Source organism: Tachypleus tridentatus, chromosome 1, assembly GCF_004210375.1.
Source record: "Tachypleus tridentatus isolate NWPU-2018 chromosome 1, ASM421037v1, whole genome shotgun sequence".
NCBI classification, from domain to species: domain Eukaryota; kingdom Metazoa; phylum Arthropoda; class Merostomata; order Xiphosura; family Limulidae; genus Tachypleus; species Tachypleus tridentatus.
The window spans coordinates 153467065-153525702 of record NC_134825.1 but is presented as its reverse complement, the minus strand read 5'-3'; the positions used below and the strand labels follow the sequence as shown (position 1 = coordinate 153525702).

At 32.7% G+C, this 58638-nt stretch overlaps 1 protein-coding gene across 5 annotated transcripts; it reads right to left on the bottom strand.

The window, feature by feature from the left end:
• Positions 1 to 666: 666 nt before the first annotated feature.
• On the bottom strand, positions 667 to 57615 carry LOC143227708 (outer dynein arm-docking complex subunit 3-like). Of its 5 annotated transcripts, none has more exons than XM_076459026.1 (14): positions 57396 to 57612; positions 56180 to 56320; positions 55217 to 55338; positions 47764 to 47841; positions 41639 to 41677; positions 37229 to 37408; positions 28735 to 28839; positions 26307 to 26561; positions 17237 to 17377; positions 16337 to 16497; positions 12323 to 12485; positions 9694 to 9840; positions 8738 to 8807; positions 667 to 1916 (listed from the first exon to the last, which is right to left on the bottom strand). In XM_076459026.1, the coding sequence occupies exons 2-14, from the start codon at positions 56277 to 56279 to the stop codon at positions 1792 to 1794; spliced, it is 1686 nt and encodes a 561-aa protein (XP_076315141.1). In that variant the 5' UTR covers positions 56280 to 56320; positions 57396 to 57612; the 3' UTR covers positions 667 to 1791. The 5 variants fall into 5 exon arrangements, with proteins under 5 accessions (XP_076315141.1, XP_076315142.1, XP_076315144.1 ...); XM_076459027.1 differs by lacking the exon at positions 57396 to 57612 and adding an exon at positions 57125 to 57308; XM_076459029.1 differs by lacking the exon at positions 56180 to 56320 and having other exon boundaries at positions 57396 to 57615.
• Positions 57616 to 58638: the final 1023 nt, after the last annotated feature.

The window sequence follows — 58638 nt, the reverse complement described above, 5'->3', positions numbered from 1 at the left end:
CAAGGTTTGATTCCCCACACTGAACACAGCATATAGAGAAATGTGATTTTGCTCAAAAACAAACAAACAAAAAAATTAATGAAATCAGTCTAACAGAGAAACAAGTGGTGAAAAAATAATTCTTCTGAGAAATGTGAAGCCTAAAGATAATAGAACAATAAAACTGGTTAGCCACTGGGAAAAGGAAAACTGACTGTATATTGGTATGGTACTAGTTATTGGTAAACAAAAATTGGCTTTGAATGAACAAATGAAAATGGATACAAATACCACTGTAAATAAAACTTTCTTATTACATTTAGCTATACTATTAGTATATGTAAAACAAATTGAGTACAATTTCTGATATTTAAGTTGTATTAATATATAAATAACTAATATAATTTAAGTTACAACATTTTGTAGAGCATTAAGGTTGATAATGTATTTGTTTATTTGTACTCACAAAAATTAAAATTTATCATTTATAACTGCAAACAACTTCATAGTAAAATATAAATATTTCCATGTATATTTCAAATAAAAATTAAATATGACCATGTAAAAAGTTATAAAATTAAACTTATTTCAAAATGTAAATGTATATTTAAAAATATGCAGAACATTTGAAACAAGTAATTTACAGTAAAACCTGGCGTCTGCACAGTTTTTGAACTCAAACAAGTCTTTTAAACATTATTCTTTTAATAAAATCACATTCAAGAGTATACATTAATTTCAACATTTCACATGTTCAGAGAATATAAAATAAAATCTTGTTACTTACATGAACAAAACAAATTCAATTATGAAATTTATAGACTGCACATCTAATTAACATGAACATGCAAAAGCATTCATGTTTCAGTTTTACCTCATGGAAAGTTCTTTTACTTTCATAATAAGGATATAACATACACTATTTAGCATAAACACATCAGTTTCACTAGTACCTTCAATCTTGATTTCTCTTGAACAAATCATTCCAAACTTATATGGACATTGAGCTGCACTTCAAACAAGTAGAAATCAACTAAAAACATATAGTTTTAGGTACTGTTTATAGTAGAACTAATTCACACTTGGAATACCAAGTTTTATAGATACTTTGTAAATATAGAGTTACAAGTTTCAACATATACAACTTGATTTACCCAGTGAAACATACAGCCTGTAGATTAAACAGCTTTAAACTCTACAATCAACTAAGGAGGATAATAAAACTCAAAACTGTTGTTGAATTAAGATTTTGTTTATATGAGTATGACAGAGGTAGCAAAAAACATAGTTTCAAGACTAAAAGACTTTCAATTACATTAAACAAGGAAAAAAAGTTCATGAATGTCTAATTTAAAACTATTTTACAGCTAAGTTTAGCTCCTACTAATTTATGTAACTTTCAGTCAAAAACAGTTGAATACTTAGTTTCCAAACGAAAGCCTTATCCAAGAGAAAGGGAAATCAATAACTTACTAATACTAGTGCAGATCACCAAATCTTCCTGTGTTGATAAATTATGCTTTAATTCACAAAAGTTTGTTTCAACAGACGAGCTAATCACTCAAGACTTAAGCTTAAATTAATACAAAAAATTAATAAAGCAGGAACAATATCTACTATCACGAAAACTAGTACAAAAGTTTCATTTATATAAAGAAGTAACGAAATACTAAAAATACTTAGTTTCAATGGTATCCTAGATATAAACTTTGGTGGTTAAAACTTATTCCTATCTTTGACTAGCCATCCACTGCTATTTGTAAGGAAACTGCTTTGGTTACTATATGGGTAATTTATAGGTAATTAAGATATCTAAAGCCTTAGTATTCGACGTCGTCCTCTCTGATTTTTCATTTTTGCATTAGCAAAGTATTGTGCTTGTGTTTTCATCAGCTCCCTCCTAATGTGTTGATCTTCTTCATTGCTACTAACACTATCTGTTTAGAAAATCAGAAAAAAAGTGTGAAATCATAAACAAGAAAATTTAATAAATGCATATAAGGAAGTGTGTGTGTGTGTGTGTAAAGAATTAATTTAAAGTGTATTACATACATTATAACAATGTGTTCAAAAACACAGATAATATTTATTCAGAACACATGCATGAAATCACATATAATTTGAAAATAAGTCACTAAACTATTTGTGATTTTATGTGAAATATGAATTTTTTTATGAGTTCAATAGGTTTAAATGGAACAACAAAGGCTTTTAAGAATAAAAGCCCTAAATAAATTGGAAGTAAACACAGAAAACAGTAAGTTATAATGACTTTCAGTAGCTGCTATTTGTACATTAAATGTCAACAGCACATGCTGGAGTTTACATTTTAACTAATCAAAGTGCCTTAAATTGAAACTTTGTAATTTTATTCTGCCTCAAGTAAAACTTTTGAAATTTCTACCATCAAATCATTAAAATTGAGTTTGTGCAGAAAGTGTACATTATTATTTTTTTCTCAATGTCCTACATACTATCTAATATTAAGCTTAGGTTTTAAGAAATATTGTATAATATAAACTAAAATATCTAACTTGGAAGTGCATAATATTGATTATACCATTATAAAAAAATGTTTTACTCATTTATGTTCTGGCAATGAACTGTCAAAATCGTAGACCACAGGAAAAAACAACATATATTTCTATAATATGCTTATTATATTTTTTTCTGTTTCACATACCTTTTTGACTTAGCAGTAATACATCTCATGTTTTTTTTTTGTTTTTTTCCTTGCAACATCACTGTCTGACCAAAGTTGATATTATAATATAAAAAGAGAATTGCTTATTAACAGTTGCATGGGGTATTAGCATTACCGAGGACTACAGCTACTTATTATTTGGACCAATACAAGTCAGTTGAATAAATTACATTTTAAAACTTAATAATGCTCCAATTAAAAATTTAGTTCACTATAGGACTTACACTTCTTATAACTAAATGAGGATTTGTGTTTATACAATTGCTGAGATGCATTGGTAAGAAGTATTTGACATCATAATTATCAGGATGGAGAGTTTTTGACATATGATGTGAGGCCTGGTACCACAGTTAGCAAGAATATCAATATCACAACACTGTTTTAACCCTATTTTCGATATATTTCTTGATATCTTATATTATATTGGTTAAGAAAGCTGTTATGACTAGGGCTTGAACCCAGAATATTTAGCTTGCACCAATGTTTTAGCTCAATGCTCTTACCAGTGAGCCATCACGGCTAAGTCACTAACAAACAAAACAACTGCTCATCCTGACATGTATAGTTTATCTTATGCCATATGTAAAATAGTCTAATCAAATATTATTGCATGCTTTATGTATTAGGTTGAGGAATAATGTATTCAAGCATTACATGCAAGACTATAACTTCAATGCATGAACACATTACACCCAAAACATTTATTATGATACTTTATTTCATGTAATATCTAGGTATATAGTATGCATTGTTGTAAACGAAATGCAAGAAATTAAATCTAAAAGCAGATCGAAAATTCGATTTTGATGACATTCCATTTAATGAGCTGAAAATGAAAGCAAAATTAAAGACATATGAAAACCAAACACACCATTTATTAGAGCAAAAAATTATCTACCAAATGACATGAAATATTTTGCGAAAGCGTTTCATTTATGAATATATATTTTTAACTTGAAAAAACGCTCACGAATTATTCCTCAACCCAATATAACTTTAATTTTTAAACAGAATTTGTATGTTATAATTTTTTTTATACTATAAATGTATTTCTGATAAGTACTTACCTCTTTTCATGTAATTAGCTGCTCTTTTTCAGTGCTGCATGGTACAAGTCTTTTGCTTTCCCTCCATTGAAAATGACTCATTCTAGTGTGTCTCTCATACAAATCATCGCATAACAACCCTCTCCCAATGAGAGTACCATATACTCTTGTTATGCATGTGACTCCCTCTATTTAATTCTACTAGATTATCACTTTCAGTTTTTGCAAAAAATGGAAGCATTTGTTATTGGTGGGAAGTGTGAGAGGAGGTAGTGTAAGTACCTATCAAAAATTTCATAAGTATCAAAATATCTTATTTAATTAACTAGATTCCCACACTGAATAGGTGAAAAGACCAGTGCAAGGGAAGAAAAGAAGCACTCTTCAAAAACATCCATAAGACATCACCTGGAGACTAGAGAGTCAGATTTCAAGATTTAATGTAGGAGTGGTAGACCACACTACTTCTGAACCAGGTCTTTGCCCATCTGCAAAAAGTGGCATATATATGAGTAGAGGATCACATCCAGTTGAAGTATGAAAAAACACAATGGAATTGCCTCCAGGTGTAAAGTTGTTACAGAGCAACAGACCATACTTGGCAAGTTCACTACATTCAAAACTCATGCCACTGGAAACCAACATCCATGAGGTAGAACAAGAATTACTCTATCTTCACTTCAAGTTCAAGAGGCTGGAGGGGATCTCATCCCCTTTGACTCAAGAACAGAACACATGTTAAGAATAGAAAATGATACTTCAAACCAGGAACCCAACATCCAGAAGTGAAGAGATGTTGATCAGAGAGAAATCAACCTCTTCAACATTGAAACTGACTGGAACCAACCCAGGTGCAATAACTTCCTCATAATAATTACGTTAAGGGGGAGGGAGAAGAAGGAAAAAAAATGGAATGATTCCAAGCATCTCCATCATGGCCCATGACACAGATGTAATATGACTGATGGAGGGAGACAGATATCCATAACACATTTGTGTGGATCTTTGTTAATTAGTTCTACTCTAACTCCAAAACCCAGCCAGTGGGAAGCAACTTCCAAGTGAGGACAGAATGAGGGATCCCAATCAAAGGGGTAAATTGCAATTTGGTGGCTCATTCCTTTGGTTTACATGCATGTTATAGTTGAGGATAGCATTTCATCTATATCAACAGAATGCCAACATCATACCCTGCATTGAATAGTATTTTTGTATGAATTTGTTACATAATTAAACTATTCAAGAGGATTCCTTCACAATTCACTACCCCAGGAGCTTGGAACTGGAAAGTGATAGGACTCCCAAGCCCCACAATAAAATAAAAGGAGGGGTGAAATGCAGTGGAGAGTCTGGAGAAATGTCAACACCTTAGACAGAATTATGGGTGACCACAAAACCATATTTTAAAAAGTAGACCATATATTCAATATAATGCTTGGCAGGGATGAGCAGCCTTCCCCTTCTGGGTGGTGTGGTATGAGACACACATATTTATGAAGTAATTTCATCATAAGGATAATCTACAAGTGCTCTTGTGGAACACTACCATCTCAACAGTATGCATTGCATGGCCATGGAAAATATTAAACATATCGACATGGTGAAACAGTGCAATGAAGGTAAGATGCCAGAGAAAAGATTAAGTGTTTAATTTGATGAGAATAAACCTGTAACAAGGTATGATAGGATGAAGAAAGAGAGGAAAGAGCCACTCAAATCAAAATATTAACCCAATTAATGAGGGTGGAATGAGAGAGATCACAAACAGAGGATAGCTGCCATAGAATAAATAAGCAAGAAGAGACACCACAGATCAAAAACATATGGACAATATAACAGTGAATAACATGTACAGTACATAGATCTATCTTGTATAAGCTGAGGTTAAAGGTGGGTAGCAGAGGCCAAAACCAAGGTGAGTTGTGATTGAAGGATGTGACAAATACATCAATGTGAGGAGTACCCCACTGATGGCAAATCCATTGGAAAACCATAAAATTGAAAGACCACTGTGTTGGATAGATTCTGTCTGGGCAGAAAAGATGATCTGCAAAAATACTGAAAGCATCCAGAACATGACACATAATGATATGGATATTCTGCATGTGGATCAAGAAAAGATCTGACATGTTAAAATAGAGATTGATAATGGGTGCCATTTTGGTGATTGAGATAAGCAACCATTCTGGAATTGTCAGAATGAATCATTACCATATAATGTCTGGCTAGATAGAGGAAATGATCCAATGCTCAACAGACAGTAAGAAGCTCTATAGTGTTGATATGATAAGACTTCTTGTTTGCCAACCAACATTCCCAAGCTCCCTATCCCTTCATGGAAGCATTCATAAAAATATGTAAATTTGGGTGAGGAGAAAGAAGCAGGACACCTACTGATGTGTGAGTCCTGTCCAACCACCAATGCAGATCATCAAATATGGTAAGAGGAAGGGAAATAAGATCCTTCATAGGACCCTATCCAAGATTCCACCAGTCATGAAGAGCCCACTGAAAAGCTCACACATGAACATGAACTAAGGGTATAAGTGCTACCATGGAAAACTACATCCCCAAGAGTGATAGAAACTTGTGAGCTGTAAGAGTATCATGAACTGAAACTTCAATTAAACAAAGTCAAAGAGGAGAAAGTTGGACCCAACTGATATGGGTGTTGAGAAAAACTCCCACATGGATCAGACATTGAGTCGGTTAAAGGAAAGACATCTCCTATTTAATTAACCAGCCAATGTGACCTACCTCCAAGAGCAGATGAATAGCATGGGAGGTAGACTTCTCTTCAGTAAGAGCAAACAGTAGTCAGTCATCCACGTAATATTGAAAATGTATCCTGAAAGTATGAAGATGTTGAGCAAAAGCTTGAATCAGCCAAAACAAATATATGGACTCACAAACCTGGAGGATAGTGCACAAAGGTGATAAATCATTCCACAATGGACAAATCAAAGATATGCTAATGATTGCCGAGTGATTGGTATATGTAAATAAGCATCCACAATACCCATCTTTGTCATCTATAAATCTGGAGAAAAGCCCACCTGAGGGTGAGAAACAACTCTAGGGTAAAATGAGAGAAGGACTAAGAAAATTATTGAGATGGGAAAAGTCCGTGACAGGCCACCAGTCTCCAGTTTTCTTGGAGACAACAAACAGCTTAGAATAAAAACTGGGAAAAAGATTCACAAGTTTGAGAAAGAAGGTCCTGAATTGCTTCCAACAGACACTAGCTGGTAATTGGATACTGAGGTAGAGGTAAGAACACAGGTATGTGTGACAAAGAAGGGGAAAGGAATTGGAGAACAAGTTCCTCTGAAAGAACCCAAATAACTCACTGATCTGTGATGAAATATCCCAGACAAGAACAAAGTCACATAATTGAGCTTCCACAAGACCTGAAACCACCAGTACTGTTGGTATCATGACAATCTATGTTAGAGAAAATGACAAGATATGGAACTACTGGAAGAAGGAATAGCTAAAGGCTGAGAAGACCTAGGAAAAGAAACAAGAATAAGAGCTTGTCTTGATTCTGACTGCACCAAATAATCTACCAAAAAAGAAAGGGTATTGATTGATACAAGGATTCCACACAACGTCCAAAAATATCTGGAAGTTGGTTGAAAACCTACCATTTGAGAAAAGGAGTGATACCTAATTTTATAAGATAAATTGGTAAAAATGAAACTGTAAGAAGGCTGCATCTTGACCCAGCAGATCCTAACAAAAGAGAATCCACATGTGTAAGTAAGTGTTGGGGATGCAAATTGAGCCAATGTGGATGTTATAAGGGAGAGGCTGCCCTTCAGGAAAACCATCAAGAGGCTCTGAAAAGAGATGTATGGTAGATAAATACAATAGAAGGGAAGTATGGGTGAGACAAAGGTGTGAAAACTTTGCATGGGTTAAACACACTGGAACACCAGGGGTATCTCTCAGACCAGCAAAACAGACCCAAAAAACAAAGAGCTGGAAAATGGTCAGTTTGCTTGATGGTATACAAAAGCAGACTGATTTGTAGCCCATAGGGGATGAGGCAACTGGGAAGCAAAATACTCAGTATGAACCATACTATCCAAGGAATGTGGGAAAACTAAATAAGGAGAACTAATGTGCAATGAAGGAGGATGGGGATAATAGGAAATTGGGGATAGGGATAAAATATCACACACCAGAGAAATAATTATCCCAAAACTTTGTATTAAGCCTAGCTAATTCCACAGGTGGGGCACAAGAAGATATGGCAAAATCTAGTGATGGCAAAGGCTATCAAAATCTTCATCCAAATTAATAGATTCAGATTGTTCATGAGGAAATGGAGCAACTTCGGGAGAAAGTAGTGTACCTATATAACACTCAATCTCTTGGCAAATAATCACAGATAAATCCACCAATGAGTCATCCTCACTCACAACCTGCAAAAAATTGCTCGTAGTAGGTGTGAGACTTGAAGTGATTACATTAACCTTGGAAGTTATGGTCAATAATAATAAATTGAATAAACTGTTTGATAGCTAAAGACAAATGTGCAACAAATATAATTAAAGATCAGAAAGTAAATTGAAAATAATGGCTGTAGCTGTATTATCAAAAATGATTAAGAAACCACTTTAGAAATACAACTGTTAAAATTACCACGACGAAGCACACAAGAGCAAAGTTTGAAGCATATAAACATGAGCACTATCAAATGAGAAGTTATAATCTGGTAGAATTGAATAGAGGGAGTCACAGGCACAATGAGAGTTACGGCACTTTCATTGGTGGAGGGCTGTTGCATGATGACTTGCATGAGACACACATTGGAATGAGTCATTTCCAATGAAGGGGAGCAAAAGACTTATGATATGGGCAAAAAAGATTTTTACATATAGAAGGCAGTACTGAACAATTGTAGCTAATTAGGTAAGTGTAGGTAATGTACCATATCTGAACTGCAGAACCTTTTAAATACATTAAACAGTTTGTGAGAAACATTTAATAATTTACTTACCAATAGATGGTTTTCTTGGTAGATACAGTGTACTTGTTGGAATGAAAGTATTTTCCAACTTCTGCTGAAACTGAGAAAAAAATCTGCTTTTCTAATATTTCAATGAGACTCAACAAATAAGAAAGACAAACAGAAAATAAAAGTTAGTCTCTACTCTAAAAAGCTATGTACAGCAGTTCATATATCTTAGTCAACTTCCTTTCAATAAAATATATTCATAATTTAAACATTCTTCTAAAATTGAGAAAATGCCTATAAAAAACACTTCACTCAAATACATGGTTTTTATGACATCCATAACAAGAAATAAGGTAGAGTAAATTGGTTCCCAGGATTACTTTGTTAAATTTTATTTCTAGAAAGAAATAAAGAAAGTTAAACACATCAAGTTACATCCTTAAATATAATATATTGTTATAAAATAATAAACTAAGTATCCTTTGATTCGTATTTAGTTTATTTGTTGTCTTAAGTCCTTTTCTTCGTATGCTCCACTGACACACAAAAAAATTCACATTTTTATTTTAATAAATAATAATATTAAAATATTTATGTCAAACAAATATATTAATCTTAGCAATTATGTTAGATAACAATTCAGAGAGAACTTAAGCACATGAACAGATCATAGCAATAAGTAAATAGAACATTAATTAATTATTTTTATAGCCAATATTCATTTTATCATAACGTTCATCTATTGCTTATTCAATACTTCATCTTGCTTTTTATCTCACTGGCCTCACTTTATAATTCTGTGAAATAATTTGTTGTCTCAAGAAAAAAAATCACTTTTTATTTATTTGCTGTAAATTAATAACAGAATTTAATATTAAATTACTTATTTACACCAAACCCTTATTATTTCATATGGATATCATTAATAATTTGTTACTTGTCATTTTAAGCACTGAAAACTATTTATGATTCTGTACTGTCATTTAATCTACACTCACCTCTTCCTGCTTAATCTGGCTGACCAGTGTATAAGCATCTAAATCATTATCTTGTAACTCAAGTAGGAGATCATCTACTCTTTGTTCACAGCTTTCCAGCAAGTCAAGTACAGATGTATGGGGATCCAAGATTGTCCATTTATGATGCTTATAACCAAGACCAACACACATACATCATTTTTACATTCTAGGATTCATAAAGAACTCACTACACTTCTAGAAAATATTCTGTTAGTTGTGAAAAAAAATTCAATCATATAAGATTTTTCCTTTTTCTACTTATTAGATGATCTATAAATGTAAACCATTCAATTATAAAACTATCATACAATGATTAAAACCCACACCACACAAACAAACCAAATGCAGTTAACTGAGACAATTGTTAAACTTTTACTGAAAGAAAATAAGCCAAATACAAAATACATATAACTAATTCAGTTTATGTACTTGTTTTAAATAGAAGTTTGTGTGAAATTAACAAAAAATAATTATAAATGTGATTGTCAAGGTTGGTTTATACATTTTATTTTCTGTTTGTTATAATTTTGCCACATGGCACACGATGAGCACAAAACAAGGCAGGATTGCACAACACACTTTGGGCATTCAGTGGACTACAAATGACATGTTCAGTTGCACTTGTTGCGTTTTGATAATATTGTAATATGTGTCCTTGAAAATTCCATACACCTCCTGAATTACTGTATTCTTATGATACTCTATTATAGTATATGGGTTGAAATCATTTGACATTAGGGGCTGAGGTAATACTCATTTATAAACATCAGGGAGCCTGTTTATAATGGCATAACATCCCAAGGGTTCATGAAGATGTGCCATAATATTTGCTACACTACTGCCACCTTCAGCACTCAAATATGTAGTGCAATATTTACAAGTTTCATACTATTTACATGCTATATGTCAGTCATTACAAATACACAATACAGGATGTATATAAAATTATCCCACATTTCATCATATATTCCAAATAAGAATTTTAGTTACATTGTTAAAGGGAATAATATATATGTAGGTAAAAATACACACATACACACAATAAAAATCAAATGATACATCTACAAGAAGTGATTTTAAATTAATATTTATCATATAAAATCTACAAATACTGACACCCATTTTTCTTATCAGATCAAGTAAAATTAATTATTTGATGATTTTATATTCTAAATTAAAGCTTGCATTCTATCATTTTTATGTATTTCACGGTTTCTTAAATTTGGCATGACAAGCTAAATTAAAAATTCATATAAATCATTGTTTATGTAAAAACTGAAATATTTTCTACTGATCATTTCCACTCACAATTAAAGTATATGTAAATATTCAAATTTGTTCTGTAAATTATTTTATTTCAAAATGTATGTAAGTTCTTTAAATGTTTAAAAATGAGTACAAAGTTATTCTAATGTCACAAAAAATAGTAGGTTTTTAGTAAATACAAAATCCTGTCAACTACAAATAAGTTTTAATTTCACATATTTTTTCAGCTTTATCAAATGAATATCTAAATCAAATATCTAGACTATTTATTTCAAACTAATAATTTAAGGGTTAAGCCTTTTTGATAAGCTTGAATTAATGATGAGCTTTGTGTAATAAATATTAAAGATTTTGTTTATTTTGATTTTTGAATTTCGCACAAAGCTACTCGAGGGCTATCTGTGTTAGCCGTCCCTAATTTAGCAGTGTAAGACTAGAAGGAAGGCAGCTAGTCATCACCACCCACAGCCAACTCTTGGGCTACTCTTTTACTAGCGAATAGTGGGATTGACTGTCACATTATAACGCCCACATGGCTGAAAGGGCAAGCATGTTTGGCGTGATGGGGATGCGAACCTGCGACCCTCAGATTGCGAGTTGCACGCCTTAACAAATATTAAAGAAGTAAGCTTTATTTATCAGTCAGAATTAACCAACAAAATGTCTGGTTTCAAGACTATCTTAAAATTAAGCTTTACATTTTAAACTTATTAATAAACCAGAAGTGCTACAATTAACATTTAATATATGCAAGTTAAAACATAAATATTAATTTTAAAGGTTGGGAATTTAATAATTTTAGTAATAACAAGCACACAGACACCACTTTACTTGACAAGTGAAAACAGTCTCATCAACAAAACTTTAAACTTACTTATACTCAAAACAGCAAACAGACACACAGTGAACAAGTAAACCAACTTTTGTTTATTTTCTGTAATTTTTTTTAAGGTAGATAAAGTAATATCTTTCATAAACAGATTATTTATACAAGCTAGCTTTCATGTAGTATATTTATGTTATTGGCCTGGCATGGTCAGGTGGGTTAAGGCATTCGACTCATAATCTGAGGGTCATGGGTTCAAATCCCTGTTGCACCAAACATGCTCGCCCTTTCAGCTGTGGGGGGCATTATAATGTAATGGTTAATCTCACTATTCATTGATAAAAAAGTAGCTCAAGAGTTGGCGGTAGGTGGTGATGATTAGCTGCCTTCCCTCTAGTCTTACACTGCAAAATTAGAGATGACTAGCACAAATAGCCCCCATGTAGCTTTGCACAAAATATAAAAAAAAAAAACAATATTTATGTCTGTTGTTTCTGCAGTTAAGACATGACCTACTTTAAATATATGACTTTCAATTATTTCCAGCAAATGTTTTAGACCATCTTTAATATCTGTCAACAGCTGAACCAACTTGTCTGTCCTCAGTTGGTACTGAGATTGCTTCTCTTCTTGTTCTTTGACCATCTGTTTACATTTCTCTATCCTCTCCTGTAGCTCACTAGAAGTTGTGAGAAAAAATACCACTAATAATCAGTGCAATGTGTAAAGGAAAGAGAGTGTTATAAAAATAACTGTGAACAATTATTATTTGATAACTACTTATAGTCTACAGTTGCTAAATATTTTACTACTAGCATGTTCATTATATTTTAATAACACATATTTCAGGGCTTACAGTGTATCTCCCCATTCTCATAATAATGTCACATTTGGGGAGGAAACACCTGTATTCTAAGTTATCATTTACACATATACAATCACAATTTCTGGCGGATGCATCTACATCCCATTATAAAATTAGCATTTTCATAATACCAACATTAATACTTTGAAGTGTAATATATATTAAATTCAACAACTTCACATTAACAATTCTTTCAGAAGAACACATCCTATTTTTCAGTTACATTTCCACTTTGCCTCATCCTTTTTTATCAAATAGACACCTGTTACATGACTTACCTTAATACCTATCTTTACGAGCATGTATAATTATGTCTACTTTACATCAGTAATCAGGTTTAATTTCTATGTTATGTATACCAATGTTCTTTCTAAAAAACAATAATAATTTATGTACCTTACGTTATCTACATCAGTAATTACATTTAGTGATTACTTCTGTTTTTCCATACACTTAGTACTCTATTTTAATCTGATCTATCTATCCATTTATATATATAAAAGCCACTCTCTGTTCCTAACACTCCTTTTATCAATAATGCTCGGCGCTCTGTTCGTAACACTCAAGTTCGTTCAGTAGTTTGTTTCAAGTCTTGAGTTTAAATCTCTGTTGAGTGGGTATGTTATACCTTTTTTATTTATTAATTCATCACATTTAAAACAAGGTAATACAATATTATGAAAAACTACGATAACATGGTAGTTTACATTAGATATTTTAATTATTTCTAATATTAAGTTATGAAGACTGAGTATCACAATGGTTATGGCACTGCACTATCATATGGAATTCTTACATTCAAATCCTTGTTAAGCCAGGATTTTATGTTAATTTTTCATTATACATTTATTATCACACTTGAAACAAGCTCTTTGAATATTTGGAAAATTCAAATGAAATTATACTTTAAAGCAAGGATAATGTCATATAACATTATAAACACTTGTGACTGCCTGTGTAAAAAACAATTTAAATATATTTTCAACCAACAGATCACACTAAAATGCATTATTATTGATGTTTATTACTTATGGTAAGATAATTTTTAAAATCTAGTCACAAAATTTATTTTAACTTTTTACAAAAAGTTTCATCTTCATACACTATAAAAGTCATTGGCCTTGCCATCACAACAGTGTTTGCCATTTGACCATGTGATAATATTTCTTTGAGAACCAGTTTTTTTGATGGTTCAATTTATTAGGCTTCATCATGAAGCAGATCTGAAAATTACATAATAATATAAAAATTCTAATCAAGGATCACTTACAGGAAATAACCATATATATACAAAAAAATGTTGTTTTCATGAAATACAGAAAAAAAGGATAAACATTCTTTATACACACATTGTTATTATAATATAATTAACTTTTAGAAAACATGTTATAAAACATTTATTTAGTTTTAACTTTCAGAACAAAAATTAGCTAGCATTTACAGTCATATGATGAACAGACAGCTAATTTAATCATATTTTGCACAAGATAGATACTCACTAGAAATATTTTGAATACTGATTATGTTAAATATACTTTCCTCTGAATACATGTACAAATAATTCTACCTGCATTTAAGCTTACCTTTTTAATGTCTTCACATGCCTTTAATGCCTTTTCATATTACTTGTATCAATATTTCTAGCCAGTTATATTCCTTATCTGCTATTATGTTGTTTGTATTAATTTTTGTATTTACTGATTCCTTGTATTCAGGCTCACCCTAAATATTTTCATGTTAATTGTGTCAATCATTCTATATAATGAATGACAGCCTTTATCTTAGGTAATCCTTTAGATTTCCATGTTACTTATATCAATTATTTTATCCAGTGATTGCTTATGGTAAACATCTTTATCTTATTTTTATTCAAAAATCTTAAAGATTCTCATCTCATTCTTAATAACTTGTGATATAACTATCAATAATGTTATCACAAATTCCCAATGATTCTATTTATTTGTAAAATTGCATGTTACCAAAAAAGCAATGGATTTACTTACAAGGAGTCAAAACTTAATAAAGGAGGTCACTATGATGGAGAAAATAAACATTTTATTTCAGACAATTTGGATTATACATATTCTACTTTATAAGATTTCTGTGAAAATGTGAGTTGCAACTTTGATGTTAGTTAATTTGAAAAATAAAATACAATTAAACATCTATGTATAAGTAATGAAAAATAAAGAAACAACCAAGGGCAATGTTTGAGATAAGTAAAAGACAAACAGAACAATTCAGAAATATTTCAACTGAAAGGAACCAGCAGTGTGATTGAGAGTACTTCTAGAATTACTTCAATTTAAAATTCTGAAATCTTCCAAAGTAGAATGAATGATAAATGGCAGATACACACATATTTGATAGGGTAGATCTGGTGTTTGTGTGAACACCAAAGTGTTCATACATTTACATGACAAGGTGCCATTTAGTTCTGCAAGCACTGGTCTGTACATTCACAACATATACTGTATGACACATAGCTTAAGAAAGTGATAGTTTGTCTGTATAAGTGAATAAGTCTTTTAATACAATATATGTTTAAAATATACTCTGAATTTAAGTTGAGGTTAGCTGTTCGAGTTGTAGGTTCTATCTTTGAGAGCAAGGAATAGTGTCCTTGGCAGCGTTTTGAAACATTGGGTGGTTTTTTTTTATTGAATTAAAAGATGGTGTTTAGAAAGCTATATGTGAGTCTTTCTGGCAAGGTTTGAGAATACCTAGTTTATTTCGTGATGTTATGAGAGATTGTTATTTTATAGAGTTTGACTGTTTAAGAAATGTCAGTAGGCTCTATTAGGAAGACTAGAAATAAGATCTTGTTCATAATGGAAAGAAATGAGAGATTGTTATTTTATAGAGTTTGACTGTTTAAGAAATGTCAGTAGGCTCTATTAGGAAGACTAGAAATAAGATCTTGTTCATAATGGAAAGAAATGAAACTATCAATAAAAGTTCACTTGCCTTAAACAGGTACAGAGCAGACATTGCCAGGATGCCTAGGAAAAGTGAAAGTTAGGTAATTTCTGCATCACAAGTGAATTGTATATTTGTGGGCTATGAGTTTAAATATATCAAAAATTTTGAAATGTTCTTCTGAGAGACAAATACTGAAAGTATCATCCATACAATAATACTCCTTGGTACTTTCCCTCATTCTTTATTCAATACCAACCTCTGTATTTTACTTCCTACTTTTCCCTCATTCTTTATTCAATACCAACCTCTGTATTTTACTTGCTACTTTTCCCTCATTCTTTATTCAATACCAACCTCTGTATTTTACTTGCTACTTTTCCCTCATTCTTTATTCAATACCAACCTCTGTATTTTACTTCCTACTTTTCCCTCATTCTTTATCTAATACCAACCTCTGTATTTTACTTCCTACTTTTCCCTCATTCTTTATCTAATATCAACCTCTGTATTTTACTTGCTACTTTTCCTCATTCTTTATTCAAAACCAACCTCTGTATTTTACTTCCTACTTTTCCTCATTCTTTATTCAAAACCAACCTCTGTATTTTACTTCCTACTTTTCCTCATTCTTTATTCAATACCAACCTCTGTATTTTACTTCCTACTTTTCCCTCATTCTTTATCTAATACCAACCTCTGTATTTTACTTGCTACTTTTCCCTCATTCTTTATCTAATACCAACCTCTGTATTTTACTTCCTTGAATTCCCTTGAAATCTTCAAGTTCAGCTTCAACCACAGCTTTCACTTCACTTAATTGAGTTAACTCACTTTCTACTTGCTTTTTAAGTTTCTCAAGATGAATTTTTGTCTCTTGCTGCATAACAAAACGATCTTCAATTTCCTAAGAAACAGAAAAATCAATAAACTGATATTACAAGTATATTCTATTACTTACAACAGTCTGCTTTCTTTTCATCATACATTACTCCAGCATATGTTATAAACTTTTACATATTTGCAAAATACGTCCGACAAAAACATTGCTTATAAAAACTCCAAAGGTATGTAGAGAAATATTTATGAAATCAGATGAGTATATGATGGTCTGATTTCTATATAAATCAAGCTAACACAGCTAAATTACAAAAAACATTTAATTAACATCCTAGGTAAAATATGATTAAAGAAACGTGATATCCAAAAGTGCTCTTCAAAATGATCCTACATGCTCTCTAAGCACTTGTGTTCAGCCGACATCACAAAAAAATATATAAAAATTAGTTGATGTTGTACATTATTTACTGAATAACTTCTACAATGAAACAAAATTCTAAATAATAATTTTCACATGTTTAGAAATAATCAAACAAATTAGGTTTTATCTTATAATAACTATAAAGTCTTATAAAAATTATTGCTACATTTTATTGTTTATTTTATAGTGAGGCAATCCCAAGTTTACCATTTTGTTTTTTGTTTTTCAGTGTATGAAATACCTACATTTGTAGACCTTCCACAACATATGTTACTAAGCCATGGTGTGGGAGGTAATTTCCAATTAATTTCACTTTTGTATCAGTAATGTAAAATGAAGAATTTATTTTTAAGAAATAGAAGCTCATTCACTGATGAATGTTTACCTTAATGTCTGCTACTCGTGTCACTTCTTTGATTTTCAAAAAAGCTTTTTCATACTTGATGAATTCCTTCTCTTGTTCTCCTTTGCATGCTTGAAGTTGTTCTACTACACTTGGAGATTCAGGCAAGACAGAGATGACTTGCTAGAAAAAATTCAGTGCTTCCATAAATATAGCTATCTAACTGGTCGTGGCAAAAATATCATAGAAATTGTTATTAAAGAATACACTGGGAACTCCAACTGCTGAATAAAACACACTTTTACCTAAAAAGACTCATTGAAGTCTGGATACTAGTAAAAATGCCATCATATCTGCTACTAACCAAACTATATTACTGCCTCATAAAAAATGAATCTAGTACTCCACAAAATTCTATCACACCTGAAAGAGTAATACAGCTCTCTGAAAGTTTCCTAATTAAAAAAAGAAATAAGAAAATAGTTTTTCAAAACTAAAAATTCAGCCCACGTTTTTAGATATAACGAAAAGGAAAAAAATACTAAGAAGACACCTTAACACCTTCAGCATTTTACAATGAAAAGTTGAAAACCTCTTGATCAACAAACAAACCTCTATTAAGTCTTCTATAAAACAAAGCCAACTAGTAATCAAATCCAAGTGAAAGAAAAAACAGGATATATGTTAAGAATTAAGGTTTCTGCCATTTTCAAAACCTTTCTCTGAACAAAATATGTTATTCCCTGACTATTTATATGCTTGTAACGTTTCACTGAACTATTACCAATGACAATATAAAGAACTGTAACACATTATTTAACAAAGACAAAACAGGATATATGTTAAGAATCACACGTTGCCTAAATGTCACCTTGCAATGTTTCTACATGATTGTTCTAAAGTTATTGATATTTTATCAGAACTTACACAAGAAAGACAGTTTATCCATTCTACTACATTTTGAACCTTTATGCACAGTGGGAAAATATTTATTGTTGTAAATTAGAATATTCCTTTACAACTACATTTTTCTTATGTTCAATATTCATTACAGAAATATTTTTTAATGTGTTTTTATGAAATCATCCTATTAATCTTACATATACTTTGAAATTGTGTCTATCATGTTCATCTGTATTAAAAGTACTAAAAATCATTGGATTAGTGTGACTAAATATTTCTGAAAATAGAAACATGTCCATACAAATTTCACTTGTTCACGAGATCAAAAGAATATTACAAAGCTCAAATGTCAAGTTTTTCACACTGATCTTAAATAATATTTCTTAATACATTAAATAATGCTGCTGTTTAGTAAATCTTTTTCATAATATATTTATTCTATTATAACCCTTGGATTTAGAAAACAATGACAAACATTAACATATTCCCTGTACTCGAACACATTGGCACTACACAATATCGATAATACTAGATATGTTGATCTCAAGAGCAAATTATTGTTTGAAAGACCATAGTTTCCAAACAACACCAAAACTATTAGTATCACTTTTTCAAACTGTGAATGCTTATCTTTACCTCCAACCTTTATTCTTTCTTGCCCCTACTATTCCTTCTGGTGCTTGACAAACAATAAATTTTCCAGATATATTATTCAAATATTAGCTGTATTAAATTGTAGATTATAAGGTTAACATGATGTGTCCATCAAATAATGGATTACTAACCAAAAAATAACATACTCAGTTATTCAGTGGTGAAAGTTCAACTGTTTTGACAAATATCCAAGGATAAAAAATACTGTTATATTCTTAAAAATGCTTAAATGTGTCATATTACTAGTTGCTGCCAATAAAACATTCAATATTTTTTTATTTCTATTTTTCCTTTTGAAACTTTTTACATCCAAATTATTTAAATCTTGCTTCATATGTGTTCTCTCTTAACTGGCACTGGTGATATTCTACTCTTCAACATCACTAAGGTACACTCTTGTGCAAATTAATTGAAACAAGATGGAAAATTACGACTTTTTAATTTTTTGCATTTCATTTCTGAGAATCCAAAAATTACTCAAAATTAATACATGATATGACCGCCTTTATTTTTCAGAAGATCATTAATCCACTTTGGCATCAAGTCCACGAGTTGACTGCAATCTTTACTAATTTTTGGATTGTGGTACCACACCTCAACTATGGCCTCAATTAGCTTATCTTTCATAGTACAGTCTTTTCCCCAAAGTCTTTCTTTGCAAATCGCCCAAAGATTTTCAATAGGATTTAAGTCCAGAGAGTTTCTAGGTCAGTCCAGCACCTTTATTCGCATTGTAGTCATAAAATTCTGCACAAGTTCTGATGTGTGGCATGGAGCCAGATCTTGCTGAAAAATGTCAGATCCATCTGGAAATCTCTTTTTCAATTCTGGAACAACTCTTCTCTGCAAAACTTCATTGTACTGTGGTCCTCACATTATACCTTCCAGGATATGTAAGCTTCTGATGCCATAGTTGCTGAAAAAGCCCCAAAACATCTTCTTCAAGGGATGTTTTACGAACTGATTGATGTGAGATTCTCGAAGTTTCTCACCTGGAGATCTGCGAACATGCAGACTTCTTTGACCCTGTACGAAGAATTGAGTCTCGTCACTGAATAACACCTTCCTCCACTGTTCTTGCATCCAGTTCTTGTATTTCAGACCCCATTGATACCGTTTTTTTCTTCACTGAGTTGGTAAGAAGTTTTTTTTTTGACTGGTCTCCTTGCCCTTCTAATGCAATTTTGAATGACGTAATATTCCTCAAACTTTCGTCGTATACCCCAAAAATAGATCGACAGTACTGCAAAACACAGCTAATGATGTTGTCTGTATGAAAAAATGACTATTCAAGGAAATCAGTGGGTCCAGCAAGCCTACACCAGCCACTATGCTGAAAATATTGTAAAATGATCATTTGTTTCAATTAATTTACACAAGGGTGTAATGCTTAGTGATGTTTAATTTGTTTTAAACAATTTAAAACAAAATTATGATAAATTATTATTTTATACAGTTATTAGAGCTTTTTTTGATAATTAACTGAATGAATATAAGTACAGATAAGAAATAAAACAAAAACTTACCTAACTGTGTAGATCTATTCTATATTTGAACTGCCAGGTTTTAACTAAATTACTAAAGTGTCTCTTTGATATTTTTAAACCTTTTCCACAAACTCTCTCAATGATATAATACATCCATGAGGTTACGTGTTTGTTCCATAACTACTGGCATGGGAAATGTTATATTAGTGTAATAAAATCTGTAATATAAAAATTTATTTGATGGAAACAGCTCTAAATAATAGTTTATTATGGGCTTTTAGATCACAGTAAAACAATCTTCTACAATGTTCACAAAGATGAGAAAAAGCCTTGTTCAGAGCCTTTTACACTCCCTTTGGGTGGGAACCTAGTACTAGTTTTGTAATCTTAAAGATGTCTTCACAATCCATGACAATCAAATAAACAAAAAGACTAATGTAAACAAAATAATGTTTATACATAAAATATGTATATTAAAGTCCTAAATGTACCAAAATTAAAAGATTTACAATCAGTGCTAAGATGTGGTCAATAGAATTACAAATCTTTTTTGCCAAATCTTAGTAAGAATCACAAATCTTTTTTGCCATCCATGCTCTAGAAGCATCACTAAATCACAAGAAATTCATTGAGTTTATTTGTTTTTTGTCTATAAAACAAAATTTCCTGTTGTTTCCTAAACCAGGAACACAAAATATAAATTTCACTGTATTTCTTGTTTTGTTTTTTTCCTTTGTCCATCTAAGCAATAGTCTGACTTTTCTTACTTGCTCTAGTCTTTTACACTCCTCTTAATTGCCCTCGACATAATTTGTCTTGTGACATTCTCCAATCTATGTCCATGTGTCTTCTATTCTGGTACTGTATAAAAGCACCTCATTCACATAATGTTGTCACTTTTTTGAGACTGACTCAATATGCAGTTTCTAACACCAGCTCTTAGTGGGGAAAAATAGTGGGAGCATGTTAGCAGGAGTGAGTATAACTGGAAATACATTTTCAATATAGGAATGTTAACTTTCAAAACATACTTATCATACACTAACAGTATAGCTAGAATCTGGAGGGGCCAGTGAGGGCCCACACTGAAAGTATCTACAGAGATCATGGGTGTGTCAACAGAAGATTGGCATACTAATGGAGAAACCACACTGTATTCAGAACAGATATGCTCTTCCATCTGAACTTAATTCCTGTATCATGGGTGGAATCATATGAGTAATCATCATTTTAAGGCACTTCAACCAGATAGCTCAGGTTCCACTACTTGGGGTTGGAATTAATAGCCTATAAACAATGTTGGTCGCTAGAGCAATAGCACTGCAACATTATATATATTTATACTTATGATAAGATTCCAATCTGTAGCCATAAAGTAATGTGTTACGAGCCACTGGAATCACAACAAGAAAGTAAGGCAATCTCTCACAGAATTATGGGGAGGATGTGAAACAACTGTGCTCAACCAAGGGCCCAGGATGGGACCACTCCATAATCAGAATTACAAGGAGATAGGAGACTTTCCTGCATAAACAATGTTCTGAATCTACATTGATCAAACAGAAACACTATGCATAACCCAGTTAGATAGCAGTGTATCAAATCTGACCCAATATTACCAGTAGGCTAACACAGAGACTGGTGCCTCTTATACCCACAACTGGGAAAAACATTCATGGATCTGAGTAGGAGAGTCCCCAACTTCACCCTCTCCTCCAAGAGTGGAAGAATTCACTCTAATATTTTGGAGGAAAAGCTTCTATCCACCACCCCAACGACTAAAAACTGGGTGTGGTAAGTAGTCTCTAGCTCCACTAGTAGAATCTATGAGGTAATATGCATTGGGGTGTTCTGAGGAACAGTACTTTGGTAACAGTGCAATAGGTAAATTAAGTTCCATAATTTTTTTAAAAAACAAACCCATCCCAATTTATTCAATCTAATGATAGACAGGGACAGGCAGGATCCCCTTTTGTTTTACTGATAATTGTAAGTAGAATGTAGGGCAACCTTAATATACTAGTTAGTTAACTGAAATGGTTGTTTATGATAAAATACCCAAAGCAACTTGAGAAAGTCAGAAAGTACAAGGGGCCCAAAGCAGTTTTGCCTCCAATATGAAACAGTAGTCAATAAGACCACCATATACAGGACAGTTTTGAAAGTTGTAAAACCCTTGCCAAAAACGAGTTATGGTTGCCACAACTGAGTGAAGTGGATACAATCTTCTTCTCAATACAATCTTCTTCTCAATACAATCTTCTTCTCAATACAATCTTCTTCTCAATACACCATTGCTGAAATGTGTGCCATTTCCATTTAAAAATGTCCATTGTGGGACTAAGTAAAGCTTGAGACAGATACATGGCAATGTTAAAAATGTAAACCTCAATGCCACATGAAGAACTGCATAACCTCTATACTTGAAATATGGGCTTCTGGATAACTATGAGTACCATGTCAGATCATAGTTCCCTCCACAGAAATGGCCAAAGAAAAAGTGGAGGAGGTAGGCACCCCCAGATGTACTGCAGAAGCATACAGCAAGGTGTTGCTGCCAATGAGATGTGATCAACAAGTCCCAATAATGGGTTGGAGCAAATCATAGTGAGTACCTTGAGTAACATATGAATAGGGAAGAATTTCTATAATGGTAATCCCATCTCATCCTGAAAAAATGCATTCTTTGGAAAGGCCAGAATGTGTGGTACTAACAACCATATTGCCAGTACTTAGGTATTCTAATGAGTGGTCAGCCACAAATCACCTGTGTTTTAAAAAGGAGAGCAAATCTAAGAGAATTTCTTGCAATGTAGCATCTCTTTTGTTGAGAGAATCTGGTTGGATGGAGACAATTGTTCTGCTAGTGCAGTTATAAATGACACTTGATAACTCCAAGATATCACTATGGAATTGTTGGGGTAAAACCTGAAGATGTTCCCATTAATAAGCTCAGAGCATAGGATGTTGCCATGTGAATGGTATGAAAGACTACACCATTCTGTAAATAAGCTTCACTGTTCTTGTGTAAATCATGAAATTCCTAAATGTGATATGCACTCCATCTTTGAGGTGAGAAATTTATAAAGATATGATCTCTTGACAAGGTGGTGGTACAGCAACTCATTCTTAGTATTTATGATCCCTTGGCTGCATGAAGCACACTGATAGAGTCATAACAGCATGAGGGATTGAAGCAAAAAATGCCATGGAAGAAGGAGAGAGGAGTAAGAGTCAAGCTTCTTGTTCCATAGTGTGGATCTGAATGGGAGTCAGCTGGGCCAGACTGATACATGTTCAAAAAATATTCAGACTGATAACATATTGTGTTGGAGCAAGAATAGATGTCTCAGCTCTGAGAATGAAGCTAGCTTTGGTTGTTCTGAAAGTAAAGTCCAGGTATAACATTTGAACAGTTGATGAAATGTTGCCAGCAGAAACCAATCATCCGTTGAATGGTGTGTGTGCACAGGGCTAAGAAATGAGGGTAACAAGAAAAAAGCTCATACGAAATGGCACAACACACATGGTGCTGAAACTAGTTGGAAGGTAAGAACCCAGAACTGCAGTACCTGACCCTTGTGCACAAAAAAACACTGAAAGTGGTGGGATACCTCCACTATGGTAGTATTCAGACAGGAGTCAACTAAGCAGAATTTTGACATCTACACTGCTTGTGAAAAAAACAAAAACAACTCAGATTTAAAAATGAATCACTTGTGGACCTTGAAGAAGTTAGGCATTGATACATATGACAAAAGTCGATCACTGGACACCCATCTCCTGTTTCTGAGGCCCAACAACTGACAGGAGTAAGAGCCCAGAAGAACTTGCACAACAAACTCTCTCTCTCTACCCCTAGACCAACTAAACTCTGATAGCCACAGATCCTTAAATTTTGAAATTTTATCCACAAGTTCCACTGCACATTGGAATGCTGCTGTGTCTGGGATTGTTGTATGCCTTTGAGGGCTCACCTATAAGAATTTCTGGACATGTGGTGACCTTACTCTTTGGATCCAAACAGAAACTAAGAATTTTTTTTCACTATTTGAATTTATTTTTGAGGAAAGAATGGCTGAGATAGACCAAAAGGTCCCATATTGTCCCAAAACATTATATGTTAAGTGCAAAATCAATGGGGAAAGACCCAAAACATCATGCTCAATGTTCCAACTGAAGAAAACAACTCAAAAGCAGTTCATCCCAAAGTAGCCTCTGTTTTGATATCTGGTAAAGACTGTTCTGATAACTGTTGTTAGGAACAATTGTTGTCAGATAAGTTTGTTTTCTTACAGCAAACAAACTTTGAGCTATCTATTGTGTCTACAATTGGTAACTAAACCCCATGTTTTGGCATTGTGTATCCATAAGCTTACCACTGTCCCACAGGAGACTGAAAAACTAACAAAACAAATGAAGGCATAGGAAAATGCTAACTGGAAATACATTTCCATTTCATTGCCAACTGTAATTTTTGTTAAAGAAATTTGACTAGATGCCACTAAGAATGCTTAAAGTATTTCCAAAGATTGTAGTACTAGTAGACAGAAACCCATTAGTGAACGTTTTGTCAGAAAAGGTGATAACATTATGTAAATGAGGAGGTTTTAAACAGTACCAGGATAGAGGGCACATTGACATGGGTGGAAAGTGTCACGAGACAAATATCATCAAGGACATTTAAGTGTGGTATCCTTAAAACACCAGAGCAAACAAGAGGAAATAAGACCAATGTTCAGATGGACAAAGAAAGAAATCCAAGCATCTGAGTAATAGCTATAAGTGGGAAAGGAGATAAGTTTGTTTTGGAACTGTTTGATTTACAAAAAAAATGCATGACAAATACAAATAAAATCAAACTTGTAAAAGAAAGAAACTAAAAGTAACATTAACTAAAATAAAAAAACAAAAGCTTATAAAAATACCTTTAAATTAACAGTTACACCATTAAAGATACAATGACAATCTGAGAAAGTAAATGTACACAAACATTAATTCTGAGTGTGAGAAAAAAACAAAGCTGACAACTTCTGGATGGATGAATGACTCCATTCTGGATGAGATTTATCAAAAATACCTGGTTTTTGCAGCAAAAAGCAGCAAATGACTGTAATATAGGTAACAGGTTTTAAAATGAAAAATAAAAAATTCATCAAAACCGAAAGCCTTTTAAATACACAGTGTGTTCTATGTGTCTTAATCTATAGGGAAAAATTCACAATTCATCCTAAATTCATTTATAATTCAAATTACATGACATTAAGAGCCATACAAATATCTATTCTTGGTATACTGTGGCATCATAGTATTTTCTTTCCTGAACTAGATACAACTCGCATTAAAATGTGTTTGTACAACTTTAAGTACATAATGTCTCTTCTCCCAATGTATCCTGACTGTTGAGACACCCTCTACAAATATATGAAAGTAAGATCGTTTATCAATTACAACAGAAAAATGTTTAGCTGCCATTTTTCATCTTTATATTAGCTACTGTGATTTAAAGTGAAAACAGTGTTCATGGCTCACACTCAAACACATTGATAGTCCAAATTTGATATGACCCAAGGACATGTAATGTTTTTCCTGACAACAATTTCTATGAAATTAACACATTGTATACACAATGAGAATAAAAAACATCAGTTTGAAAGGCGTATTTTACCATGAGAATTGTTTCTGCCATCCACTCAGTACTGAATGAAAAAACAATACACATTATATTCATAATGGATCACCTTACTGTTACTTCTGTAACAACCTGTATATTACTATCTGTAAATTGCTCATTACAAAACACATGAGACTGATTTTCAGATTATCCACTAACAATATTAATTTTTAACCTGAGGGTTCATTATTTTGTTTTTCTTTCTATTGTGATAAAGTAAGTTGGTTTAACTGTCTCAAGAAGAATGTTATACAAAACACCACTTGTTTTTATATACATTAAAGTCAATCATACTTTATCAAATAAATATTATAATAAAATTTAAATATGTTGGAAGCTAAATAAATGTATTTTTCATGGTATTTCACAATAATGTTTCAATGAGCCCTCTCACCTTCCTGGGACTCACTTCACTTCTGCTAACCAAACTTTGGTGCTGTTCAGCTGTATTACGGTATTCTGACAGAATTTTGTCTTTGTGTCGTTTCATTTGAACAGCCATTTCCTCTTGTTCACTAAGAATTGACTGTGTTGCTTTCTTAATAGCAAGTGCTTTCTCTTGAGCAGCTTGCAATTTTTTAATTTCAGTTTGCTGTTCATTTATATCTTCTTCCAACTTGTCTACTTGTATCTTAAACATTATTTGTTCCTATAACATAATGAAATATTAAGTATGAAGTTTCAGATTAAAATGCAAACACACAAAAATTAAACACTTGTAAAGATTCAAGCATAAGATCTAATATAACAAAGTTAAACATTATCTAAAAAAAACATTTTCCTAACTACAAACATTACACATACATAAAAGAATGAAAAATCTAAAATAATGTCCAACATGTTTTGAAAAAAAAGAAAAGAAAGAGGTATATTATTAAATGGTCAGCTCAGTAGACTTAAGATTCTGAGAACAATAATGTAGTGTAACAAAGGTAAATCCACCATGATAAGATCTTACTATTTTGAAATATGAAGGCCTCAGTACAGACAGTTCACTGTTGGAATAAAATACATTAAGAATCACTGTTAGAAAACCAATGGCTTTAATTTTATTCACTCAGAAAAGGAATTCCGACTCATTTGCATAATTGCATGATGGGGTGAAAGAGTGATGACAGAGTCTGTGCCAGGATCTTTGAAAAATCAACCTGAATTATAATTATATGTAATTGTTTGTAAACTCCATAGAAATGTAACAGAATACCAAACAAATAGAAACAAATTCAAAGACTAGCACATATAAGAAAATGTTGATTAAATGGCTGCTAAACAGTGAAAGTACCTTGCTAAAAAATCTCATCCAATAATTCATCTTATAGATAATTATACTCAACAATGTAAAAAACTGTTGAGTAGGAAACTAGAATCTGTACTTAAAACTTACTGGAATGATTAATACTCTTCATATAAATCACCATTATCTGTAACATTTATGATATGCAGGCATATCAAGTGTTTTATGACTGCTTTAATTTTTAAAATTTCTTGCTTATCTATTTTTATGCTGTTTTACTAAGCATAGAAATGTGGTCAAGAAAATCAATAAGGTTGTCTTATTCTAGTTGTTTTGCTTCTTTGTTGTCTATTATGCTGAAATATATATAGCAGTAACAGACAGTATCTAGGTTAAAAGTATTAGAGACTGTGATACACTTTGCTAGGAGATGTGCTGTTGTCCGATTGTTCCAGATGATCAATTCTTTGAGAGCACAAAAATCATTTTGCCTCGACAGAGAAACTAAGTTTACTTCTTAAATTCAGAAGTGATTTTTGGTCCAAATTTTTATTACTGCAAATTGAAAAATAAAGACCTAATTCCTGATCATTTGTTTTAGTTCAATGGAAGTGTTTCCTGAGAAAAGAAAATATGTGGAATTTATTACAATCCAGTAAAGAGACTGTCTTTCTGTGTGTGCAAGTACATATGCTGCACTTTCATTTTGTTTGTTCCATAATAAGAATTATGTTAATTTGTTAAATTTATCTTGTTCCACTAATTTAAGTACACTAAAAAAATATTGTAAAGTTATGAAATACAGAAAATTCTCTTTATTTTCTGAATGAACTGTTATCAACAGGTATAATTGCCTAATGTTTGTCAGGAAATTAGTTTCTACTAGAAACTACCTATGCATTGTTGATTGCTAAACACTTGAAGCCTTCCACAACACTGATCTTCAGATTATCCACTAACATTACTTTTTAACCTAATAGTTAATGCTTTTGTATATCTCTCTACTTGAAACTACTACACACACTTATTACAACCACTTTTTATGACATATCTAAACAAAATTATAGTTTTATAAACATATGACATATCATATCTTGCCCTTCCATAACTTGTGATGAATATATCTTTAATTAAGGATATTCAAGTAAAGTTTCATACATTTTTGTGCAAAATAAGATTCTTGTAAGCCAGAATGTGGAAATGTCTTAAATTTACAATAACCCTCTACCTCAAGTATAGGTTACAATACTATCATGGTTGTTCCATAAACTTGCACTTTTTTGTTTCTTTTTCCAAGTCTTGTCTTGCTAAAAAAAGTGGTTATACCTTTTACAAAGATTGTTACAGAGACCTGTTCGAGTTAGTACCAGTTGGGAGTTTATTTCACTTGAATATGTTTAAAGTGAATGAATGTAAGAGGATGGATGACTGCAGAATCAGCACTAAGAGTTATTAACATGACTAATCTTAGTGAGAATATGTAAGTGAACAACTGTAGAATCTGTATTGGGATATTCTAACACTTCTGCAGATATTGGTAAAAATATGACTGTGGAATTAGTAATAACAATATTCAAGATAATCACACCTGAGTAAGAGCTTGGTGAATGGCCTTGTATTTCTGATTTATGTGTCGAGCTTCTGACATTTTCAACTGAATAGTTCCACATCTGTTTTCAAGCTCTTCCAGCCACTGAAGTAAGAAACATTGAAAGATTTTGTAAATGGTGTATGTGAAAATACACAATAAAATTTAACTATATGATGATATTTATTGTTAATATATACAAAAAATGTTTGAATTTAATTAAACATATCTCACAAATATATATGTAATTCATTTAATATTTACTGTATATATTTTAGAATGAATCAAAGTACACATTTCATTATCAATGTTATAAATAAATCTCCAGAAGTAACAGTAGCCAATCCATGAGAGGAGGAAGTTAGTGGTCATCTACTGCATTAGGCTATCAGAAACATTTATGTGCAATAATAAAAAAATGAATCTGTCTGACTGAGACACAACAAACATTGCAGGAACATAATAAACAAGCCTATTCTATTGGGAGGTAAGATGATAAATTAGGAACATAAAATTTCTTGGACTGCTCAGTAACTAGTTGTGACTTAACCTCTTAGCTATTTCATTGAATAACTACCAAGAAATACACCTATTTCTTTTTCCAACTATCTCACCCCTAGTTGATGTTCAATATTATATGACTAATTTAAAGTCATTTAAAAATGACTTGATGCAATTAGGTATATGTCATAGCAACTCCTAGCAAATGAGATTTAGCTTTATATAATACTTCTCACATATCAATTGATATCTTACCTGAAAAATTTTGTCTTCTTTACATTCTTTGTCTTAATGAGGGGGAAAATGGTAGGAATGATACAACAGAAGTATCTATTTAAATATTTTATAGGTGAGAACTTACTTCTCTAATAAGCTTTTTCCTAAAATTGCCAGACATGTCAGAAAAAAAGAACAACAAAAAACAGAAGGTCTGCAACATGGACAATGAAAATAAATTGTCATCATGATGATTCAAGTGCTAAGCAGCCAGGTGTATGATCTCATGATGCTAACCTGAGAGAAAAGTGGGATGAATACTGAGAGTGGAATAGATATCTACTGAGTACCCTAAACACCACTTCTAAAACATTAAATACAATTAAATTCTAACTATCCATGATGGCCCAGCAAAATGGTATTCCATGGAACATCAAGTATCAAGAAGTGAAAACATGAGAAATTATAGTTTTGATTCTGATTCATATGAGAAAATACTGCAATAGGACAACATATAGTAACAACTTATACCAAAGTAGGTGTGCATAAGACCAGTTTAGCTTGTGAAAAGGTAGTGTAGAAAAATAAATGAACATTTTTCCAGAAGGATGCTGCCATCTTCAAAAGGAATCCATCAAATCTAAAAATAAAATTTCTTGTAGTAAAATTTCATGGGTTCCAGGAAAAATGGCAATGTATCTAAATTATCAACACAAAAACACCCCATTGTAAAAAGGTAGCTACTTAACACAAGTGACCTTACCGTTGATATTCAGTTACAGTGATATTCAAAAGAACATTGTAAGTAACTGTAATGAAGCAAGTTCCAGAACTTTAAAGAATAATTTCAAACATGGACAGCAAAGGCAAAAACAAGCACATGCATGTGAACAATGGAACAACATTTGTATTCACAGGTACAGATATACCGAAATAGAATCTTTACCAATATTGGCTGTTTCAGTATCCATTATTTGGGCTTCTCTCACTGCTGGAGCAGGAAAGGAAAATGACTAAATGAGATGAAAACAGAAGTACAAATCATAAAAATTACATATTTTCATGTCAAAAAAAAGTCCTGTTACATTGTTACAAGATTACTTATATCAGTGACAATCACCATTATGCATATCAAGAGCATAAACTTCAACTGAAGTTAACTTGTACTTATCTCTGTACCATCACTCAAAATAAATATCACCTCAAACTAGATGGGTATATGACACATAAATAGGCTCAAACAACTGTAAAACTTCAGAACAACTGCTGTAGTAAGTGACCTTTGTCTAGTCCAGCTTAAAAAGATTTATATAACTACATACAGAAAATCCAAATGTACATTTAGAAAAGGTTATGTGAAAATATCTTAATAAAAAATTATTTCTACAAGTTTTGAAAAGGTAAAATTTCACAGTTATTTTCCCATTGTCTTCCTTCATTACCTGTGGACTTTCCTAGGTCTGTACCTTAAAATTAAACTAAAGTACAAAATTACAATTCAAATATCATGATTGCAACTTTCTATAAACTCTTTCTTGACTCTACACACAAGAAACATGACAGCTACACATACACAGCAAATGGAATATTAGATAAAATCAATGTAAATTATCAAATAAACTAACAAAAAAGAAAATAAAGGTACCTATATGGAAAGTTGGGGATATCATATTAAAACAATTTTAAATATGCAAATTCACAAGTCGTTTGACAACCACAGCCCATATGAAGACACAGTAGAATGGATTATAATCTTGCTCCATTTTGATATTGTTCTAATCATTGTGTGATGTCACCAAAATTGATTGTTTTTCAAAAATGTATGTACTAGCTAACAGCTCTTTTCAATGCAAAATATTCATATACTTTGATCATAAAGATGCATTTAGATTAGGGACATAGAATTTCAAATATCATGACATCCTCTGTACTTGGCCCGACATAGCCAGGTGGTAAAGGCACTCAATTCACAATCCGAAGGTTGCAGGTTCGAATCCCCATCACACCAACCATGCTTGCCCTTTCAGCCATGGGGTGTTATCATTCATTATTCATTGGTAAACGAGTAGCACAAAGTTGGTGGTAACTGGTGATGACTAGCTGTCTTCCCCCTATACTTACACTGCTAAATTAGGGAAGGCTAGTGCAGATAGTCCTCATGTAGTTTTGAGTAAAATTCAAAACAAACTAAACTAATCCTTTACTCACCATGTGGCCCAAGTAACACTATGAAATATAATCATGAAGAAACTAGAATGAAACTTGTATTCATGTTATCTCATACAAAGAAATACTGATAAAACTGATGAATGTAATACTTATGACATTCAGTACTATTCAACTTTTTATATAAGTACTGAAAAACTGTCTTTGTATAACATATAGATTGTTGAAAGCATGTGGGGTGGTGGAGACTTTGGACATAACCTTAAAAAAGTTTCAAGATGCATGGTTATCAGACAGAGCATGGACAACTGTGGCAACATGGACTGTAATATGTAGTACAAGACAAAGCTGTGCATCTATCATTCTTTTAGTTAATACAAAATTGTCAAAATTATTGTTTTCAGTGTTCCTCATTTGAATGCTGAGTGGACTCTTAACTTTTAATGTTTTGAAATAATGTAAGATGTGTTTTTGCTAGCTGGCAATTGACAGACTACTCTTGTAGGGAAGCCAGAATGTAATATCCAGAAAGCTATCTCTCCTGACAATAAATAAGATGAAGGCCACAGGCAGTTACAACCTAGGGCTTAACTTTGAATGGACACATGTAAGATATGCTTATGCTCAAATATGGTATGTTTTTATATTTTCTCTTTGTTTAGAAATCCATGTCTACCTCTTTAAAGGAAGATATTTAGAACAGAAGGGTTAAACAAGGATTTGAACTCTAGAGAATATTTAAGACTTTAAGAATAGTAAAAATTTTGCATAGATATTTGTGAAAGTTATGAATTTAAACTTTCTGGTAGTGTGTTTTTCTTCTCACTTGTAAGGTCTCCAATGATTACATTTTGTAAAATCAATAGTGTTTGTAAGAAGGTTTAAGCAGATTAACAAGACAATTTTATCTAGAAGTCACAGGTATATTTGGGAGCAAACATTTGGTTAGGGCAAGTTGAGTAACTACAATGCCCTCAAATTAAAACTTAATACCTATAGTTATGATATGATTGGTCATAGTGTGCAAAACACACTTAGCATACAAATCATGCTATTAATAAGAGGATATAGTGGTATACCCCCTCAGAAAACTGTGAGCCAAAAGTGTTGTTAAAACATTTGTTCTGCATAAATTTAAAAATGGAAAACCTTTTGAGAAGCATGAACCAGTTTTGTATCCACTTATGTTAGACGTATGATTCCAGTTAATATTATCAGTGGAAAGAAAGGCAATGTTTTTGGCTCTCACTGCAGCATTACTTTCAAGTGACAATGCTCTTATATCAATAACTAAATATTGTGTTTATCCTTGATGACACTGATGTAAATTACAATTGTATCAGAATGTTCTAGCTTGTACTAGTCTCAGATGAAAAAAAAGTGTCATTGCTACATCAACAAATCTGCAAGTCTTTTGAAGGAAGGTTACTATAAGATAGTAAGAATAAACTCCTGGATGTCTATTTTCTTTTTCAAACACTTTTGGCACTATTTATACAATCAACAGCTTGAGGTGGATGTGTACAATGCTAACTGACAACTTTGGTAAATATGTAATCTCAAGTGAAGGACCACCAGCTGGATAACTAACCCAGAGTTTAAAATTCTGATTAGGTTTAAGAGTATGATGAGCTTATTAGGCCAACATGGTTAAAAATATTTTTTTCAAGAATATCCTTAACTAGCAGTATTATAAAAAAAAAAAAAAACTCTAGTTTTCAAGTTATGATAGGTTTATTCAAAAGTCTTATACATATTATGAAAATAACCTTTTCTTTACTAACATTATTTATTCATTGAAAATTTCATTTAAGAATGTATATTCTCTGTGCTTTGAAAAGTTTCTTTCAAGATCACAGCGTAAGCAACAACAATCGATGGCTTAGTGTTCCCATTATACAAAAGCACAGCTTTCAGACTAATGTTAGATGAGTCAATAAAATGTCTCCATTCTTGAGGATGATCTTCAGTACCTAATTCTTCTATCCTTGCATCAACACATGTATAGAAACACAAAGTATCTTGCATGCTGCAGTAATAAGAAGGGATTTGATGGTGACCTTGGCAAATTGCATCTCTTATTCTTGAAGTTCCATTGCTGTAAATAAGAGCCAGGAAGTTTCCTGTGGTGCTTCAATAGATACAAATTATGAATAACATCACTTAGCTATTCTTGTGTGATCAGATGAGGCAGCTTATGCTAAAGTGCCACAGAAACAGAATTACTAGATGAAGAGGATAAAAATGATTCATTGTCTTCTTTACAAGATAATGCTTCTGTTTTCTAATTTGCTGGTGGATGTGATATTGAAAGACCATTCACATGAGGTACTAGTTTCATTGCAGATGCAATATGTGGATATTTAATATACTGTTTAGATTTACCTGAATATACATAAACATTACTCATGCAATAGCAGTCAGATGACCTTATGGTTCACATTGTATGCTAGAAATTGCAAATGGTGTACTTGCTCTCTTCTCATTCAACTACTGTGTCAAACCAGAATGTGGCAATTACATAATGCACACATAGAGCTTAATGTTTGTATTTTTTGCATTAATTTTCCACTCAAAAGAATTGTAGTATGTTACATTTACTTTGTGAAACTGTAATATGTTTTCTACAAATGCAACAGCAACTGTTTGGGTGATATTTGCACTTTTGAACATTACTTGAAATGGATATAGCGAGTATTTCTAATAATTTTCTAAAAAATATAAAATAATTTAACTTTACAGAACTAGAGTTTAAACGATTTTAAAAAACAAATTTTACAGAAACTGATTTTATTTTTGGTATGATGGAAGCAAGTAGATCAGACTTTGTTTTGACTGTGCGTAGAGCACGGTGAAATGACCAACTGAGTGAGTGAGAGGCAACTAAGAGAAAAGCACCTGACTCTTCTATTTTTTATGCTCAATCAAGAAACTTCTCTATTGTTCTAGCAAATTGAGTACATGAAGGTTTTGTTATTCATGGTCAGAGCAAGTGAGCATGAAAATGAAGGAATAGTGGTGCAATTTGCTACAATTATATTGTGAACAAATAGTACATATGAACAATATATTTGAAACTTTACACCAGTATAACACAGTGAATGTTTGAAGTCATAAAAAATGTGTTTTTTTACTCATTAAACTGTTCAAATAAACTAAAGTTCATGACCTGTTTCATAAGTTGATTACATGGTATATTTCACATAGTGTTCATAAAATATTGAGATATTACAGTAATTCAAAGGCAATGGACACAGTCTAACTACATTTCTGAAGCCAGCATCATCAAATTATCATAAATCCCTTGAATGTTTCTTCAGTTGCAAATTTTTTGTTGTTCAGTATTATCTGCTACATTTAACATATTCAACTAACACATTATTTATCAATGACAGTGTAATTATAGGAAATTACATACATATAAAACAACCTCAAAATACTGAGTAACACATACAACTAAAAATATCACTCACATAGGTATAACAAATTATAATACTTATTAAAACAAATAAATTAAATTCATTATCATGCTAGTAACACATACATAAAACAGCAAATGTCCTAACAAAGCAATGAAGTATCCCATTCATGACATAAATCCAACTTGACTGAATTCCAATCTCTGCTTTCTACCATCAAGCCAACTTATTTCTACAGACATGAAGTTTCTAACAAGCCTTTTATTTGGCATTTCATCAAATGCATTCCAAAAATTCAGATACATAAAATCCACACCCATATCCTCATCTATGTAAGCAGTAACCTCTTTTAAAAGATGTAAAAGATCCATAATCAAGATTTTTCCAAGGAAAAACTGTGCTTACTATCCTACAAAATTCTAAACTTTGTTAAGCAACTTTGCAAAGCATTTTTTATTCAACTTTAAAAAAGTTTTCCCCATCAATGGCTTAAGACTAATAAGCATATAGGTACTATGACAATTTTTATCACCTCCCTTGGAAAGAAAAGTAACATTCGCTAAATTCCAATGTCCTGAAACATGCCCATAAATCATGGACTTAGAAAAAGATAATGAGATATTTTCAACTATTCTTGGCTTGGCTTATAATTTTCTGTCCCAGTCAATTTTGTATTGCACTATTCCTATTTTTTTCAATTGCATAAACCTGTCAATAAAACTAGTGTCAAGACAAGTTTAAAGTTTTCCCCAGTGAAATGAAGCATCATTTTCTTTAGTATTCATATTCTTTCTTTTTGTGAGAAACAAGTGTATTGTAAACAAAGAAACAAAATAAATCAACAGTCACAAATAACACAGTAAAAATGGCAACATTTTCTTCCTTTGAATACTGGCTCGGCATGGCCAAGTGTGTTAAAGCAATTGACTCATAATCCTAGGGTTGCAGGTTCGAATCTCAGAAGCACCAAATGTGCTCACCCTTTCAGCCGTGGGAGCGTTATAATGTGATAGTCAATCCCACTCTTCGTTGGCTAAAAAGTAGCCCAAGAGTTGGCAGTGGGTAGTGATGACTAGCTGCCTTCCCTCTAGTCTTACATTGCTAAATTAGGGACAGCTTGTGGAGATAGCCCTCGAGTAGCTTTGTGCAAAATTAAAAAAACAAAACCTTTGAATGCTATGCTTGATGTTTTTAACTTTAAAAGAAGCAACAATTTGGTAAAATTTGAATAAACACCACCAGCAATGGAAACTGTATCTTCTTATGATTATAAATTCCAACTTGAGCTGACTATGAAACTATGAAAACAAAAAACGTGATTTAAAAAATGCTGAGTTCTTAGTTTTGTCAAAGAAAAATAAATGATATAGGTTTATTTCATCACAAAACAGGTCATGCAAGAAACATTAATGTCAGATTAATTCAGGTTTTGAAATAACCACACCAGGATATTATAAGCAACCACCATATCACAATACATTATTTTAAATTAACATCTGTTTTATATAAGTGGTTGCAGGACTTCAAATGCCATTGACTAGTTACTATATTTTGATTCAGTGAAAAACCTATATTGAGTACACAAAAATAATTATAGGAAAAAAATATATAAATATATGCTTGTTTTACACAAAGAATGTTTTTAAATTTTTCTTGTTAAATGTGTAAAATTAATGATATAAACAATTCCATTATTTTGTTGTTTTTTTAATTGTATTTTTAGAGGAGTCTTAAATTATTTTACTTGATAATTACAGATTTCTATTTACTAAAGAGATACTCAAATACATGTTATTAATTCATATCAAACTGACATTCTTTGACATTAATTGCATTCTTCGGGGATTATTACTGCTAAATATTTTGCTACCAAAAGGGGAACCCAGTAAAGTTTTAAGAGCCAGAAAGGTTTAACCAAACAAAGAAAAACAGCAGGTTAAATGTATTCTCAAGATGTGTATAATCCCATATAAAATCCAGTTATCTGTACATCAAAATGAACCTGATACCACAAGCATTAAAGTTTATAAATTTACAAAATATATATGCATAAACCTAAGACATGTCAAAAGCAGTCTAAACAAAAGAAAGTCAAAATGTAAATGCTATTCCAGTTTAATTCCATCATAACTAATGCATTTTTATTGGAATCTCAGAGTATTTTGTACTAAAAATATATTTCTAGTCCAAACCTGTGAGCTAGAAACTTGAGATTTGGCTTTATTTGTTGTTTCCTGGCATTTCTTTACTAACTTCTTGTGTTCTTGCTTCAGCTGTAACAGACTTTGTTGCTTCTGCAATATAGTGTGTCGGAGAGAGTCCAATTTTTTGGATAATTCAAATACCTTCTGATCCAAACATTCAGTGGCTGCCTGTGTTTAATAAACCAAAAAAATGCTATGAATTAAAAAACTATTATCCAATAGTTGTGTTATAGCATATTACTTATTCAAATCTTTACTGTTCAATAATATTTTATCATGCATGGAAAACAACAATACAGTACTTCATTTAATGTTAAATATTAATTTCTCAGAAGTTTTAAAAGACCTTCTGAGTACACAATAAAATAGTTATAACTTCAAAATCTTCTTTATAAGTATTCATAACAACAGACAAACAAGGCACCTTTTTTAGCACATTTTGCTGTTATCTAAATTACAAATGAATCAGAGTTCTATCAACAAACATTTCAATACACAGTATTTATTTAATGCCACCTCTTTACAGTGTGATAAAGAACTACACCAAATTATGTTACATGCTGACAGTTTGCACTGACTTGTTGTCATCCAATCAAATAAAATATACCACATAGTATATAGCCTATAAAGTAAGAGAAATTTTAGTAGTCCACAGACCAGAAAGTGAAACCATGTCTCACCACAAATGGAATTTTATACACCCACTTGTTTTCACTGAACTTTTTTTGTACAAAAGGAAAGTTTAACTATTTTCCTAGTTTTTATTCCAGTTTTCAATATTTTTAACTCACATTTTTTAAATTACTCATTGTATTTCAATAGGTTTTCTTTTTAGAAAACAGAAATTGTTACAATTTATTACCTAAAGATTAATTTCCCATACTACAGGTGGATAACAATAGTGCAATGTCTAAAGAACTAGCTTTACAATAAGTATAAAGTTTGTGCTAGATGCAGCTCTTTCCCACAAAAAAAATCAACTAAAAAAAATAATTGTTTTTAATTATTTTTAATTTATTTTCCTTTTGTTTGTTTGTTTTTTGGTTAACCATAAAGCTACACAATGTGCTGCACCCACCATGGATAAGAAAACCTAATGATTAGCATTATAAACAGGGGCATAGATCCTGGGGGGATGAGGGTATACTTCCCCCCTCATTTTAGGTGGGGATATGGTGCATACAATCAACCCCCCCTACAGTTTGGTCTGTTGAATTGTTTTATTGCATCACAGGCCTACAAATTATGTGTTTGTTCTTATGATTCTCATGTTCTTCCCCCCTCATTTTAGGTGGGGGATATGGTGCATACAATCAACCCCCCCTACAATTTGGTCTGTTGAATTGTTTTATTGCATCACAGGCCTACAAATTGTGTGTTTGTTCTTATGATTCTCATGTTCTTACCAATCAAATTACATAATTAGGCCTAGATATAGGCTTTTTCAGTAGCCGAAATGTACATCTTAATATAGGCGTGGTTCTAAGCTTTTCAATCTAAGCGATAGTTCGTAAGTATCAGTCAGTAGGCCTAAGTATACATGCAAGTATCATGGCAACAAGATTACTTTGTGACTGCATGTTTACAGCTCTCAGGTTCACGTAATCTGAGATTACCAATTTGCAAATTGAATAGTCCACATAAGTGGTTGCAAAAATCATCCCCCCCATTGGGTGTAAATAATCTACGTCCCTTATCATGGCAACAAGATTACTTTGTGACTGCATGTTTACAGCTCTCAGGTTCACGTAATCTGAGATTACCAATTTGCAAATTGAATAGTCCACATAAGTGGTTGCAAAAATCATCCCCCCCATTGGGTGTAAATAATCTACGTCCCTTCACACTTACTGTTGTGCTATGCTTTAGCTTTTCTATACTTGGAAAATTACTAACAGCAAATGACTGTAAAAACAATCTACAGACTTACAACATTGGAATCATGGTTTTGATACCCTTAGTGGGAAAAGCACAGATAACCCATTGTGTTGCTTTGTACTTAACTTCAAATAAACAGTTCTATTCTTTTTAACAGAAACAATAAGTCACATGAACTAAAAATTAGTTTTGTCATACAGATGAGTTTGTTATAGAATGTTCTTAACCCCATGTTCATTATTATTAGTAGTGTGTCCAGCACAACAAAAATGTACTCCTATATAAATGTATAAAATGTTTATTTTTTTAAATAATTTTCTTCTGAAATTGATTTAAATACCAAACATTGGAAATTTCTTGGGCTCATGTTATAAAATATTCATGCCAAATGATTTACAAATTTCAAAATTACTTCACAATATCAAATGTTTAATAAGCATTTCAAAGTCAAAATGGTAAATTGAAGGTGCTTTACAAAATTCCAAGAAGGATAACTGTTAACACATGTAATTAATATTTATCTAATAACTTTTAGTTCCTTTCATCTGTATGTAAAAAAAAAGTATTAAAAACTTTCATCAGAATGATAATGTTGACCAATAATGGGGTTCTACTCATACACATCTTGTTAGAGAGTCATTAATCAAGATCCAATAATACTGGAAATCATTCTTGTCCATCAAAAGGAACAAAAAATATTGTCCAGCTAATCATGAGTGAGTAGGGAAGTCATAATTTTCCTATACTGAAAATGTATTTCTGATAAGTTCTTGCTTCATCTCACATAAATAACTATTCCATTCAGTGCTGCCCTCTTTTTAAAATATTTTCACATGCCACAAGCCTTGCAGTTCCCACTAATCTTTGAATCAGCTGAATCAAATGCACCTCTTTTGCAATTCATCATGCAATGACTTTCCACCAATAAGAGTGCAACACTGAAGACACATGTGCATCCCTCCATTTGGGGTGGAAGATTAGGAAGTGTGAGAAGTGACAAGTACCTATCAGAAGTACATTTTCAGTACAGGAAAATTATAACTTCTAGTACAGTACCTCTTCTCACATAAATAGCTAGAATCCCACACCATAAAGATGGAGGGATTAGTGAAAGGAAAGAAAGAAGCATTCTTCAAAAATGTCCAAAGGGAATCCCCAAATATTAGATTCTTCTAGTAGAAAATCATACATGGGAGACTGCACCACTTCTGTACAAGGCATACACTTCATTCATTGTGGAAAGATGTTGAATATATAGGCAGAAAAACAGAGTAACACATCCACATGGGAGAAAAATATGACAGGACAGACCTGACCCTATGATATTTACTAAATTAAACCCCAAAAAACATAAAAGTGGGTAAGATTAAAAAATGTACCTCTAGGTGTATTGTGGCTACAGCTTGACAATTCATATACAGTGAAAAACTACATCCAAAATCCAGGCTACGAGAAACCAACATCCATGTAAGAGTAGGAAAAAGGATCATACTGTCTTCATCTCAAATTCATGAGAACAGAGGGAATCTCATATCCCCCAACTTATGAATTTGGCACATGATAACAATGTGAAAAACTGAATAACTGATCTGGAAACTGACATCTGGCATCAAAAAGATGTCTGTGTAACACAAACAATCTCATCAAATTTAACATGACAATAACCATACCAAGCACAGTATCATCCTTCAAATAATAAAAGCATCAAGGAATAGTGGAAAGGGAAGAACCATAGTAATCTGCAAGTATCTCAGTTGTAACTAACATGCATGAAGTAACAAGAGTATAAATGAGTGAGGGAATAAAAACATCAGTAATTCATACATGAGGATTTATGATGATTGGCTCAACTCTAAATCCAAAACCCAGCCACTGGGAATCAACATAAATGTGGGGATGTAGGATGAGGGATTCAAATTAAAGGGGTGAATTGCAAATCTGATGGCATGCTCCAATGTTTCGCAATGAAGAATATCCCTTCATATACACCAGCAGAATATCACTGCACTGCTCTCAACTGAATGGTTTTATAATCATTTATATGTGTATGTGTGTGTGTGTATAAAGTATATATTACTTGTATTTCATTGAAACATTCAGGAGGATGCCTCCATGTTCCATCACCCTAGCACCTTGGAACAAGAAAGTGGTAAGTACTCTCAAAACTCCACTAGAAAAAAAGGGGGAAGAAAGTGTGGTGGAGAGTCTGGAGGAAAGACATCACCTGAAACAGTGCAATGAGTGACCACAAAACCCTATTTTGAAAAGCATATCATATAGATATATTCAATAAAAGGCATGACAGGAATGGGCAGCTATTCCCTTCTGCTCTACCTATGTAGTCTATTGGTGAGTTCAATCTGTAATGGGCAAAATAATGAAGCAAACATATCACAATCTTGTGGAACACCCTATCTCAGCAGTGTTTTTTTTTACCATGGAAAACATAATATCTAAGTTGAAATGATCTTACAGTGCAGATTTGATTAGTTTAAACATACCTAGATAGGCATCACTCACCACAGAGCAGGATCCATAAAGGAAAACAGGAAAAATCCCCTGAAAAATAAGAGGTATATATACTAAAATGTAACTTACCCAGTCACAGTCTTATGAAAGAGTGAAGAATGGCAACAGGTGGATGATGGTAGAAACAGTTACCCAAAGGAAAGAATGGAAGAAGAGCATGAGGTATAGTCCCAGAGTTTGACAGATGAAGCACCTCCAACAGATAACAGGGTAGACTGACTGAAGGGAAAGGGAAATGTGCATGATCAGAGTGAAGACACCAGGAAGTGATGAAAGGAAGAAGGGGACAAAGAATAAAAGGTTAATCAAATTACGGTCCAGAAACAATCCCAGAAGAAGAAATAATGTAAGGGGAGGAAGCCATGGGAAATGGATGCAATGGAAAAAAATGAAGCAATCCACAGCACATACAAGACAAAGAAGGTCATCTGGATACCACTAAGAAGAAATGTGGAAGATAGTAAGAAAGTCAAAAGTCAAAAGAAATATATCATATGAGTTATTAAAATAGAAGTTAATAAAACTGATCCTGAACAAAGGAAACGAATCAAGCTCAAAGAGCCAAGTGAATGAGAACAAAGCTGACCAGGAAAGACTTGAATCTGAGTGTCATGATGAACAAAATTTGAGGAAGACTAATGGAATGAGAAAAAAACTAATGTTTTAAATTGGATGTGAGCCTGTCTGACCTTAATGACAGCCAATGCAAGTGAATGATGAACCAGATACCACAAAAAAAAAGCAACTAACTGGGAAGTGATAAGATATTAAAAAAAAATTCATGTAGAGGAGTATCCCACTGGAGGCAGATCTACCAGAAATTAGAAGAATCAAGAGGTCACTCCTTGGATGAAAGAGTGTCAAAAATGGAAAATATATGAGCAATGAGGAGAAAGCAACTGGAACATGATTCTAAAGGAGATGTATGTCAAATGTGTGGATTCAAAAAAGGAAATCCACTGTTTACCACAAAGGGAACAATAATGCATGTCCCCTTGGTGAGTGATATAAACCATTATCATGGCAGAGTCAATATAGTAGAAACGTTAACAAACTGGGTGGTGAAATAAACACATGTATTTGACATTATGTGTAGAAAAAAATATACTTAATCTAATCATCAATTAACCTGTAAAAATAACCATGAGTAAACTGTAAATAACAAACACTTGTTAAGCCAAATCAAACAGTGCAGAACAAAAGATATCACTAAGCACTAAAATAAAAATCATAACCTAATAATAAGTATGTACAATATTGTGAGAAGTTTGTTTGGACCCCATTTCTAGAGTTCCACATAAACCAAGTGAAGAGAAAAAAGGATAAAAGATAAATAATAACAGAAATGAAATAGATGTGATTTAATAAAAATAATTAAAGTGTATAGTAATGATAACATATATATGAGACATAATATGGAAGAAACACAATATAATTACATTAATGACTGATATACCAGTAAGTTGAATTACAGGTAATCCTAAAATAACAAAGATCCATGGAAAGCCTAAGTGAATAGTACAGGAGAAAACATACAACCCAAATTATTTAATACAATGCATGGTAGTACAGTCTGATACAGTCAAACATTTTATTGAAATTCCATTGTGAAGATAAACCCACAAGTAATCTTGTGAATCATCCCATATCTGCAATGTGTGTTGCATGGCTATTGAAATATAATATGTAAGTCAATATGGCATTAGAGTGAGAATTTGTTCTGTTAAAGAATACCTGGTCAGGCATCAATAGAGACAAAGCAAGATCCAAATATGCAATAATAAAAGGGAAAGGGGCCTTGAAAATGAAATAAATTAGAATAAATAATCTACCCAAAGTCTCATTGAATTCTGAAAAATGGTTACAGGTGGAAGACAATAACCATCAGAGGAAAAACCTTGATCTGATGCAAATAGTGAGGGATGAACGTACCATGGATAGTCCACATGCCCGACTAAAGAGGTATCTCAAAGGGATAAGAAAGATGAAATGCCAAGGAAAAGGTAAGGTGTTGGACTGGATAAAAATACACCCAGAAACAAGTCCATGAAGAAGACAATAAAGAAGAATAAGCCAATTGGAACCCAATTAGAAAAGATGGTGCAAGGAGAAATATCATAGATCATGAATAGAGGATGACTGCCAAGAAAGAAGATGGTAGGAAAGGACACCACAGAAGGAAATATAACAAAGAGAATCACATACAGGACATAAAAAATCTCTGTATCAAGCCAAGAATGAAGGTTTGAAACATAACAAAAAGAATGGAAAGTGGCTAAATGTAACATTTATCCTCATGAACCCCCAAAGAGTTAGGAAGGAATAACAATCCAGAGAAAGAAGAAGATATGTAGAAGCATAAAAAGTACATGAAATATCGATGGCAAATAAACAGACCACTAAAGTCCACAAGCACAGAGAAGAAGGAAAGAAGACATAAAGAATGCTGAAACAAGAAACACTGGAAGAGTGGTCACAACATAGACAAAATGAAGCAGTGCAGAACCCTAATATTAATTGTATCTAGAACGGCAGCCCACTATACCAAACAACGAATCTGATGGGAATATCTCAAAACGTAAAGTGTATGAGAAGTATATACCTGCAGAATGAGAAAAAATAAAAGATGTTGGTCAGGGTCACTTGCAAATCCAAGATCAAGAAGACAGAAGACCCGACATAAAAGTCAAGTGAGGAAATCTGTATGACAAACATTGAGTTGATCAGGAGAAAACACCAGACCAAATAAACCAATGACAAAAATTTCCATTTAAGTTATGACATTTTAGTGAAGTAATGGTGAATGAAACAAGCCAGAATGGAGCTAAATGTCAGAATAAGCCAATAACCAATGGAAAAATAGGCATAAAAATGGAGGACAAGAAGGTCCAGATGTAACACTGGTGGCAAAGAAGTGATGGAATTAGAGGAAGAGGTAATGGAAGAAGAGGCTGGAGCTGATGAAGCTATGAAAATCACAGTGGAGATGGCCAGGAAGGAGTTACCAGAAGGACGGACCATGAAGTGCCACAAATGACTGAAATCACCTGGAAAAGAAAGAGAATGTGAGGATAGAAAAATATGTTGTTCCAAACTTGGCTGAAAACATTAGTAGCCAGAACAAGAGGATGAAAAATGGAGACCAAAACCAAGAAAATTATGTAGTAAGGTACAGAGAAGTGCCTCAATGTGAGGAGTATCCCATTAAAATAAAGACACTAGAAAACTAAAGGATCGAGAGACCACACCATTAGAAAGAAGTTGTATGAACAGGAATCTTATCCATGAAGAGAGTGAAAGCACCCACAATATGACACACAAGGATATTAATATCAATCATGTGAACCCAAAAATTAGATCCAACATTTGAATACTGAATGATAAAGAACAGGTGCCATCTGGTGATAGAGATAAGCAACCACTGAAAAAAAGTCAGAATGGATCATTACCAGATTATTTCTGATCAGACAGAAAAAAAATATATCAGAACATAACACACAGCAAGAAGCTCAAGAATATTAATATGATTAGACCTCTCAGCTTCAAACAAAAACCCCAAGTCCATCAACTGTATAAATTGAAATGAGTCAGAGGAAGCAAGATGTGTGTAAATACAAATGAACAAACCAATCACTTGAACGTTTGCATATCAGATGCTAGTGTTTACAAATAAAAATATCATTTGCAACATGAGTAACATAAATGTTTTTTTCAATAAAATACTAATCATTCAAATTTCCTTTATAACACAAAAGTACCCAGTCAAATATTTGTGTTGTGGCTGTATGTGTTTACATATACAAAACACTGATCAGTTATGAATCTTTTATGTAGCAGCTACTTCTGTTGATACAGAGCTGTACAAGAGAACCATGTATTTTCTACTCCTTTAATTAATATGTACATATTTTTATGTTTTTCTTTTACTAAAGTTTGAACATAAAAAGTCATTCAAATAAACAATTTTAGCTTTGTTTCTTTCTTGTTCTGTCTGGGAACTCATCTGCCAATTGGCAATTAGCCAAGATAGGTCACATTGCCCAGAAACAGAAATATATGTTTTCTACTGACAAGTCAGATAATGGCCCCTAGCTTTCCCCCTGTTCACTTCAAGGACTTGAGTACAAGTAAATAAAGGTCATGTGTTGAATGGCTTAAGTTGTTACTATACGTTTTAGTATTAAAAATCAGGTTTTTCCCTGCTAATCAGATTCTGCAGAGATTTTAGATTTTTGCCGAGACTAAAGACTCCAAATTTTTCTTAAGATCTGAAGGGACTTTTAGATTGTTTAAAACTATTGTAATTTTTACTTTGATTTTATTTTAGTTTAACTTGAGTTTAGATTTACTATTGAAGTTTAATCACACAGAAAACACACATATTTAACTAAACAGAGACAGAGAACTCACTGAATTTTCGCTTTTATTCTCTCTTTCACCAGTCCAACATGCAACAAGAACACTTGTTCTTTCATGAATAAATGATGTAGTTGAGCACCTTTTGGCTTTGCGTCTTTCTTCAAATCAATGCTGATTAGAGATCAAAAAGATGCTCAGTCATACTCTACAGTCTAGTATCTTAGTTTGCCTAACTGACTGCTCTGTGGGAAAACTGTTCTACTGAACAGAAATACCACACATATAGAATAATCATAGCTCCAAACTCAATTGTAAGAGATATGTCTATTTTAATCTAATACAGATCACTCAAACTTTCTGTATAGAAGTTATGCTTCAAAATGTGTGTATGTGTGTAGCACCCATCTGTGTTTACAAAGAGTAAATTATCCCTCAAATGTCTTGTGCAACAACTGTATGTAATTATATTATTAACAAAAATATTCATTACACAAACATTCTGAGTATGAAGCAGCTGATTAGCTTTCAAAGTAAAACCCTAATCAATAAAAACCCTTGTGTAATAGTTGTCTGACATATTCAATAAAAAACCCTTATGTAATAGTTGTCTGATATATTCAACTTTAAAATATATTTATATGGAGACAGAGTTTGGTATTGCATGACATTATTACATTTAATTTTTACCTAATAGTTTATAAGATAGTAACAAATTGGCTTAAAATCTGAAAATGTAGAGGATTCTTTCAAATTGAGAATAGGGTCAAATATCAGCCTCGAAAACAACCTGGATAAAATCATATTTGTGTTTATACATAAAACAGAGTTCAGTGAAATATTTTAGCTATTGGCTTTCTTAAATTAAAGAACACAGAAAACTGTTAATGATGAACTTTCAAATGTCATGGTTAGCAGCTACCTTACAAGAAATCACAAATAAAATCAACTGTGTCAGTCATTTATTTTAAAAAAATAAATCATCAACTTTGCTCAGTTTCGTTTTGGCATCCTCAACTAACTCTACTAGTATGTATCTTAGCATGCACATGTCTAAATGATACTTATACTGAAGTACATCAAACCAATGAGAAGTCAATATTAAATGACAAATTAGTAAATGTGACTAAATTAATTACCATTAAATAGCCTTCATATTTGAAACCTATCTTTCTCTGAAAAAGAACTTACTTATCACGTTGTAACATATTGCAAGACATCAAGTGCCATGGTAGTAACTTGCTTATCACAATTAAATTAATATAACTTTCATAAAGAATACTTACTTATAATACATTACCCTGTCCTAATCATAATACAAGAATACTTAAAATACATTACCCTGTCCTAATCATAATACAAGAATACTTAAAATACATTACCCTGTCCTAATCATAATACAAGATACTTAAAATACATCAACTAACATGAATGTAATTTTCTACTGTATACTTATTAATTGTAAGCAAATTAATCACAGTTTATTCAATGCATACATAAACTTATTTATTACAACATCTATTTACTGCTGGCATATAATTTATAAAATTAAAAACACTTGTATTAATGTCACTTGCATCATAAACATAAGATTAAATACATTAATTTTTCCACTGGTTTCTAATATAAGTTTATTAAAATGAGTATTAATTTGTAGATTAGTGAGTTCCTTGAAATATAATGTTTTTATTTGATAAATATAAATAAAATAAAATAAATTACTTGTGGGACAATATGAAACAATAAAGTAACTCACTTACTTGTCCCATTTTATTTTTCATTACAGCTGCTTCTTTTTGATGGTAATAGAATGACCTTTTTATGACCTGTTCATCACTCTGTCCAAAGAAAGAAAATTCCACTATTATAAACAAAACAGCATGTATCTTTGTTTTTAAAATTATTATAAAACTGACAACATTATTACCATTTGGTTATAAGAATCTTTTTAATTTAATATGTTGTAGTAATAAGACTCTCTCACCTCTTTCCATTCAACAATTCCATGTAATATCTCATGATCAGTTTATTTCTAATTCCTCTTGATGTGGATTCCTGTACATAGTAAGGGGACCTCCCAGAGAAGGTTTTGTTCTTACAGTTTACCTCCTCTGGGATCTACACATCCATCTGGTGTTTGCCATGTGTGGTAACCCATGAAGGGGAGGAGAGAATCCTGGTGATTGAGGGGTCCAACTCCAACACACCACTTTGGCCTTGAATTCCTATAAACGGGCAGTTTTGGGGTAGCCCCCCCAGGATCAATCGGCTAGTCCATTTGGGCCAGGGTCAACTGAGTACCAGCATAGGACGTCCACAACAGGTGTTGTGGACATTGTGTCTGACACTGGTGTTCAGGTATAGTGCTCACAAAACCCTGGCGTCGCTGCAGTCACTGCAGCGTGTCCCCTTGTAGGGCTCCATGGTGGGTGGGGTCAGTGGGCACCGAAAATTTTTCTATTTATTATGGATACTCCTAAGACAAAAAAATAGTACAACTTGAAATCATTGAGAAAAACCTGACTACTGGAAAACGGCCACGCACTGAGGGATCTATACAGCCTAACTCACCACTTGAATCTGTCCCGCAATTCCTAATTTTACATTCCTTACATGACAAACATCTAGGGCAGATGTCCTGATTTTTTATTCAGAAGGGCATAGAAGGGCTTGCTGGCTCTCCTAAGTCGGTAAAAAAGCTATGTTCTGGAGACATCTTTGTGGAAACATCTTCATTACAGCATTCCAAACTCCTCCTGACATCAAAGGCCTTGGGGTCATACCCATTGAAGTTACTCCTCATTCCACTTTGAATACTTCCAGAGGAGTCACAGTTGAAAGAGATTTAAGAATGTCCCCGAATTGGAGATCCTTTCAGGTCTCACAGCAGTATGCCAAATCTTCACTCAAAAAGATGGAATTCTGGAACCAACAAATGTTCTAATACTAACATTTACTGTATCACGTCCTCCCACCACAATAAATGCAGGATATATGAATTGTAAAGTGTGACTTTATATTCCAAGTCCTGTACGATGTTTCCATTGTCAACAATTTGGTCATTCAAAACAATCTTGCCGTGGTTCCTTGACCTGTGTCCATTGTGGTGGTAAAGACCATAATGCCATTGAATGCCAACTCAAACCACATTGTATAAATTGTAATGGTACGTATCCTCTTATTTTACCTCTTGCCATGCCATAAATGAGTAGAAGAAAAAGAAGTACAACATCTCAAGACAGTTAACAATCTCACTTACACAGAGGCTCAAAAATTATTATTACCTATTCCGACCAGAACTTATGCTGCTGTAACCCGTTCTACTACTACAGTAGGAGTCCAAACACACCTTACCCCATCCCCTACACAATCTTCACCAGCAAATCTTAATGAAATACTTCCCACAATCAACACAGTTCACGAATCAGTGTCTTCTTCCATACCTGTCCTGACCACACCTTCCAGTCATTGCCAAACTTCACCTTCTTCAAGTCAAGATGTTTCCATGGGGTCTCCCTCTCTTGATATCCCAAGAATTAAGCAAACAACTCGTTCGCGAACCTCAATCATTAGTACATGTACCAATAAATTCAGACCTGACCATTTGAGCTACAGCAGGATCCATAGAGGGCAACAGACCCACATCCAATAAAGAAAAAAAATGCATTTGTAAACAGAAGAACAGTCTACTGTCTTCTCCTCTGAAATATTTACACATGGCCACACTAATCCAATGGAACTGTCGAGGTCTCCAATCAAATGTGACTGACATCAAAGATCTGATTGCCTTTTATCATCCCATATGTCTTTCTTTGCAAGACACATTTCTACAGCCTACAAATACAGTTACTATCCACCACTATCCATTATACCAGAATGACAGGCTATGTGTAGGATGGGAACATGGGGGAGTTCCATTGCTGGTTGATCAACATGTGCCCACCCACTCCCTATCATTGACCACACCCTTGAGGGCTGTAGCGATCTGTGTCTCCTTGGGTTGTACCATCACTATCTACGCTCTATACCTTACACCTGAAATGCATTATAATCAATCAGACCTCAATACCCTCATTGAGCAACTGCCTACCCCCTTTTTAATCTTGGGAGATTTCAATGGGCATAAACCCCTCTGGGGTGGCTCCTGTACTGATATGAGAAGGTGTGCCATAGAGCATATGCTCCTGAACCACAACCTGGCTCTATTCAATACTGGCTCTTACACATATTTTCATGCACCTAGTCAGTCAAACTGCATTGCATTTCAGCAAGCCCATGCACATGCTTGGCAAGTTAGACATCAAAGCCAGAAGGATTCAATACACCTCCAGCATTTCTTCAACCACCAGCACAAAAGTTATATGGGCTAAGATCCAGAGAATGAGTAAAAGATATACTTCTGCCCCCCTCTCTATCTTAATATCTGATGGCCATGAAGTTGCAGAAGCACAGAGCATTGCCAATACTCTTGGGGACTTCTCTCGTGTATCTAGCTCTTTGAACTTATTCCCTTCCTTTTTAGCCATTAAAACACAGTCGGAGCATCTGCCTCTTTCCTTTTCATCTCACCATTCCTATGACTACAATCGCCCTCTTACACTGATGGAACTCAAACTTGCTATTCAACGGTCTGGCAATACATCAGTCAGACCTGATAATATACATTATGAGATGTTATGCCACCTTTCCCAGAACTCTCTTACTATTCTACTAGTTGTCATTAATCAGATATGGCAGGAAAATGTCTGTCCAGATGCTTGGCGACAAGCTATCATACTCCCTATTCTGAAACCCAGAAAGGATCCAACGATTCCTTCGAATTACCATCCCATTGCTTTAACAAGTTGTCTCTGTAAGATCTTAGAGAGGATAATCAATGACTGCCTCATTTGGTTTCTTGAATCAAACAACCTCCTCTCACCTACTCAGTGTGGGTTCCGAAGACAACACTCTACGATAGACCACTTAATTTGCCTTGAAACATCAATTAAAGAAGCCTTTTTAAGGCAACATCTTGTTACTGTTTTTTTTTTATTTAGAAAAAGCTTACGATACAACATGGAGATATGGCATCTCACAAGATCTTCACTTGTATGGATTGCGTGGAAACTTTCCCCTTTTCATCCAGCAATTCTTAATGAAGTGCTGATTCAAAGTCCGTGTGGGCTCAACACTTTCTCATTTTTTCCAACAGGAGCTTGAAGTCCCTCAGAGCTGTATTCTAAGTGTCACACTTTTCATTATAAAGATTAATGGCATCAGTGAACAGCTACTCCCAACAGTTGCAAACAGTCTTTTTGTTAATGACTTTCACATCTAACGTCAGTCATCAAACATGAGGTTTATTGAACGGCAGCTACAAACTGCAATCAATCAGATACTGAAGTGGACCACGGCAAATGGTTTTAAACTTTCATTCTCTGAAACTATTTGTAGACATTTCTGCTGCAAACAAGGGATCCACCCAGACTCAGAACTCTGTCTTGATAATGTTACAATTCCTGTCATCCCTGAGGCAAAATTCTTAGGTCTTATATTTGATTGTAAATTAAATTTTATATTGCACATCAAGCAACTTTGCATCAAATGTCTAAAAGCTTTGAATATTCTCCATGTCCTCTCTTCTACTTCATGGGGAGCAGATCAATATTCCATGCCCAAAATTTATCGTGCCCTCATCTGATCCAAACTTGACTATGGGTCTGTGGTTTATGGTTCTTCCAGAACCTCAGCACTGAAAATGTTGGATCCTGTCCATCACCAGGGACTTTGGGTTTGCATTGGAGCCTTTTGTACTTCTCCCATGCAAAGTCTGTATGTGGATTCTCATTAACCCCCTCTATATATTTGCCATTTGCAACTGTCTTTAATGTATGCTTCCAAACTTCGATCCTCATCACTGCATCCTACCTGGCATTGTGTTTTCCAACCACAATCGATCACACTTTTTAATAACAGAAAATCTTCCATTGTTCCTTTTAATCTCCATATCCAGGCACAATTAGAAGATTTGGATTTATCCTTGAACAACATTGTAGTTTCTTCAAATCAGCCTATTCCACCATCGCAAATTACTGTCTCCAATTGTAACCTATCTTTGGGTCATCTGAGGAAAGCAGGTACACCCGACTGGAAATATCGCTCTTTGCTGAACATCTTTCATATGATCCATCCATTCCTATATATACAGATGGTTCCAAATCGGGTGACTCAGTGGGCTCAGCCATGGTTTGTGACAGTTCGATTGTGGCACACAGACTCCCCCCTACAGTTTCTGTTTTCACTTGCAAATTGTATGCCATCTCTCTTGCCCTAAATCATATTGAAATAATGCAATATACAAATTGTACAATATATACGGACTCACTCAGCTGTCTGTTGGCCCTGGAATCATTTCGTGATAGTCACCACCCTCTTCTCATCAATATCGAAAACAAACTGGCCCATCTTTCTCTCTCATTTCTCTCCGTCCAATTCTTTTGGATACCAGGTCATGTTGGTATTTGTGGGAATGAGCTGGCCAACAGAGCAGCAAAGTCTGTCTGTTCTAGATCTATCATCCCAGTACCCATTCCATGCATGGACTATGATCCAGTAATCAAATCCAGACTGTAAACCAGATGGCAGGCAACCTGGAATGAGCAACACAATAACAAGATTTTTTTCAAATCAAACATTCTCTTGGTCTTTGGCTCTCTTGCTTCTGTAAGGATCGAAGAGAGGAGGTTGTTTTGGCAAGGCTACGCATTTCTTACAGTTTTTTAACCCACCACTTCCTTTTATCTGGAACTGCTACACAAATGTGTGGTCCACGTGGCACTCAGATCACAATCATCCACATTTTATTATCATGCCATGGTTACAACCTAGAATGACAACGCCATTTTAAAAATATTTATAAGGCGGGTTTGCCCTCGACTTTGGCCCATGTTATTGGTGATACTGCCTATCTCACTCATGTTTTTACATTTTTAAGAACCATTGGTCTTTTACACTTAATTTAAGGTTTTTATCAGACTATATAATGTTTTAGCATGATTTATTTTACACATTTTAATGTTTTAACACGATTTCTTTTACACATTTCAATTTTTATTTTGACTTGAACCCAGGACTGGTAAGGCCAACTTCGGGTGACTGACTGCAAATTCATTCTTGATGCTTCAGTCTTCCTGGCAAGTCTTAATTTTACATATTTTAGTTTTTATTTTTCTTTTGAACTGAACCCAGGACTGGAAAGGTGACTGTCAACAAGGGTGTACTTCTTGCTTCAGTCTTCCTGGTAGTTCCTAATTTTACATATTTTATTTTTTACCTTAATTGCCCTATACCTATACTGTACTTCATCTTGTCTGGCACAGATAGCCTTAAAGCTTTGTGCCAATAAACAATGAATACCTACATACCTATCTAACTAATTATTTAAGTATTTCAGATATCAATCTATTGATTAAAATTGTACACATTTATCTGCATTGCAACAGAACCCTTACACAACTGTTCTTTCACTACAGAATCCTATCTTATAAAAACAACTGTTTATGTACATTAATGCATTATAATAAGAAAAACATAGGTTTCAAAACCCATAATGTAGTTTAAGTGTACTATTGAATACCACTGTAAAACCAGTATGGAAGTAAGTAGAAAGTACTTAACCTCTGTCTCGTGAGGAAAAGGAAACTGTGTTAGTCAAGTGTACCATGATGGTTTATATCAACTATCAAATAAAGGACAATGAAATTTCAGCCACCACATCATTAAGGCAGATACATTGATAATTATTTTCGTCTAATGGTTCACACTTATCTTACCAAAAATGATCAATGACTTTGTATATTTGAGTGTGATTGGGTGTTATATATTGCTACCATAAGAAAAATAAAATGTTAAATTTGCAAAACCTGAAAGAAGGGGGACAAATATTCCAAATATAATGCAAAATAGTCAAAGAGAAGATAGGATCTAAACACTTAAAATCTGTGGGGTCTCTAGAGTAGGTATATTGTATAATAATATCTCTCTGTGATACACACTTATAAGGGTTGTACAGTCAGATATAATTCTTGTTTGTTTTATGCTGCTTGGAAGGTTAAATTTCCCTATTAAGAAAAATAACCTATTACAAGGATAGACATCATAGAGCAAGGAAACTACATCTATCACTACAAAAAAACTAAAATTTAAAATGATTAAAAAAAGAGTTAATGAAATAGAAAGCAGATGAGATGTTTAAAGTATAATTGCATTATACAGTGGGAAGATAACATTTAAAGAACACTGTTGATCCTTCCCAAACACAATATAAAACGAGTCAAGGGTATAAAATCAGAAGGGAAGAATTCACGGAAACCAATTTCACATTTTAAAAAAATTCAAAGGTTAAAAATTGAAGGTAACATTTGATTCTAAAGAATCAAAACAATGTCTTGTTAAGAAAAGTAACTAAAATATACTGAAAAGTGATCATGAACAAAAGACCATAATTTTGCAATAGTAAAAAAAGTGGAAAAGTACAAATTCATGGAGAACTCAGATTGTTATAGCAGATATATATAATGTGAAATATTAGAAGAACAGAAATTGCACAGTTTACCTCAACATTTTGAATAATATATATTTGAAGAAATCATATCAATTTCACATTATACAGAAAATCTTGAGCCAAAGATCAAAGTGAGTAATTAATGCCCAATTTTGAGACAAAAGAACACCGTCATACTTAACAGAAATAAAACTGTGAATCAAAGATTGAGTTAAATAGAAATGTGCCACTAAATACATCCAGCTTAGGAATATCCAATAATAACAAAGCTAAGAAATAGGTTGCTTGTGCTCTGTCCACTACAGTGAACTACACTCTGGATTTTGGCATTGTAAGTATAAATTTATTGTTGACCCATTGGGAGACTAGTATAAAGGAAATATACATTTTGGAAAGGGTTCTTGAATATATTAAAGTTTTTAGGGTCACTGCTTATTTGGCAATGAGTACTACAAAATACTTTAAAGGATGATGCAAAAGAACAAATAAAAGTAGCTAAGTGGACATCAGTAATACCTCAAAAATATTATTCTAATTATTTAAATTATTTAATTAAAAATAATACTTTAATAGTTATTTAATTTTCTTGAGTTAGTGCTTAGTTTTGCAGAAACCTTAAGAATCTAGATTTTTAAGAAAATGTATATATACATATATATTTAACTTACTGTTTCAGCCTTGCGTAGCTGTCTTTGTAAACTTATTAGCTCTTGTCTTAAAGTTGTAATTTTTACTTTATTTTGTTGTTTTTCATCTTCCTTCATTTCTTGAGTAGCTCGATGCTCTCCCTCTTGAAAAATAACAAATAAACATATTTTTAAGTCATTTCTGTTGTAAATGAAGGGAAAAATACATCTGTAAACATAATTAACCTCCAGCCAAACAAATCTGGCATAATGCTTTCCACATCTTTATAAATAAATACAAATGTAAACCACCTTCAACTTATGTAATACACAAATATTTATTTTCAGTATCAAACTAAAATTTAATAATAATAAATACCTTCCTACACATGTAACCATATGTAATTCATCTATACTGCACTGATAACTGAAACTTATCTTCTTCTACAAATTTGTAACCAAATCCTGTCAAAATTATATGGCAAAACTAAAACTATATATTCATGACAAGTATCAATAGAAGTGTACATTATAGTGCAGCTTTATGTGATATAATATTACATCCAAATTTTAATTACTAGAAACAGCTCAGAAGAGTTCATTCTCATTTTGTCTACTTCCATTTGGTCTAATGTAATCATATACCAAAATAAATGTTTTACATTTTTCTGTAAATTTGGTATGGCACTTCACTGTAAATGGAAAAACTTTAAAGTAGTATTATAATTTCTTGATAACAAGCTGGGTTTTTTTTTTTATCAAAGTGTAAATGTTTTTCACCTAAATAAATGTGAAGCAATAAAATATGAACAACACTACACAGCAGCACATGTTCCACATTAAAAAATGATGTGAAAGGTTAATGTGTAACAGTCATACATAATCAAACATAAGTCAAAAATCTATCTATAGGATAATAAAGTTTGATATTGAAAGAGATTCTCACAAACAGATGGAAATGACAGAAGACAGGCTTAATGCAAAAACAAACAAAAATATTCTCACTTAAAAGCTGAATATGTTTCTTAAAGGCATCAGTTTTAGAGAACATTTGGGATTTGTGCAATCTGGGGTTGGTTGCTACAGGTTGACTGCTCTGCTCCATAATTAAAAATTTCTCCCACAATTGAATTGTACAAGTTAAACCTGAAATATTAAAAATTAATTTTTTACCATGGTATTATGTACTACTAACTCAATTAAACAAGTTTACAACTGAATTATTTTAACTGAAAAATTAAAAACAGTAGCCTTATATTCAAGTTCTAAAGTTTTACTATCTATTTAATTATTATAGTTTACAGCAAATTATAAATTACTCAAAACAGTGCAACATTGGTAGCAAGAAATCATCTTACAATTACCAACACATAAGTGACCTAGCTGATTAACTTCTATAGTGGACTTTAAATAGCAATTCAGTTTATCTTCCCGGATGTTTCACCTTGTAGTTATAGTGCATGTTATACAAATATCATAAGAATCCTATGTAAAACAAAAAATGTTAGTTTCTTATTATCTTTTTTCAAAGGGAACACACAAAGTACAGATACATAATACAATGTCACACATTTCTACAAGTGTTACAATATAAAAATTAAAAGAAAAGAAAGGCTACTTAAAACTGTAGAAATTAATTCTATGAATGGTTAGGCCTGGACCATATTTTTGCCCCAGAATAGCCAAAGATAAAACCCTCCATTCACATCTAGGAAATTAGATGCAGTTTCCCAAATTATATTGACTAGTACATATTGATAACAAAAATATATCTAATACCCTACTAAGTTTTCTATCACAGACTACACTTAATTAATAAAATCGGTTTTTAACTCAACACTTTTTGAAATAGAAACTAATGCTCCTGATATTATATTAGATCAAGTTAAAAAGTTCATTTTTCATCAATATGTATAAAAGTATTAAGTTTATTTAAAAATTAATTCATACAAATTCAATATTCCTATTTGACAGGTAATTTATTCAAAAGTAAAACCACTGAGCCCTATGGTGTACACAAAATTTGAAAATATATATTAAGTGTTATTAAATATTGTAACTTCAAGTTAAATCACAAATTTACTAAATATTAATTTTCTTTAAAGATTCCCTTCACAAGTACTTTAATATTATTTATCACAAATAAAATATAAAAACAGTGGATCATAATGAAGATTTTTGTTAATCACGAAACACTCATACGTATCGTTATTCATCTTACTTGCATTTCACCTTTTCTTTTGCTTGTTGCCATACTTAGCTCAGTGATACAATATTTTGCTTTTCTGAACTGTATCAAGTAGAATAATTCAGAATATAGAAAACATCAATCATTTGAATAATGGATTGGATGACGCTCATACTGTTATCAATGGGAACAAAGATAAATATGTAGTAATAAAAATTGTCAAATTATAAGTGTTAATACTGTTATAAACTCAGGATTATAATGAGTTTATGTTAACAAACAAATAAATAAAACATTCAATTTTTTTTTACTTTGGGTGACTATATTTTCAAAACATTTACCTTTCATCATATTAAAATTTATTCAATTTTGTCATTTCAAAGAAACTTGTATATAATAATATTATTGGAAATATATATTGGAACAACACAAAAGCTACAGTCCAAAGAACAGGGGCCTGGCCAAAGAACATGGACAAGCGCGTAAGGCGTGCGACTCGTAATCCGAGGGTCGCGGGTTCGCGCCCGCGTCGCGCCAAACATGCTTGCCCTCCCAGCCGTGGGGGCGTTATAATGTAACACTCAATCCCACTATTCGTTGGTAAAAGAGTAGCCCAAGAGTTGGCGGTGGGTGGTGATAACTAGCTGCCTTCCCTCTAGTCTTACACTGCTAAATTAGGGACGGCTAGCACAGATAGCCCTCGAGTAGCTTTGTGCGAAATTCCAAAAACCAAACCAAAGAACAGATATCAATAAAACTGTATTCATGTGAAGTTTTCCTACTAAGCATTTTTAATCATTTCAAAACATTAATTTTAAGTCAGATACATAGAATTCACATATTAAATGTGATTAGTTTTAAATTTTATAGCAAGTTTGAGCAATATGGCATTTCAAAATGGTTCTTATTTCACTCATAATTGTAGAAATAAAAATAAACCTACTTTATTTATTTACTATTCTTTATTAAAGTTTAATAAATTATCATAAAAAATTGCAAGATAAAATACTTATTTTTCTATATTATTATTCTCCTCAAAACTTAATAAATTCTCATAAAAAATTACTGCAAACACTATTAGATAATCATATAAAATTCTTATTTTTTTGAATCGCCATCGCCTAGGCTTACAATTTTATATAACGTATATGAGTAATAACAATATCAGAAATTTGTGGAATCACTTTAGGAAGAAAGGCTAGAAAATTTTTATATTAAGAAATATAGCAAAAATTTGTGGCATATTTTGCGTACAGTCTATTCATTAAAAATGCTA

What these genes read in the sequence shown, in the direction of transcription:
- LOC143227708 (XM_076459026.1), bottom strand. Translation starts at nt 56,279, where the DNA reads ATGGAGCAGAGCAGTCAACCTGTAGCAACCAACCCCAGATTGCACAAA. An exon ending in AGCTACGCAAGGCTGAAACA is followed by an intron (nt 47,842 to 55,216) that starts GTAAGTTAAATA and finishes TTCTTTGGACAG; the next exon opens with AGTGATGAACAGGTCATAAA. An exon ending in TTCACCAAGCTCTTACTCAG is followed by an intron (nt 26,562 to 28,734) that starts GTGTGATTATCT and finishes ATTATGTTATAG; the next exon opens with GAACAAATAATGTTTAAGAT.